Raw genomic sequence first — 72,089 nt, forward strand, 5'->3', positions numbered from 1 at the left:
TGCACAGCATCCTACACTCTTTCACTGCTTTGATTCAGCTGAGTTTGGACTTGGGACATTATTTTTCCTTGTACAACACCTCATTTGATCTGGGCAACTACACAAGACTGATAAGATAGTTTTCTTTCATCAGAATTAAAAATTTTAAATTTACTGTCCAAGGAATATTCTTCTTCTTCCAGATGAATTCTTAGTATCATTTATTACTGTGCTGTTATTTTCCTCATCCAAGATATAAATAACAGTTCTGGACAGAGCCTTGTATATGACATTTATCTTAACCTCCCTGGGATTAAACTTGTTTTCTCAACTGAATTGTGAAGTCTTCAAGACAGACATCATGTATCACTCATGCTCTTTTTATAATCCCTTAATTTCCCTTTGTTCATTAAATACTAGGAAAAGCACTGTCATCCCAGATAGTGGCAGCAGGCAGCCAGTTTGGAATCCACATGTCTAGGATCAAATTGCCACTCCCTACAGTGGGGTCAGTTGAGTTGAATTTTTTAATTCAAGCATATATAGAACATTTTCTCTCAAACAAAATGTGAGAAATGTACTTCTGCCATGAAATTAGTTACCTTTGCATTGCTATAACCAAAAATCATAAATGAACAATATCAGTAAAGATTTATTTTGGCACACTGTTTCACAGGGTTGGTCCATGTTTGTTTGATCATATGTGCTTGAGCAGAATGTCATAGTAGCAGGAGGGTAGTGGCAAAGCTATTCCTTTCATGATTGACCAGGTAACAGAGCAGGCAACAGAAAGCAGCTAGGGACAACATGCCTGCTCCAAGTGATCTATCTCCTCTTTTTAGGCCAAACTCAACAAACCTTCAGAACCACCCAGAATGGAGCTACCAATTGAGAACAAACTATCTATTTCATGAGACGGGGCACACACATACACACACACACACATACACACACACACACACACACACACACACACACACACACGCACATACACGCACACACACACATACATGCACACACACACATGCTCACACATACACACATATTCGTGTGTGTCTGGTGTTTCAGATTCAAACTATTACAACTATTTCTTAAGAAAATAAACAGATAGTATATATAGACTACTTAACCGAGTAACTATGTAATGCTTTTGAGGAATACTATATCATAAGTATTATCTAAATGAAGAGAAGGGTGAAAAAACACCAGTCATAAAATCTGCTGATATATTCAATACTATATAGCTTTCTGTGACTACTACAAGAAATACTGAAGTCTGGTTAGCTTAAACATTAGAAATTTACTTTCTTGCAATTATGGAAGCCAAGTAAACATCCAAGTGTTTTGAGTGTTGGTTTCATTTCTGGCCCTTCTCCTTTGTCTATAATGACTATTTTCCCCGTGTGTCTCTTTTCTACTGCACCTATATCCTAATAGCTTTTTCCTATGAGGACACTAATATATTACATTAGGTTCTACCCTATTAATTTAAAGTTAGTAACCTCCCTGAGACCCTGTCTTGAAATATGTCACATTTTTAGGCACTAGGAGTTATGTCAAACATGAATTAGTATCTGACGGAATGCAGTTTGGTCAATAACAATCAGCAATAGGCATCACAGATATTATAAATAATATGTCATGTAAAACTGGAGAACCACCAAACCACTTTATGAGGTCTAGGTGAGACACACCCTTTCTGTTGTCTGGTGTGTTTGTTAAACTGTTGGGTTCCAGTTTCCCTGATATGGTGTGCCGTTAGAGTTTCAATTCTCTCTGATAAATGTATAGGGTGGCTCCCTATCTACTCCCAGGAAGTAGTCAGTTATCTGTCTATTTGTTCATGGTGCCTGAAAGATGGTGTACTTTCTGGGTAGGTTGAGAGGCTGTAACCTTCTGCCTCAAAACAGAGTCAGAAGCTGCTTATAAAATGCGTCTTCTAGAGCAAGGTACAGCCTGAAAAATCACTGTTACATACAATGTGAAGTAATTTAGAATAGGACATAGCTTGTTCTCAAAATCTGCCACAAGGGCAGTGTGTTTAAAATAAGGCTGTCATTTGCCACCCAGCATGGTGCCCAGAGTGCAGGTTGCTGGGGCAGAGCTGCCTGTCTCAGGAGCAGCTGCTGGTATGTAAATGTGAGCAAGTGATCCTCTTGTAACTCACTGGGATTTGATGATATTGCTTCATGCTGCACAGAAGACACTTGCTATAATGGCCTCCCAGCAGCAGATGCTTATGCAAGCGTAGGGTTTTCCCTTACAACAGGCAAAGGAACCCAGTATGCCAAAGGACACTGTTAACATGTTCATTAGCATAAAAACCTTAATGCACTATTTTTACTGCCTTTACCATCTTATCTACAAACATGCTGGCTTCCTTTATGATAGAACTTTATCCTGGGTATAAAGGATTATTATTTTGGTAACTGGAGTGGTACTTTTTGTATCCTTGTCTTTCTCTATGTAGAAAGAAGTCCCACTGCTGTTTGTAGAGGATGACAATAAACACAGAAAGCTAGTGCTGCCTGCCCTCACATGGCAAACAGGCAGACTCCCAGCAACAGTTCTCCACTCACACTAGGATCGAGTTCACCAAAACATGCTAGGTTAGTAATTCAATTAAAAACCATTCTCCCTCACACTGCCATTTCTCAGTAATTAAGCGGAATTGATAAATGAGTCAGGCTATCTCTAGTAAGTCAAATTTGGGCTGTAGAAAGGAAGAAGGGTATATAAGGCTGATTAGGCAGCTGGAGCAAAGGCACAGAAAGTAATCTGAGAACAGAACCTCTCGAGGGAGGATATAGGACAAGGTAGATGAATGTGCATAGACACCATCTGCAGCCAGATCTCCAGATGAAAGAACAACTCACAACACAACAGGCAAAACCTTTCAATTTTATGAATTTTATGAATCACAAGTTTATGTGTTCAGAGTTGAGTAGCAGTTAGGAAGGCAGATGTTTTAAGCAGGCAGCATTATGCTGCACTCTGCTTAACTTCAGAGCATCGATTACCCTGTGCCAGCCTCAGTTGCCTCTTCTGTCTGAGTGATAATAGTCACAGTCATCCTTACAGTGAGATCATTGCAAGCAGGTATCTACAAAACTCTTGGTAAACTATCTGAGTCCAAAACAAAACTGGAAGAAATGACCTTTAGTAAAAATGGCTACCAGCAGCTCTCAGAAATGAAAGCTTAGTCATATGTCTTTATAGAGGGTTGACCACAAGCATCCTTAATCATCTTCTGACATGGGAGACTTATTAAGTATGTGTCTACAACCAATCTCCAATGGATTGTGGCATCTCAGAGGCTGCTGCAGACTAAGTAGAGACCTTGCTATTATGTCTCAGTTTAGGTCTGTCACCAATAGGATGGAGGTCAAATGGTTCACAGGTAGTAGAGGTGACCAGAGCAGATGCAACTGTGGCACAAGGATGAAGGGAAATGTGCCTGGCTAATTCTCCTGATGTTTCTGGAAGATCAGCCCTCTAGGTGGATATAAAGATTTGGGGCAACCTAAAAGAAACCAGGGAGGCAGCAGTGGTGTACAAACAGTGCTGCAGTACAAGCAGTGGTCAAGGCATTTTCCTTTGGGAATGCTATTTTCCTTTCCTTTATTGAGTTACAACCTTATTCTCTTGGGTGTATTTGGGAGCTGGAATTTTTCTTCCTTGAATTAACTCTGCAGTTAGACAGTAGTTCCTCTCTACTTAGGCTTATTGGTAGGATTTTGAAGAAAAGAAAGAGTGAAGGAAATAAAAACTATGAGGATAAAAACACAAATTGATTTTTTCTCTTAAAAACAATTTCTAGTTAATTTTAGATAGAGCAGCAGTAATTGATTTTTAAAATGATAAGGCTGTGCCATGAAGACACTGAGAGGGCATTTTATTGGAAATGAAAAATGCCAATATTTAATTATATTTATATTTCCACTAAAACACACGAGCATAGTCTTGACGAACAGTAAGTACTAACTTTTATGTCTCTTGCTCTAAGATATGTCCAGAAAAGGTGATGTTAACAAAATATATTAGATAAATACTGTCTTGACTATAGTGGTTATAATTGCTATGGACAAATTAAATTATCATGTTTGCATGACTGGAATATCTGACTGTCTTAGTAACAATAAATGTTTCCATGTCCTGGTAAAATTACCATATTAGATGACAACTTTTACGAACTAGAAAATGCCCAGACCATGCGCTTGGATTAGCATCTGAGTCACTAACACTGGCTGACAAGGACATGAACTAAAAGAAAACTGAACTGCCATCAGCAAGAACAAGTTGAAAAGCACAAGAATGAGAGCACCAAAGACAGGAGAAGAAAAAGGAGGCTGTGGAAGACGGTAGTCAAGCAGTAGGAGACAGAAGCCAAGGGACGCTTTGTTGCATGATATTTGGTCACACTGTGAACCCTGAGATTGCATTATTGACTGGAAAAACCTGTTTTTAGTTGTGGGGTGGCTCAGCTCTCACACACACCTTTAATCTAAGAGCTTTTAGTTTGAATATTATAAACAGGATTAAATAAAGTCAATCATAGGTAAAGCGGGAGAGCAAGAAACCAGCTGGCAGGAAGAAAAACAATTATAGAGAGTAAGAGGGAGTCAGGAAGATGGATAGTGAGATGCACAAGAAGTAGAAAGGAGGGATATTCAGTTTGGCAATCCTTTTGGTTTGAGATGACGTTAAAAAAAGCTCTCTTTCTGGGACATCAGTGGAAAAGGAAGGTCAGCTAAGGTGCTTTCTATGCCTATCTGAGCTAGCAGGTTTTCACCCCAGCATCTGGCTCCTGAGTCTTTATTGGTAAAATAGAATGACTGAGATTTAGTTAAAAACAACAACTCTTTAGAAGCTCTCCTGTGCCTCTTAGATGGCAGTCTGGGCTGTCTGTTAAGCCTTTCTGTCTGCATAAAACTATAGTAAGGACCTTGCATAATTTTGCTTGTTTGACTGAGTGTAGAAATAATGCACTTGAGTCCATGTGTCAATCGGCCTCAGCTATGAACACTGGGGAAGAACATTGTGTACACACCATGATATCATCAACAGTCTTTCAAAGTTGTGGCTGGAGATACCTGAGAATATAAGCCCCATGTAGAATTCACAGTGCTCAAGTTAATTCTGAGCATGGAAAGAAAAAACATCAGAAGTAGAAATATATATATATATATATATATATATATATATATATATACACACACACATTGGAACTGGAAGGCAGGTGATCTCATGTTGGAGACAACTGTTTACCAGTGGAGGTTTGAACAAAGTCTTCTGCCATCCCCAATAATGGAATGACTGAATAAGTTTAACAGAAAGGAATTCACCCTACATACTACAGCTTAGTTGAATGAAAACTTCCCCTAAAAAGTACAATAATGACTTTCCTCTGCACAGCAATCTGTCAACATCTCCCTGCCTTCAGGCAGGCATTTATGAGGGACCCATCTAAGGAGACAGGTGTGAGAACTTTGCTTTCAGGTCATGAAACATTGAAGAACGTGAAAGTCCAGTAAAGAGAGGGCACTCAGTGGAGAAAGGCAGGAAAAGACAAGTCCAAATGCCAAAGACTGTAAGCCAAGCCAGACCAAGAAGGAGAAGCTAGAGTAGAAGTCAGGGATACTGGTGAGACAAAGTGGAAAGCTGAAGCTGGGGCAGAGGGTGTTGGCTTACTGAACTGGTGGCACCCAGGCTTGCAGGTGCTTACTGTCAGCCAGGTGAGTGGGGTTCCTGGGCTTACCTGGTTTCTAATGCATAGGCCTGGTGTCTGAAGAAACAGTCCCAGAGATCAGCAGAGTCTCCTTCAGGATGGTAGAACCTGTATCACTCCAGGTTCCAGTGAATTCACCAAATCAATATCCAAGGTTTTCTGGAAGATTTGAAAGGACATAAAATAGAAAAGAAAGATTGATTTTGAACTTGCCTAAGAAATTACTGTTGTTCTTTTTTTAGTTTCAGGAGGTCCTTTTGTGGTTTGTAGTTTATACAAACAGATAAAAATACCCATGTCATCAAGCTGTGTGTGAGGGTGCCTTAGTTAGGGTTACTATTCCTGTGGTGAAATACTATGAACAAAGCAATTTGAGGATAAAGGAGTTTATTTCAGCTTACACTTCCAGGTTACAGTCCATCTTCAAAGGAAGTCAGGACAGGAGCTCAAACAGTTCAGAAACCTGGCGGCAGGAGCTGATGCAGAAGCCATGGAAGGGTACCGCTTACTGGCTGGCTCACATGGCTTGTTCAGCCTGCTTTCCTATAGACCCCAGGACCACCAGCCCAGGGATGGCACCACCCTCAATGAGCTGGGCCCTCCTCCATCAATCACTAATTAAGAAAATGCCCTACAGCCAGATCTTATGGAGGCATTTTCTCAACTGAGGTTCCTTCTTTTCAGATGACTCTAGCTTGTGTCAAGTTGACAAAAAACTACCCAGCACAAAGGTCAAAATCAACTACATCTGCAAAGTGTAGCATTGTGGTCAGTATTTGCCACCACAGCCTTCAAAGAAGTCATATTTTCAGAGCTCAGGTTGACCTTACCATAGTGACCTTCAGATGCATTAAGTTTCTGGCTTCTTCCTACGCTATCTCAGGAAGGGTGATGCCCCTTGCCCACATGGACGTAAGCAGAGGGGATTGTAAGCCTGAGTCAGGGTCCTTGGGGAAGATGAGTGGAAACCTCATAAAACAAACTCCAAGCATGTGTTTTACATAATAGTGGCATTCAGAAGGTCAGACAGTCAGCTGTTTCCACAGATGGCTGGGTTCATTACCCCACCATTGTTCAAGACCTTTCATGAATGACTCATTCTCCCCTCCCCTATAGAAAATCTGTGTCAATCATCAACATGATATGGATTTGCAACAACCTCTTCAAAAATAGTCTGGAAGGTTCATGTAGCTAGCTATTCATGTGACCAAAAGCATGCATAATTTATTTTACAAGCAAACAGAAAAAGGCGACCGTAGTGCAAGAAGGTATCTGTATAAGGTTGGTAGCTGAAACCACACAGAATGATGAGTTTAAACAAGGCAGTAGATTGGAAATCTGAGAAGATCACTTAGAGAGAGAATGGAAAGCAACAGGTAAGGAGAACATGGCGTTGAAAGGAACTGGGATGTGGGGAAAGAAGAAATAGTGTTTTTAACAAATCACCACCATGAACCTGAAGAACTCAGAGAGAGCAGGGGCTCTCAGGATGAGACAGAGAAGTCTCCCATGGTTTCCATTTCCCCAACCCTAAGATTAAATCTGTCACAGTGCCAAGTGGCTTGCAGCCAAGCCTCATCTCATACTATTTTGTTGTTGTTGTTCTCTGACATGCAACTCTGGCTTTCTTTAAGTTCCTGTAACACCCTGGTACTTCTTCTACCATAAGACCTTTGTGCCAACGTCCCTCTGCTTGGAATACTTTTTACCTTAAGTTCACTTTATTCACCTTTCTAGTTGTAGGTAAAGCACCATATCCAAGCCTCACCTCAGTGATCTAGACCAGATCGGCATCCTTTTGTCTAAGCTTCTTTACAATTTTATTCTGTCTTAATATTAATCTCAATTTGTTTTTTTCTATTCAAGAATTTATTTTAATGGTAAATTATTTTTTTTACGATGGCAAAACAATCTGATGTGCAATCTTCTATGCCAGAGCCTCCACCCACCTCTAAAACACTGAGGTGCCTTGCATGTCCACTGCTGCCACAGAAGATCTTGAAATTCAGAATGAAGGACTGATCTTCGTTTCAAGTTTGCACAGTGCATTCAGTCAAGGGGACCCATGGTACCTTTGTTGAAAGGTTAACAACTTAGACTTTAAAAAGCCATCTGGACAATTCAAATTCCATTTAAAAATTTAGAGATTTTTTTTTAGAGCAGTCAAAAGACAGATTTTGCCCCACCAAAATCAGTTTGTAATTATATATTCATTGTGTTATCTGATAAGAATGTCTCGGTCACAGGAATGTAAAGTTTATGAGAGTAGGACTCAAGTACTTTTTAGCACAGCTGTTTGGATTTCAGCTTTATTTTGTGACAAGTTGACCAAAAACTAGCTAGTACACAGACCATGAATGGTGCTTTTCAGTTTAACTTTTTTGTTTGTTTTTTGAGACGGCATCTCATGTAGATCAGGATGGCCTTGAACTCCTAATCCTCTTGTTGCCACTACTCAAGTGCTGGGATTGCACTTGTGAACCACCACATTCAGTTTAACCTTCTGTGGAAATCATATTCCTGTGAAGACAATGCCCAAGTGATTTTGAAACCGTTCTGTTCCATCTTATTCTTCTTACATTGCTTTGCCTTTGCTGTTTAGTTATGAGAACTCTGTATTGATTGGGTCCATAGGAAGGGAAGAGTGGAAAGCTTCAGTCACATCATTCATAGTGCAGATAACCTAAGAATGATAGAGTCTATCATGTTTGCTGCATCTGTCCCACCTGGGGTCCCTGAACCTGGTTAGGGAGTGAAAAAAGGACTGACACATAGACACACATACATTAAAACTGGGCTCATGAGGGTTCTCTAGCCGCTTAAGGCTCCATACAAACATGGAACTTCAGTGTGTTTATTAGGAAGAGCACAGAGGGAGGCGTTAGCTGCTCCTGGTAGGAGATCTCTGCAGGTGAGCCTTCTCAGGATGTAAATATCCCTAAGAAGGAAGCTACAGTGGCTACACACACACACACACACACACACACACACACACACACACACACACACACACACACTGATCAAATGTTCATAAACACGCATGCTGGAACCCCCAAGGGAAGCTTTGCCATTCCTCTTGAGCCTGGCCCATGTGGGTAACAGCTTTGCCAGTTTACCATGGGCTTGTTCTCAACAGGCCTTGCTTATGACAAAATACATATCACTCAGGCTTTCGGTGACTCAACGATTCCTCTGCTTCCTACAGATATTTGCAACAGATGCAGATTCCTTTCATACATGACAATCAATATAACCAGTCTGTTTAAAAGTAACTTTGTTTAAAAAAACTTAGGTAAAAAAAAACTTTTCTGTTTGTCTCTAGAAGAATGTTGGATACAAGTTTACTTAGTAAAGTCAGAAATGAATGGCATAAATTTAAATGGTCAAAATTTTGAAATAATACTAAATTCTTTTATTGAAAGCATAAGAGATGTGTCTAATGAATGGATAATTTAGATCAGTAAACCATAGAACAAGAAGAGAAGATCTGAAAGTGCAGGGCTAATAACCCAGAAGGGTATAAAGCAAGATTTCCACTAGAGTGTGGTCTCCTGGAGACTCAGACAGATTCGGAAGGATCCTAAAGTGGCATCACTTTGCCTGAAGACAAGAGAATTTTAGCAGATGGAGACTGATGGAGACTGATTTACATAGGGTTTAGTTAAAGAGTCTGAAACCCAGGATTTGACAGTGCTAATCTAACTGTATCCAGGAGAGAGAAATATGGAGTCTGGCAGCCAAAGAGAGGACATTGGAGACAGATATAAGATTAAAGTCATGTATTGTTGTGTTGGTCACAATTCAAGGAATATCCAGATTCTACTTTATTCTCTCTGTCAAAGATACATAGAAAAATAAGGTTTATAAGGTCAAGCCAAGCAACACATTTCCATTGCTTGCTAGAGCTTTGGCCCCAGATATTTCTGTAGAACACTGGGGCTAGACTGAGCAGAGGCGGGAAGGGCCAAAGCAGCTGCCTGCCAGAGCAGGCTAAATTACCAAGTCTGTCCACTTCACCCCCCAACTCAAGTGACTCATCTCAGAAATAGTCTACTCGTAACACTGGGTAGATTCACAGACAGCTGATGAAAAAGAGATGGGGCAGTTGAGAAAGCTTTTGACTTGGTGCCTAATGCTGCATCTCCCAGATCCTGGCTGATTCAGAGCAACAGCCACCTGCAGGAAGAGGAACACCCCAAACAGAAAATATTTGGCTAGGCCTATGGGTCAGGCAGAATTCAGTAACCTCAGAATTATCCCTCTAGCCTGTGGACACCCACCAAGGCAGGAATATCCATTGGCTCACTTCAATCTGCCAGCTGACCTGCTCCTGGGAATCTGAGTACCCCAGCCTGTCCTCCATTGCTCCCATCTGTATCCATAAAAGTGTGTCCTCCCTAACCACATGCAGGCATCATCAATCTCATGGGCCCTGCTATTTTTTTTTTTTTACAATACAAATTAAAGACAGAGAAAATAAATTAGTTTCAGCTTCAATCTTGGCAGCCATCAATGAGCACTTGTTTGTGTGAATTCCTGTACTCTTGTTTTATGATAGTTATTTTATTTAACCTCAACAACTACCTATAAAACAGATACTACTATTATCATGCCCATCTCATAGAAGACTGAAATATGCATCAAATGTTCTGATTTATAATAACAATTGGAAATTTTCAACTATGATTTTATTTGCTAGGTATATATTATTAACGTATAATTTAGAAATTACATATACTAGATGAAGAAAACACTGACTGAATACATCCAAAGCATAGTTATCTATAGCTGATTTTAAATGAGTTGAAAATAATGCTGGGTTCTTCAATTTCACCTGTTTGATTGTCAGGTGTGCCAGCAGATTTCTGTTACAGTAACATTTTCTTATATTTCCCAAACTTCAGAGTCAAATATCCACTAAATCACAGTAAAGTATAAAGCCATAAGGAAAAATAGTCCATAGGTCCATTGTAAGTAGAGTTTTCTGCAGTATCCCTCAGCAATTTACCAACCTGTGCAAGAGTTATCTCTAGGTAGCATCATAGAGCCGAACTCAGCAAAGTCATAATCATTTCATTCCCAGGCCTTGCAAAGCAACAACATAAGCAGGACAAAGGTAGGGAGATATTATTGCCTTTCCACTATTACCACCTCCACCAGAAGCCAGCGATTGTCTCCCTTACTGGGGGAGAGTTGCATTTGGGAGCAATGTGAAATCCTCCTGTTTCATCCCTCAATAGTACCTGTCTTTGTAAATGAACTCGTGGTAAACAGTTTCTAGCAGCAGTCAAGAGTGGAATAAAAGTGTTTCCGGGAAATCTCCAAACAAGGATAGTTTTCAGGCCAAATAAGTATTCATTCACTAAGCATTACTGACCCCTCTGAGTTCAGTCATTATGCGTTTCTCTGAAAAATAACTGAGGCTAACAATTACAGAAGTTCAAGAGCATGGTGCCTGCATTTTGGTAATGGCATTACTAGAATTTTGTGATGTGACAGAGAAGCAGAAAGGGAAATAGTCAAGTGCAGAAGAAGCCAAATGAATGAGAGGATATTGCTTTGTAACAATCTGTTCCAGCAAGAGTTGGTTCAGTCTCTGAAGCCAGCTTTAGCCATTTCCAATGACATTTCTCTATAACCTAGCTGCCTTTCATGGGGACTTACCTTTTAACTGTTCTATAACCTAAATGCTGATGCATGGAGAAACAAACTTCCATCACAAGTGACCATTTGGTGGACACATTCAAACTGTATCCAAGCCATATATATCCCTGCTAAGTTCAAGGCTGTCTTCTTGAAAGAGGGGATACAATCAAAGATGCATTCCTGGTCTCACAAAGCCAACATGGTGGCGAGGAAAGAAAGGAGATAATGCATACAGTCCTTAAAAAGCCAGAGTGGCAAAATCCACCTGGAGAATGAAAAGAAGCAATGGAGTAGACTGAGCAATCAGCCCTTTAGATAGGATGGTCAAGAAAGGCCTCTCTGAAGAAAAGCCATTGAAATTGAGGCCAGGCAGAAGATCCAGCAAGAAACATTCAACGCAGAGGGAAGTCACAGCCAAGGCTTTGATTGCAATGAATTCATTTTGTTTGAGAAACTATATATGCCTAAATAGAAAAGCTTGTAGTAGTAACATCTTCAGTCTTTGGGTCCAGAAGAGCTAAGGACAATGTGGCCAGGTCCCACAGCAGTAGAAGCAATGGGTGTAGACTTCAGTCTAAGGACCACCTGAAGTAGAGGGTGTTCTGCAGAAAACTCACAAAATCTGACCTACATTTTAGTAGTATCTGTCCTTTTGGTTATCCTGCAGAAATAGATGATAGGGGAGTAAGGAGAAAAGCAAGAGAATGAGAAGACTGTTACTGAGGCCCAGGGGCCAATGGCCACGTGCACAGGTAGCCACTGTGCAGTAGGGAGAAAAACATTCAATATGATTAAGTAGTCAGCAAGATATGTTGATGGAAATGCTAGAGAAAGTAAAGGGGCAAACCAGTTCAAAGAAAGCCCCATAGGTTTAGTCTCAATACATTTATCTCACATTCAAAGAACTAGATATGATAAATGCATACAATCTTCTCTGTCCATATCTAGTGTGTGTGTGTGTGTGTGTGTGTGTGTGTGTGTGTGTGTGTGTGTGTGTGTGTGTGTTTACTGCTACGGGTGCAAAATGAAGCTATGATAGCGTGAATAACTTTCATTCCCATTTCAGTTAGTGTGTGAGAGGTCATTTGGTATCATTCTAATTCCTCAGCTACTCTGACAGTTATTTGCTAGTTCTAATGCAAGGCAGGTCATAGTCTCCAAGACAGACTTGATTTTCTTCAAGGACAGATCCCCTTTCTTTAGTGTTTCTTCAATTTTTCATTGCTATTTTTTACAGGTGAGTAATGGATAAAGACTTGCTAGTTGAAAGGAATGAGCAAAACCAGCATACTCTAAAAAAGGAAGAGCACAAAGAAATGCTGGGGGCTAATAAGGAGGGTTGAGTTTTGGACTAGTATTTGGTCTGGTTGAGGAATATCACCAAATCCCCCTCCCCTGCATCCTTCCTTGATTCCAGTTGTAGCAGGGGATAAGCTGGCTAAACTCAAATGTTGAGGATTTCTGTTATTGATGGCAAAGCTCATCTAATGCATCTGGATGGACTCTGCCTCTGGGTGGTGGAAACAAGGGTGGGAAATCACAGGATAAACACGGTGTAACTTAGGTCATCTGGGTCCTTAAAGGAGCTATGAGGAAAGCAGAGGGGTGTGAAAGCAAAAATAAAGGAATTAGGTCTTATTGGAAAACACTTAAGAAAACCATTTCTCATGTATTTGCATCAGAAGTTTATCTCTTTTTTTAGTGAATTTTTAGAATGCACTGTTGATGTTCAGTGTTGATAATTCTTGTTCTGATGACTTTTAGAACATTTTTTAGTTAGTGGTATACAGCTGTTTTGTTCCAGTGACTTGAAAAGTGTCCTATTTTTTCTCTGAGGCAGTTGAGGCTTTGTTACTGTTTCCAGTATAATAATAATGCTGGCTAACTTGTACACAGCCCTTACTAATAACCAGGTGCAAGTATTCATTCAGTCCAAGAGTCTCATTAGGCATATGGTGCCCATTCATAGTAAAGAACTATGAAGTGAGATGAAGTCTCTTGTTCAATGTCATTGAGCCAGGAAGGAATATAGCCATTCTCACAGTTCAGGCTATATTGACTTCTGAGAGACCCAAAGACTTTGGGCCTTACCTGATGATGATGAAAGTTAACACAAAGTGTGTAGGAAAGCTTGCTCATTCTTCTATGGTCTGGAAGAGTTCTGCATGGGGTACCGCTCCTCCACTGGTCACTGGGAGCAATTCAAAGGAGAGAAAATGAGACAAAGGCATAACTTAGAGTTGCACATAGGTCTCCAGTAGGCCACTGTGTTCCAGTCACAGTAACAGCTCTGCTCTTCCCTGGGCTTCTGTTCTGAGAGCACTGTGTTAAATGACTCATTTATTCTTCACAGCGGCCATAATTATCCCTTATTATAAGACCACTGAGACTCAGAAAGATTTACAGACTTGCTCAATTCCTGCAGCCGGTAATATCTTCCACTGAACTCACTCTGTCTGCAAATCATTATTGGCTTCCTCTGCTCTCAAGAGGACACCAGTCTCTAACAGAGTCTGCTCCACCATGCTTCTACCCTTCATGCCTGTTAATAGCCTATGCAGAATGGTGCTTATGGCTTCAGAGGGACGGCACTCTGTCACCTCAGAAATTTGCCATGGACTCTCTGCCCGAATCTCTTATCCCACTTCCCATTCAGGGTAGCCATTACTCAGAATTCAGTGTCTCCTGAGGAGCAGTGACTGTCACCCGATAATTTGTTCTTACAGTACAGAGTTCCCAGATTGTTTTACCATTTCATTTTACAGCCTTGTCCAGTGAAGCATTTGGTCTCACCCTCTACACTGGAAGCTCCATGCTGTTAACTTCTGAAAGAGCATGGAACCTGGCTCCAGGTGGGTGATCAACAGTGCTTCAGGAGGAATGAAAGGTTCAATTTTTCCTTTACGTATTTTTCCCATTCTTGTCACTATTCCCATTTTTAAGCCTGAAAATTCTGAAGTTTCTGATCATAACACCATCAGTCTGATTTAGTTTTATTTGACTAACACAGTTTTTGTCTCTATCCTTTTCTATCAAGAAAGGACATGCCTGTGTGTTGAAATCCTTGGTGACTACAAGATTCCATGCTGCCATGGAGTGAAAGATAAAGCACAGAAGACACAGATGTCTTTCTACGATCCTTCTCAATTTTATTCTACTGTTACTCAGAAGCAATTGAAATGTCTTTAGACATGATCCTTCTTTAGTCCCCGGGCCTGGGAAGCCACACATCATGTACTAGGGATCTAAAAGATCACACACACTCTGAACTCTTTCAAAAATTGAAAAGGACTACCATCAGAGTAAAACAAATGCAGGTCCTGCCCCCAGCACAGCTATGTGCTAGATGTGGGCATTTGTCCATGGCACTAAATCTTGTAGGGTCTAAAGTGAGGATGCATCATTTATTGTATGGACTATTACTGTTTTTGAAGATTTAGACAACAAACAAATGTTAAGGGAATAGCCAAGGGCCTGATCGGTGGCAAGCAGTCACTGATGCCGATCCTCTTCCTCCCTTTGCCTTTATCATGGGGGATTTTGAAAGAGGCTTCAGAGGATCCTTCAACTCCTGGAAATCACATCTAACTTGGTTATATCCATGAAGGATCTTATTTTTAGAGAAAATATTTGTATGTATTTCCCAGGGTTGTCTTAACTAAGCACCAAACATCTAACCATCAGTAATGGACTTACAGTTCAGGAGGTTGAGCCTCTAACATTAAGGTGTTGGCGGGGCTGGTTTCTTATATGTGCTCAGATGGAGAATCTATTTTAAGCTTCTTGCATAGACTCTAGTAGGAGACTAGATGGGATTCTCCACATGACTTGTCTGTACATATCCACCTCTTTATCTAACTTTCCCCTTTACATATCAGTTCTACTGGATCAGGGTCCACCATGATGACTTCATCTGGGTCACTTAAAAATACTCTATTTCTAAAGAAGTTCTCATTTACACAGTTTTGGGATCAGAACTTTAGCATATCTTCTGTGGGTAAATGATTCAAGTCATAACATATCCATAGCTATTCGATTTTTTTAAAAGGAATCTAATAGTAGCTATAAATTTTCTTAAGGGCTTATCTTACCCATAACCTAAGCCATCAAGCCTGGAAGTTTTGAGATATGCCACGATATGTCTTGACTGTCAAATTATGGAGAAACCCCATAGGAATTCTGATGACTTTATTCAGGCACATGCTACAGGTTGATTATATCTTACCCAATATGCTTGGGAGAAAAATTTTATGAATTTCATATTTTTGTTTCTTGGTTTTAGGATATGTAAATATACATTATAACATGTTTTAGGAATGTGACTCAAGCCCAAACATATATTTTTATATACCTCTCATATATAAGGTTAAAGATAATCATTTACATTGTTGGTACATTTATATCTTGGATATGACCTGCCACATGAGGAGAGTATGAAATTTTCTATTTGTATTGATATGTTGGTACTCAAAAATTTCAGATTTGGGGGCACTTTATATTTAGGGTTTTAGATTAGGAATATTCAACCTGTATCAGAGAAGAAAGCACAGAAAGCCTTTTTCTATTCCAGAGTCTACCTTAGTGGGGCATTTCCTTGAGAAATGATTGATGAGGTAGGGCCCAACCTAACATGGGCAGTGAAAGTGGTCTTGGGAAGTATAAGAATGACAACTGAATGTGAGCCTGGAGAACAGGCCCAAAAGGAGCACTCCTCTTAGGTCTGCCTGCGTTCCTGCCCTGACTTCCACCATGATGAATGGTGATGTGCAAGGGTAAGCAAAATAAACCCTTTCCTCCCCAGGTTGTTTTTGGCTATAGTGTTCATATCAGCAGCAGAAAGAAAAATAGGACACTTTGAGTCCTACGTATTGAAAACACCATAAAAACAAACTTTAGTGGTTACAGTGGATAATATAAAAGCCATTTAAAAATTAGTGGCCTGAAAGTGTGGGGGCATGATTCCGGGAACCTATATGATTTTTTCTTAAAGATTTTTTTCTTCATTAAAGAACAAGATACACTGTGATATATGGTCCTTAGACATGGAAATGATTCTAAACTGCTAGCAGAAGCAGCATATGGGTCATGGTTTAGGGAAGATCGTTCAGTTTGACCTATTCTATGGCACCATACCTTAAAAGAGGGGTACCTGAACTGAAATTTTCCAATGTGCTACTTTCCTAAGATCTGTGCTATCCTTATGTCTGTCCATCAATGTGCACAACTCCTCTGGACTGAGAATTAATGATGCCAAATAGAATGTGCCCTTCTTCATCCCCTTTAGATTTCTTTGCTGTTTGGGACATAGATAGTTTGGGTTGTAACCAAAGACTTCAGTTCACATCAGGACTTCTGTACTCATACTGTTGGCATTGTTGAGTGGAGCAAAGCCACTGATGCAACTGATATCAGAAGTATTGGGGTCCATCTGAATTCCTTATAGAGCTATAGTTCACTTGTCATGTGGTATACGTTAGTGCCAGGGGTCTGTTTGTGGTGGGTATGTCCTGGCTGACTTTATGTCAAGTTGGTATAAGCTAGAGTCATTTTGGAGTAGAGAACCTCAATTGGGCAAGACTGTGGTTTGTAGCTAGAGTTTTCCTGCCTTGCCCACAGTCAGGACAAATCTCTGTCACCCACCAGTCCCACAGCCGCTCAGACCCAACCAAGTAAACACAGAGACTTATATTGCTTACAAACTGTATGGTCATGGCAGGCTTCTTGCTAACTGTTCTTATAGCTTAAATTAATCCATTCCCACAAATCTATACCCTGCCACGCGGCTCGTGGCTTACCAGCATCTTTTCATGCTGGTTGTCAGGGTGGCTGCTGGCAGGCAGTGAGTCCTTCTGCCTTCCTGTTCTTTTATTTCTCCTCTCTCTTAGTCCCACCTATACTTCCTGCCTAGCCATGGCCAATCAGGTTTTATTTATTGACCAATCAGAGCAATTTGACATACAGACCATCCCACAGCACAGCCAAGTGCAGACCATCTCAGACACCTGCACTCAGGCTCGTGGTCCTAATCATCCTCTATGTGGACCTGCTGGGTAAAGCCACGAGGAACCCAAAAACTGGCTCCCACAGCACATACAGAACATCCCACAGCAGTGGTTTATTTTCTTGATTGATAGTTGATGTGGAAAGGCTCAGATCACTATAGGTAATGCCACTCCTAGGCTAGTGGCCTTGGATGACGTAAGAAACCAGACTGAGCAAGCCATGAGAAGCAAGCCAATAAGCACTCCTCCATGGCCTTTTTATCAGCTCCTGCCTCCAGGTTCATGCCTCAAGTTCCTGTCCTGATTCTCTCAATGATGCACTGTGATGTGGAACTATAAGTTGAAGTAAACCCTTTCCTCCCCAAGTTGCTTTTGATCATGGTGTTTTATTCCAGCAACACTAACTAATGTATGGTAGGGGAATGAGGAGAAGACAGTAGAAGGTGACAAATGGTTATTTTACCTGTAAGAAACTGAATAAAGCACATATCTATGTTGGGCTTGAGCTGGTTTTCTGATTGCTTCCACAATGTTAATGTGTACAGTCACTGACATTTTCAACAATCATATAAATCAGAATACATACACACACACACACACACACACACACACACACACACACACACACACACAGGTGCCTTGCACAGAACACAGGTGCATACACTCAGATGGACTGAATGCTACGTGTTTTGCATTCACTGTAAATTATGCTTTAATTGATGGTACTAATCTACATCTTGCAATGTTAAGTATGAAATAATTTGAAAGTCATGTGTCAATGTTTGCCCAAATAAAAACAATATATATTTAAATTAAACCATTATAGAAATAAGCATCATTCTTCATGCATGAACCCACAATGAGTTATCAGCCCAGTATTTTTCTGCACATGGTAGCTGAGTTCATAATTCCATCCTAAAGCAAATAAAAATGTATTTCTATTATTACTACCCTAGCAATGTTTGCAAAAAGAGATGGTTATTGATGCCAGGATGTCTATAAAATTCAATTTGATTTTAAAGTGGCATTTAAAAATTATTCACAAATCGTTGGCTGAAGGGACTCGTTCTCTCATCCAACTGAAACTGTGGAATTATTTTGACTAGAAATGAATGACAGATGCATTGTTTCTTCAGTTGAAGTACTTCTGTGGCTGAAGGAAGGCTAGATCTATGCATCTGGAGAAGCTGAAAACACCATGGATGCGACGGGCAATACACAGGCAGGCACAGGCCCTGAAAGGAATCACAGGAATGCTGAAAGTAGAGGTGGTAGAACAACCCAACAAGAGTTAAATGGGAGCTTTTGAGTGATGTGAACTTAGTGGAGTAGGGAATTGTGTGTGCCTCATGGAACATTTCCACAGAGACACAACTTTTGGCCCTCTTTAAATATTTGAATAATTTTTAGGTGTGCTCAGGTTCCAGTTTTAAGAAGTCACATGTGGCAAGGTTTCCAAAAAGGAAGTCATCTTCATAAGAGAATGACTGGAACCAGAATGTCCAGGCAGGTACCTTGACTCCCATAGCCAAGTACAAAAGCAGGTGAAGGCTCTATGTCAGGGCTTTTTATTAGTTTCTGTGAAGGGGTTTAATTACTAGAATGGGTCAAATGAAAAGGGAAAACACATTCACTTTCTGTGTCCATTAATAAGATAATTCTGCTTTGATTGTAGATGTGGCCTGGGATGTGCTCAGAGTCTCAGGGCTGAGCAGAGATCTGTGGTTTGGACTTGACAAAGGTTATTCTGTGGGTAGGGATATGGGAAGTGGGCAAACACTGCCACAAATTCTTTGCAGGCTGGAACTCTTGGAATGCGGCTGTGCCATTCTTCATGGTCCTTGGCTGGCCTTCACTCTCCTTTGTGATGCCAGGAATCAGCCCAGCTACTGTAGAGGGCAGGTGCTCGGTGCTGGTATATAATTATGAATGCATTACAGATAATGAGAACAGGCTAGTTCCTAGGAAACAGGCCAGAGAAAGGCTAGTAAGTGTAAACACTCCTCCCAAGCCAAGGATGTCAAGAACTTAGACTTAGTGGTAGCTGAGGAGATGGATACAAGTGGTAGGTGTAAGAACTACACTCTGATGTTAGTTGGGGTCCTGATTAGTGATGAGGACCGAGGGAGAAAAACAGATCAAGACTGGCTTTGACGCTTCCTTCTGACCCACACAACTGAAAACTGTACTGTACGGAAGATGAAACTGAGCAGGCTCTGAAGAAAGGACAACCAGTCCGGTTTTTATTATGGGAAGTATTTTATTTACTTATTACAGAAGAGTTTTAACTTCCTTATAATTGAGTTCATCCATATTTGTTACAGAAAGAAATACATCAAAGAACAATTTGTGAGATGTCATTAAATTTGTTTAAATGTATAGATAAATTACAATATAGATTTCTTTGAGTATAAAGCAAGCATCACACATTTCTCTTGATAAATAAAGATGATACATGGCCAAATGAAAGATGGACACAGTGATAGAAGACTCTATAATAGTAATTGTGTTACTGGAAGTCTCCATAGCAATCAGAAAACCCAACCCTGCTTAATAGATGAGGAAACTGAACACCAACAGAGTTGGTGAGCTTCACTCTACAAATATTGAGGGCACTGACTACGTGCCAGGCACTTGCTTGGTGCTGGAGATATTACAGTAAACAGAACATGGTACCCGTACTAAAGGGGCTCTTAGCCAGGACAGTGGAGGGCAGAAACCCTCACATAGCATAATGAGTATTGTGAGCAAGGCATGCCAAACTGCTAGGTGCAATGAATGCAGGTGTGGGAGTAGTTTGCAGAGGTCACATTGAGCTGACCTTAGAAGCATGAGCAGAAGTCATGTTGACACAGCTGTAGTGAAATAGAGTTCCAGGGAAGTCAAGGCAAAGGCTAGCCTAGTGCATTTAATACTTAAAGGAGTTAAGAGTAAAGAGAATTCTAGTCCTGACTTAGGGGGCCTCCCAATTCAGTGCTGTTTTAGAATCCTGTCTACCCGCTAGAAAATGCATGAAGGTTCATCTCACTAATCTCACTCTAGCATAGAAAGCAGCACACACAAGGCTCTCACTTCATCTCACATGTAAACACTAAGATTGTCTGAGCCTCCTACTTAAAACTTGCTTTTCCCTTTAGAGGAATCATTACTTCCTATTATAAACTTCCACTTCCTCGCAGAATATCTACATCCATTGGGCCATGCCACAAAATTCAGGTCTGGAAGCAATCTTAAAGGGTCATTTTGCAGTAGCCAAAGGCAGGAGTGGGGTCAGTGGGAACTGTTGGCACTCTGGTGCAGACAAGCAAGGGACTCCCTTTGTAAGGAGAGAACTGAACTAAATCATTCTACATTTTATCATCACCTTAGTTCTTAATGACAATAGTAAAATGCCCATCCCTGCAGAGGCAAACTCTTTGTACCCACCCTCACTCCTTCCTACTCTACTGCATGGACTACACACCTGCACACAGATAGGACGGCCCCAAACAGACATTAGAAGTGTGCAAAGTGTCCCTACCAGCCAGTTGAGACTGCCACGAGTTCTCCATTCAAAACGGAGCTGAGCAGCCAGAGTCAGATGTATAAGAAGACCCACATCAGGGTTTATCCTCCTAAAATTACTTTTATTTCCATTGAAGAGCTGCATCCATTTCCAGACAGGGTCGCTAAGAGCTGAGATGGTCGCTTCTGTCCTGGCAAGTTCACCAGGAGCAGTCTTCACTCATCTTCTCTGGCTGGGCTGTCTGGCATGTACTTGGTGGGGTGAACACAGAGGGGTCCTTAATGCCTAGCTGCACATCAAAAAACCGTGTGGACAGAACCACGGTGTAATTCCTGATGAAGGTCTCCTGGACTGGATAACAATCCTTGGCTGTATAAACACCAATCCAGGTTTCATCTAAAGAGGAAAAAAGTTGACCTTTTCAGAGAGAAGATAGGCAAAATTCCTGTACATTTTTTTTGGTAAAATATAACCAGCATGAAATGCACCATTTAACTTTGCAAAGATGCATTTTGGAGGCATTCACGTTGTTTTACAATTATCACCACTTTGCAACTTTCCCAAACTAAAAACTCTTATTTGTTCAATGTTTTCCCATCTTCCTTTCCTCTAATGCCTTGCATCCAGCATGCTCCTGACTGTCTGATAGATAGATTTGGGTACTTCATACACACGATATTTATCATTTGTGACTGGCTTATTTCCCTTAACATAATGGCCTCAAGATTTATTTATTTTACTACTGATGCCAGAATTCAGACCCCTTCCTTTCAAAGGATGAAAATTACTCTACTGTAGGGACATCACATTTTGTTTATCCACTTATCTGCTGATGGTATCTGGATTGTTTTCAACAGTTTGATGCCAGGAGTGAAGCCACTATAAACAGAGGTGTACAAATAACTGAGTCTCTGTAATCATTCTTTTGAGTATATATTCAGCGTTGTATGTCTGGACCAAATGACAATTTTATGCTTAATGTTTTGGTTAAATCCCATACAGCTTCTCACAGACTGAATGTCTACTCTTCATGTTGCAAAACAAGCTCAGAATTAAAAGGAATAGTTTTATATCAAAGCAGGCCTGTTTGCGTTTAGAATAACAGAGCAGATCTGGACACTGTCATGTTAGAAAGTAATGGTGGAAGGGAATGTTGTCACCTAATTCATGAGGATTCTTGGAAAGAATTCCTTTCAGGTCACAGTCCTCATGGAGATCATAAACAGTCTACAGTAAAGGGTGAGTCCATAAGATTCAAAGTAACAGAGAGACGCAAGTGACACTAGGAGATGGAGGTGTTTCAAGACCCACTAAGGAAGCAGTTACACGTAGCTGCAAGATACACAAGGGGACTTACATGGGCTTTAAGACTCATCTAAGCATGTAAGTTTCCCTAACAACTCCCTTCCTTAAGGGGCTTAAAGACAGTGTTCCCCAGCATACACCCTGAGATGCAATGCATGAATCCTTTCCGTCCTTACAGGATCTGGCTGTCTTTCTGTCGGACCACTCCTGGACAGTGATCTGCTCCTGAGGCCCCCCAATGGAGTACTGATCTTCAAAGGTAGAATTCTGGGGAATGTCGAGAGGGTCCCAGGGTTCTGTCAAGGAGATCTTTGCACACTGTTTGGTGGCTTGTTCAATCTGAAACATCACTCCATCCTTATAGAGCAAAATGTATTCAAATAATCTGAAATGTGGATTAAAAGAAAATGGTTAAGAGCTTTTATGTTAAAATCATGTCTTTCATCAGCATGGAGCCCAAATGATTTTGATATAAGTTATCACATAAATTACTTTAAAATGATTGCAAATCATTTGTTCTTTACAGTAGACTTTATTCACACCAAATAACCCAAGCATGGAAAAAATAAAATTGAGAATTAAACTTGACTGTTCATGAGGTGAATTCTTATCACTGAACAACTAAATGCTGGACCCCAGGCTTAGGCTACTGACATGAGGAGGACATGTGGGTTTCACAGCTGGCCTAAGGTAATTTGTTCAGAGGGACAAAGGAAGACTTCCCTTTGGCTGGGATCCTGTAGCATTAGATCGAGGAATTACAGAAATACCCCTAAAGACAGAACTCACTGCAGGCATGGAGACAGAGCACCTGCACCCCACCGCCTGGATAACCTCCTTGAGTGACTTGCTCTGTTGACAGAAGGCACTCTCTGTGTAGCCTGAGGAGCCTGGGGCAGCAAGGACAAAAGGCGAGGAACCTTCAGAGTAAACGACTCATAAAGCAAGCTTGCCAACATGGATTTGCAATCTCCTCTACTGACGTCATGCACTGGAGGTGCATGGTGAAAGGAAGGTATCCTGAGTCTAACATCTATGTCCGAGCCAGAAGTCTCTCGGGACACTGTATTGAACCTCTTAAAGCTAAGCAAGCTTGGTGCTTCATAAAGCCTCTGGACCACGGTCAGTTCAAAACTCAGGCCACTGGTGCTGCTTGAGCAGAATGGGAAGTGAAGCCACAACCTTAGAGAATGCTTTTCAAAAGTGAAAAGAGACTGCCAGCTATGGGCTGGGAGTAGAACTAATTGGCAGCGCACCCGCCTGGCATGGGTTCAATCCCAGCACCACAAGGAAAACGGACAGCCAACCAATGATGTCTGCTGAATGAGCCTGAGGCTCTGCAAAACATGCTCATGGAGGACGCAAGCTCTCTATTCAAAGTCTATAGATAAAATTCTTTTCTACACAATAAAGCACTATCAATAAATATATCTATTTTGTCAAAACAGTGTCACTATTAGTATTACACTTTGAGTTTTTATGAACTGGTATAGAAATATCATCATCATGACTTCATTTTATATATTTACATATATCCTGCTGATTCTGGGCCACATGTATCCCAGAAAAGCTATGAGCCAGCTTACAATGGTAAAACAAACAATGAATGAAAAGATTACATGCATTTAAAGGTAGGAGTCAATGTGAAAAGAAAATATGTATTTATAAGACACTGTTTATAAAAGGAGCTAACATTGAGCTAGAGAGATGGTTCCGTGGTCAAAGTGTTTGTTATATGAGCATGAGGACTGGGGTTTGGACCCCCAGCATACAAATAAAAATGGGCATGATAATGGATTCCTGAAACTCCAGCACTGGGTGATGCAGACAAGAGAGGTGGCTCTCTGAAGCTCATTGGCCAGCCAGCATAGCCAATGAGTTTCAAGTTCAGTGATAGACCTGGTCTCAGAACTACATGAAAATGGCTAAAGAAAGGCACCCAGAGTCTACCTCTGGCCTCTACATGTATGAACACACCCACCCACATGCACACATGCACACATGCACATACTTACACTAACAAATACATACACCACACATTTACCACACACCATACATATAAACATTGTTTTAAATGGAGCTAATCTCTTACGATATGCATGTAGGGTCCACACAGAATGCTTAGCTTTTTGAAGTGTGGGGTTGGAATGCCAATATTATTTCACAATCAGTTAAGCCTCCAACACAGTAGAGCCTAAATGTTCATTGACTAAATTTAGAAATGCCAACAACAAATTTGAGAGTATAGTCCATGACTAAATATAAGAACCTCTGCCTATAAGCAAATCCCAATCTATGGTGCTTTTAATGACAAGTTGGCCACCCAGGAAACATTCTGCTGTGCACCCTCAGAGATATACAGCTTCTCCCAGATGTTAGCATCATTCCATGCTTTTCCCATGTCTGTAGTGTTCAAACAGCGGTAACTGTCTCCTGACGGTCTTATATCCATGTGTATGGGGATGCCTTCTTAAGACCTCTACCAACAACCCCCAAATCCACCGTTGTATCCATATTTCCCATAGAGACCTTGCCACCCTCGCCAGGGCTTACTGGCCCACATGAGAACATGTACCTAGTATGCCATATTCAGACTGCTCTGGAAGTGTAGAATGGGGACCGGATGCCTACTGGTCAGCGTCTCTGTGTAACTGATCTGTCATGTGAACTTCTAAGCTGTGGAGGTGACTTCCACCATGTGAGACGAGAAAGACTGAAGAATAACGCAGCAAGAAGAATGATGGAGCAGGCAGCCTGGGGTCCCAAGAGGTGCCTTGTTTTCTGAGGGATTCTGAAACTCCCCTGGAGGGTTATGATCACCTTCCTTTATTCTTACAAAGCTTCGTTTTTGACTTGTGATTTTGTGCTGTCCATGACCAGTGCCCATTTCTAACAAAGTCGAGGAAAACGGAGGTTCCATGTAGAGTACAAAACGGGAACTATATTTAGTCAGCTTTAGGTTGTATGGTGAAGGTCTGAGTCAACACCTTGTGAGAAAGAAAGGTCACTCTGGCTCACAGCTCCAGATATTTCAGTGGGGCTAGGGGCCCTGCTGCTCTGGTAGCTGTGCTGAAGCAGGACATTATGGTAGGAGCATGTAGCACAGCAATTCATAGTTTAGAACAATGACTATTTCTATAGACTCGTGACAAATGGTTCTTCATGGGACATCCACACTGAACACCCTTGGAGTATACAGTCCCTTTATTGCATTTCTTTTCTGAATTTCTTGGACAACTTCCTGGGGTGTTATTGAACTTGTGCCTCTAGTTTCTGTCACCCACAAATCATATTGTATCTAAGGCTTGATGAGACTTTGACTCAAGACGTTTGGAAAGAACACATCAGTGGTGAGGTGTATACATCCAGTGTTATCATGTCAGAAAAGAAGTGATCCAGTTGCTCATTGTTACTTTGTTAACTTTGATCACCAAGATACATGATAACACAGATGTCTGCATGATCAATTAGCCATCAATGTTGGATGATACTTTTGAGATGCTAGGAATATCCTTATCCAGTGTTGGTTTTAGACTTAATTGCCCATTGGGTACTATAAAATTTATAGATATATTTGTCTTATTTATTGCTCACATGCAGCCTGTGTGTGTGTGTGTGTGTGTGTGTGTGTGTGTGTGTGTGTGTGAAAGAGAGAGAGAGAGAGAGAGAGAGAGAGAGAGAGAGAGAGAGAGAGAGAGAGTTAATTTGTAAGTACAAGTCCATATTCCTACAGAACTCAGAGGACAACTTGCTGGAATTGATTCTCTCCTTCACCTTTTTAGGTTCAAGTGTAAAAAAGCAAGTGATCAGGCCTGGTGGCAAATGCCTTTATCTGCTGTCATATCTGGGTAGTCTTCACTAGCAATTTTAGATAAAATCATTTCCCAAATCAATTCTTTTATTAGGGGTTGGTATAATAAGACTAACAGCAGAATAAATGACACCTGCCTGTGTTGTCTTATTTGTGCAGGACAGCACTGCTCTCAAGGCCCCATATACTAAGTGTATATATATGTACTGTCTCCTGCTTAGTCGATGAGGTAAGAATTCCTTCCAGCCAGTGTCTACTCAAACTGACCCCATCGACCTTTGATGACTTTCCGAGGTAGCAGGGATCCCAGGCTCACTGTGGACTCTCCTGGTCAGACCTGATGTGAAGCAATCCAGAAATCAGTGTCGGGCAATAGATGCCATTGCTGGGGTGGCCTTTCAGGTGTTAGGGCTTCTTACATTTATAAAATCATAAATATGTATTGCTCATTCTAGTTGAAATTTAAAATTGTAGATTTTCATTATTACTTTTACATTTATCTATCTTTAAATTAAAAAATCATGTTTTGAAAATTATTAACAAAACTATAATAAAAATGAAAATGTGGGATAAAGTTGAAATTTCATCATAGGAATTTTATCCTTAGACTGGAGTTTTTTTGGGGGACTTGAAATCAAAACTGTTCTAAAATGTGCACATGGAATAAGCTGACTTCCTGTGTGGTTATGCTTCCAGATTAATAATCATTAGTTTCCTTTGTCCTAAATTTAGAAACTCTACAGTCTTCTGTAGTGAGTTGCCGGTCCAGCTTTGACCTGGAAGTGCCACCCTCATTGAGGCTCAGTAACTGTCACGCCTACAAGGCAGAGCCGAGAGAGGACCCTGAAGACCCGAGACTCGGATGGGCAGGCTCTCTTGGTTCTTGGATCCTGGACACTGGAGGGAAACCAAGCAGAATTCTCCAGAGAACACCGCCAGACTGCACTTCACCTTTCCCAGACCCTGTTACCTATCCCTTCATTTGTAAGTTAACCCACAAAATAAAGCTCCCTTTTAACTACGTGGAGTTGCCTTAATATTAAACCAATAGTCATCTCCATTGGTTTAATTTTATTATTTAAACTTGGTAAAATGTCATGTTTTGAAACTCAAAATGCTCTAGAGAAGCATGCTGGGGGAAATCTCTCTCCTGCTCCAGTCTCTCCCCTTCTCCTCACCCCTTATGGACAACGTTTTTCATCAGCTTCCATCTTATTTTTCTGTTTCATTCCCATTCTTACATGGACAAAAGCACCACAACAAATAACTTTGTTCTCTGCTGTTTAGGGGATGCAATGCCATCTGAAAGAGAACACCCAGGTCAGCAGGTAAGACCATCTGTGGTTGTTTTAAACAGATTTCTCTCCCATAGACTATGCTGTTCTGTACTTTCAGCAACAACACATGAGTGTCTGCTTTCTTTACAGTCTTGCCAGCAGAGGATGCTGCCAGACTTGTATTTGTGCCTATCTGATAAGTCGGTTAGGGAATCAGAATCCCAAGGCTATGTTTTAGACCTTAAAAAAAAGTACAATGTCCTTACAAAAGATGACAGAAACCTAAATTGTAATGCTTGAGAAAACTTACACAGTGCATATTCTAGGAGCTCATACCCAGATGAAGCATCACACTACAGAAGGCAGGCTCCTCACCTTCCCAGACTCTGCCCTTCTGATGAGTGGGTTGGTTTTTATTCATGCAGAGCAGTTGAACAGACTTTCACCTGCCAAGCAACATCTCGCTTTATTTTCTTGTGAAAAACAACTATCTACTATCAAGTTTGGGAACCTTTTATCTCCAGTTTTCCGTTTGTCTGTTTATTTATTTGCCTTTTATGTCTAAGTTATCGATATTCTTGGCTATAGTTTTACAATGGAAAGAATTTTTACAATTAAAGTAAAATTTCTTTTATTGCTTCTGAATTTTTCACCCCTAAAAAACTACCCCTGACCTCATGTTTATAAAAGGGACGACTCCGGGCTGTTTTCACTTCAGACCAAATTGCAGTTTATTTTTACGCACGGTATAATGGCTAAGAACTAATTTTATTATATTGCAGTTGCTCCAACAGCACTGTTGAACAACCCATCTTTCCTTGGTGATGTGAGACTGACCAGCATGTACTCTGTCTCCAGCTGTACCTGGATCCATTCAGGACTCTTCTCTCCTGCTGGATTGCATGTCTGTTCACCAGAACCACAGTGGTTTATTTAGAAAAACTCACAGTATGTGTCAGCTACTGTTTTCTTCTTTGTCAGAGTTTTACTGGATATTCGGGCTCTAACGCTTTTCCAAATGAAGTTGAGAATTAAGTTTTTAATATCAACCAACCCTAAGCTTCTGGCATGTTTATCTTGCTTGAGTTAAATGTATAGCTTCTTGTTAAAAGAATAATATTCTTACCACGTTAAAGTCACTCTATCCCTTCCAAATATGCATTCCCACTTTTGATTTTTATGATTTAGTAATGGATCATAGAAACATCTTTTTTATGGGATATTATTGCTTCCCCCAAATAGGTCTTAGAGTTTTGAACTGGATGTGGAGGCTTACACATGTCTCTGCACCCAAGTGTGTTAGAAGGTTACCCTATTATGAGGAGGGAGAAAACTTGCTAATGTTTTATTTTGGTGTAAAGCTTTTGAACAAAGACACACCATTTGCTAGCTCTGGGTTGTCTGGTTACAATTTTAGTCTCCTCATTTCTAATATCTGATTGTTCCAAAAATTTGAATTTCAGGGTGCTTTTATGAAGATATTGGAAACAATGGGTATTAAATGGTTGTACAAATGTGAGCCATCATTGCTCTGATGGGAAAATATTGTCAGATTTGTGTATATTGTCACCAGCTAATATCCAATGAAGAAATCATTATCTAACCTGTACATGTAAAATAACTTACAATGTGGAAAAAAAAGGGGGGGGGTTAATTGGTGTAGGTGAAATGGAGAGATAAAAAAACCATTCCTGACTGCTTCGGCAAATACCTTCATAAGAACTACAATAGGCATTTCTTCTCCTTCCCCTCATCTTCCTCTCAAACTGGAAGCTGAGAGAATCATATAACTTATTCTTAGATGCCTTTTGGATTCTGGCCTTGCAGCCCTTAGGGAAAGTATACAGAGAAAGGAATACTGGCTATTTCTCTCAGGAGACCTGGTGCTTGTTCATCAATGTGCCAGCTGGCAACTCTGAGACAACATTCTGGAAAGGGCATAGCAATAGACAGGAAAGTTTAGGGTTTTGAAGAAGCTTCTGCATGAAACTTAGGAACATGTATCATAAATATATCTCAAGGGTTCTGAACTGCAAATCTCTCCTGGTGTCAGCTTTCCTGACACCTGCTTATCATCACTATTGGGGTAGTTAAATCCCTGCATCACAAACACTATATATGGACCCTTATGAAAGTCACATGAGAATCTCTTCCCTTGCAGAGTAAGCAAGGCCCAAGAACTTGGGTAATCTTAGTATCTAAAATATTGAAGTCTAGCCTGAGAGTGAGTTAACCTAACTAGCTACTGCTTGAATATATAAAAAGGAAATTATTTTCTGGCTTCATTTGGGGTACTCAGGAGAACGATGAAAGGCCTGAAGTGGAGCCTACAGATTGGCAAATTCAGCTGACTGACTGTCACTAGCATTTTTATCTTTAAAAACATATGAAAATATGTGTCTTTCTGTAGCTGCTCTCATCAGCTGCTGGAGGAAGCCTCTCTGATAATGATTGGACTAGACCCTGATCTTATGAGTATGGCAGAATATCATTAGGAATGATTCCCTAACTTTTTATTTTGTCAGTTGTGTTTGGTTCTTCCCTAGGCCTCTGAGCCATCCAGCTTCCAGATCCTGGCCATCTAGGCAGTATTAGGCATGGTCTACTTCTTGTGGTATAGGCCAAGGTGAGACCAGATGAGCACTTCCACAAGCTCTGAGCCAGCAGCACATCTTGCAGGCAGGGTAGGTTGTGGGTCATAGATTTTGTGGCTGGGTTGGTGTTCTAGTCCCATTACTGGAAGTCTAGCCTGGTTACAGAAGAAGGGTTGGTTCGGGCTCTTTATTCTCTGTTACTAGAAGTCCTCACCAGGGTCACCCTCATAGGTTCCAAGATATTTCCACTGCACTAGATTTCCATACTGCTCCCTAAACACCCACCTATTTCATTTGTTTCTCCCTCTACTATTTCCCTCCATCCCTCCATCCCCGACCTGCTATCTCCTGTTCTCATGCCCTCTGTACCCAGTCTATCCACAAAATCTATTCTATTTCCCCTTCCCATGAAAGATATATGCATCCAACCTAAATCTCTCCCCTTTCTAACTTCTCTGGACCCACAGCCAAACATTAGGCAGCACTCAAGGAGCCCTACAAAGATGGAAAGGATGCATTGTAGAAGCCAGATGTTTTGAGGATACCAGAAGAACATGTCCCACATAATCAACTAAGCAGGGCTCATAGGGGCTCACAGAGACTCAAGTGGCAACCAAGAAGCCTGCATGGGTCTGCACTAGGTCCTGTTGTGGGATATTTGTACACTGTGTGAAGATATACTGCTGTGACTGGTTTAATAAAGAGCTGAAAGGCCATTAGATAGGCAAGAGGTATAGGTGAGACTTCCAGACAGAGAAAGGAAGTAGGAGGAGTCAATCAAGGTGCAGAGGAGATGCCAATAAGACATGAAGGGAGTTGGACATACAGAATGAAAGGTAAAAAACCACAGGGTTTTCAGAAATGGGTTGATTTAAGTTAAAAGAGTTAGTTAGGAACAAGCCTAAGCTATAGGCTAAGCTTTCATAATTAATAATAAGCTTCCATGTCATTATTTGGGAGCTGGCTGGTGGGACAGAAAAAGACTCCTTACATGGTCCTCTGCATACATGCTGTGGTTTACTTGGGGATTTTTGTTGGACTCCTTCCAATGGGAGTGGGGGTGTCTCTGACTCTTTTGCCTGCTTATGAATTTTTTTTCCTCCTACTGGGTTGCCTCATTGAGCCTTAATATGAGGGTCTGTGCCTAGTCTTATTGCATCTTGTTATGCCAAGTTTGGCTGACGTCAATGGGAGGTCTGTTCATTTCTGAAGGGAAATGGGGGAGCCATGGATCTTGGGGAGGAGGGATGTCAAAGGGAACTTGGAGAAGGGTAGGCTGTGGTCAGGATGTATTGTATGAGAGAAGAATAAGTAAATAAATAAATAAATAAATAAATAAATAAATAAATAAATAAATAAATAAATAAAATTTTTAAATGTGTGTTTTAGATTAAAACTTAGTAGTGAATACCAGAATCAGGATTAGACTCAAAGTCTGCTCATCTATCAGACTTATTCTCATCCTCTAACGCTATGCCCTATTCCAGCCTCCACAAGGGAAGCAGTGATTCCTCATCTACTCAGAAGTATGTGACCATCTCAGACACACTAAATTACCAACAAGGGAGTGCATTGATATTATATTTTGATTACAAAAGGACTTTGGCTTTTATGGAAGATGTTGGTCAAACCTTGGATATGTTTAACATGCAATATAATAGATTAGTAATCTTCTGACTCTCAGGAGGAAAGTCTGAGCTACAGCCACTTGCATTCTGGCATACATGAAGTGTGAGTTACACCCTACAGTAATTACGAGATACAAAAGAGAAAAACATTTGCAAAATTCACTGTGGACTCTCTGCCAATCACATATAAATATAACTAAAAGAAAATTAGATTACTTAAGAATGCAGTCTGAGGTAAAGTTAAATCAAAGTATAATTTATGTGTGTAATGCAAGAATCCATAGGTGACAGACCTTCAGTACTTGGACGCTAGTTCAAAAGAGAAAAAAAAAATGCTCAAGAAATTGAAGTGCTTTCTCTTCCAAAATTTTAGCTTGATGGATACTGGCAAGATGTATGAATATTCTTTCATCTGGTGGGATACAAAGTATTTTTTTCCTTGAGGCAATAGTTCAAGCTAGTTACAGACACTCAGAGGAATGGCCTCATTAGTCCTGAAAGCCTACGCTGCCATGAGGCATGGTGTTTTCTATAGTTATGGCATGGGGTGGAGTAGGAAGGAGTTTGAGGCTAGGCTTGCAGTCAGCCCTGCACTTTTAAGTAGATAAGTGTCTTTTCCCATCAGGCTGAAGTAGAAAATCATACACAAACTTTAAGAGAACATTTAATGAAACACTTAAAAAAAAAAAGTCAAGATAAAAATGCAGTGGTGTTAGTGTAAACCAATCCAGAGAAGAGAAAGAGGAAGCAAAAGGTGAGAAGGAGGAGGAGGAAGAGGAGGAGAGGGAGATTTAGAGGGGATTTAGATTTAGAGGAGATTTAGGTAACAGAAATTTTAAAATGAATAAATGGATGAAATTAAAGGCAAATTAATAAAATTAAAAATGCATGTAAGAGAATCAAAATATAAGTAGAGAGACTATTCAAAGAACAGGAGGGAAACAAGATTAAACCTCTAGAAATAGTAGATCGAGAGACAGGGAGGATAGCTCATTGTCTCTCATTCTCAAGTCCTTAAGTTCAATCCAGAAAACTGCAAAATTTTAATTTGAAAGAGAAATTAGATTTAAAATTATTATAGTGGTAGTTATAACCTAGACATCAAATTCAAGAAAGTAGTAGATACAACCTAGACATCATATTCAAGAATAAAGTGGTAGATATAACCTAGAAATCAAATTCAAGAATAAAGGGGGGAAATACCTTCAAAATGTGGGCAGAGCAAAACATTAAACTAAACTCAGGGCTGGAGAGATAGCTCAGTTGGTGAAATGTTTGCTGTGCAAGAATGAGGACCAGGGTTTAATTCCCAGCACCTGCCCCAAAAAGCTGAGCCCAACAGAGTGTTTGTTTTTAATCCCAATGCTGGAGAACATAGGAGGATCCGTAAATCTTTCCAGGTAGGCAACCTAGGTATATTGGAGAGATCCAGGTATAATGGCAGATAGACACTGCCTCAAAAATAAAGAAGAAGGAAGGAAGGAGGAAGGAAGGGAGGGAGGGAGGGAGGGAGGGAGGGAGGAAGGAAGGAAGGAAGGAAGGAAGGAAGGAAGGAAGGAAGGAAGGAAGGAAGGAAGGAAGGAAGGAAGGAAGGTGAGAGATCAAGGAAGAATCCCAATGTTGACCTCTACCTAGCCTCTATGTGTGTTTATGCACATGCATACACATACACACACACCACAAAACTGAACTAAAGTTAATTTGGTATAAGACTTTGCTTCTAGAGCTGCATACTCCATAAAAAATATTTTAGCAAAAAGATGGCTTTTACCCTTTGAATATTATGTACCTATAACTACCAGTGTACAACAGCAACAAATAAATACTCTCAGACATTGACAATCTCTGACATAAATGAACAACCACAGCACTCTCTGTGGGAAAAGTAATAGTAAATTCTTTAGCTGACTGAAACATAAATCAGGGCAGAGTTCAGATCCAGGCGAAAACTGTCATGGAAGACATTCCAATGAACAACAGGGAAGTCACATGTTTCATGCCTCTCTTCCAGACAGAAGACAACATGACTAGGCTCCTTAGACCTGAGAGCATACATACACTACAAAAAACCCTCTGTGTTATGCCCAATGAAGGAGTTGACCTTTCAAAAGCTGGATTCAGGATGGTGAAAGAGGAAAGATGACAAACTATCAAAGCACTTTGAATTCTTTCCAACACACAAAATGGGACTTAAATAAATACCTGCCTTGGTCAACAGGAACCATAGTGATATTAGAAAAGCAAGACCCCAAACTTCCTTTTTAAACTCCTTAAGGAGAGTTAAAATCTCATAATGATGGATTCTCTGGGGCCTCAAGAGTCCACAGGCCCAACTCGGAGCTGGGAAGAGCATCACTATCCATAATCAGAGTGTGTGACAGAATGGACAGATAGAGGGCAAAGATCTGAAACAGAAGAGCTCCCATGACCACAAAACATACAGCATAGCAGAGTCCAGCACCCAACAGGGCATCTCCATGGATGTTAAGGCTGAGGGTAGGTGCTTCCTTCGGAATTCTTTGCTCCTAAGGATGTGAGCCTGTAAGATCATTCCTGGTCCACTGTGTTCTTTCTTCTGAAATGGAACTTCTATCCTCTCACAATGGACTCCACACTTCCACCAGGACTCTGATAGCGCTAGTGAAGCCCAACTTCTTCCTCAGAAGGTAAATTTGCCATTCTCCTCCTGAGTCCCACAATTCATCAGCATCTTGCTTAGGCACTCTAGGCAGTAAAACTTGAGATACTAGGAGATTCAAGAGGCATCTCATCAAGATATGAAGTGAATGGTCCAGGAGCTGTGAAGTTCATGCAGATCACAACCATCCCTAAAAGTATTTGCAAGGCCAGGTACATTATTAAGAAGAGTTATGGATCACTATCCAGCCAAACTCACTTCAGGATAGTGAAGGTGGTGCCATGTTAGGCAATCTGTTATATGAATCACCAAGTTGGCCATGTTTTGTCCACAGATTAGAATACTTTTCTTTATAAGATCAATCACTGAATTGTTCACTGAAATGATCAATGTCCTTGTTAAACCAGAAGCCTTCCAGAGTCAATGGTGAGTTATAACCCTCCTCACCCTGGACAGCCTCACACCACAACAGTGTGACATCACCCTAGGTGTGCCATTCTATCTATTTCTTGTTTATAGTATCACAAATCAGTACACATAATTAGACTTTTTATAGATATATTGTGGGAAGTCGGACAATCATATGCAGCTGGTGGGAATATCTATATGTAACAGCTTTCCTGAAAGTCAATTTAATAAATTGTTGAAAACTTTAAAAATGTGCAAGTCCATTCTTATTGTTTTCATATATAGGAACTTCCCAATATAAAATATGAAATATTTAATATACATTGCATGAAAATATAAAGTTAAAAATTTTACTGTCACTAATAATAGTTAAAAACAGAAGGTAAGGAAATGTGGTGGTCCCATGATAAGGGATTACCTAAGTAAATTATGTTCTGTCTTTAGCTAGCGGTTGATTATCATTTTGTAGCATAGAAAACATGAATAACGACTTTTTAAATTTAAAAATTGCATTGCATATTTTCATTTTACTTTTTTGTAACAGCTGGGGATTAAACATATGTAATATAGACTTTCTAAACTGAAGTAGACCTTACCCTACATTTTCATTTTTAAAATGTGAATACAGGAATAGAAGAACTGGGAAGCACATGTGTCAGTGTTGTGAATTCTGTTGAAGTATTATGAATGAGTGAACCTCATTTTATTTGCTTTCACTGTTGTCTAGATTTTTTTCTGTCATGAACTTGTATAATTCAATAATACAAAAGTCATAAAACAATACATATCATGTATATATTATCACATTTGTACTTGGCACATATTTATTGAAACTTACTCTTTGTCCAGAACTTCTTAGTACAGGGGATCCCATAGTATATCAGACTAAACATGTACCGTCTCACTTCAGAGAAGACAGATACCACAAAGGCCAGGCACTTAACTGAGAAGACAATTACAGAGCAGAACAGTAGCCTGAGGAAGACGCATGTGAAGTGATGGAAGGGCCTGGTAGGAAGGGTTGTGCTGGGTGATTATATAAGGCCTCGGTGAGGGTATGGCTGGCTGAATTCTGAAACAAGGAGGAGCCAGAACCTCCAAGATGACAGAATCAGAGTAGTCAGCTTCAGTGAGCATGTACATGTACTACATCTGAAAAGCAGCCAATGGTGACATATTGCGCAATACAGGATGCATCCTGTGTGTGTTGTGAAAACTCCTCAAATATTCAGGTGGCATAGTAGTAAATGTGCTACATTAGAAATTTTGGACAATTTTCATTATTGTCTTTCTGTTCATCTAGTTTAGATATCCTTCTATCATGAGCACATAGAGTCACTGTCACTCATTTCCTTACTGAGTGGTTCAAGTGATTTTAGTCCAGTTCTAATTTAAGACTCTGGAGAGATAGCAGAATGATGCAGAAATCCCTGACCTTCAGTTCAGATAAGGCTGATGAGAGACCAATAAAAATAATAAACAGTATTTTAGGTAGTGGCAAAGACCTTGACTGTGTAAAGCACTGAGGTGGGTATATGAGGATGCAGAGAAAGGAGGCAAAACATTTGAGAGTGGAGTCGTTCTAGAGTGAAAAGACTTTCTAGGTAAGTGGGAATGACCAATCCAGTTCCAAACAGATTAACCCACTGAAGCCACGGGCTGGCAATGAAAGCAAAGAGATAAGATGTGGAGGGCCAAGGAGTAGATCCCACACAGACACCTGTGAATAGGGGCATTGAATCTAAGGCAGATGGTGTTGCACAACACATCATTTATCTGAACACAATCGCTTAGGTTACCATGCTTGAAAACAGACCAAAGGAGGCCAGAGAAAAAGTATGGGTATAACGAGATGATATTACAAAAAAACAGGTAAGAGACAGGCATGGTTGAGACTAGGATAGTAGAGAAGGTGTGGTCGGAGTTGGGGTATCTTTTGAAATTATAATCAATTGGATTTATATCATGTGCCTTTGGCAAGTAGGCAAGAGAGAAGAAAAGGATGACTGCATGGGTTTATGTTGACCAACCAGAGCTGCTGTACCTAAGATGGAGGGAGAAGTTTAGTTTATATGTGTCTCTTTGGTTTAGGTTAGCTTGATCATATGTAGAGGAAACACTTATTTTAGAGATGTTGAGTTCAGAATGACATGGATTCCAAAGGAAGGCATCAACTAGGTAGCTGGATCCTAGAGTAGAGATGTTGGGGGAGATCTCTGGACAGGAACTAAAAACCTGGGCAACCCTCATGAAGAGGTGACATTTAAGACCATGGCTTACATGACATCACCAAGACAGTTTAGACAAAAAGTAAAGGGATGGAATGTCCAGCCTTCCATCTCTGACAGTACAGACCACAAGAAGAGCAAAGCAGGCTAAGGAGGCGAAATGAGGCACAGGAGGAGGCAGAGTCGGGAGATGGCTGGGTTGGGAAAGCATTCACCCTGCAAGCACGAGAACCTGGGTTTGGATCTCAACACCCACATAAAACCTGGCCATGGTGTCACATACTAGGAACACAATGTGTTGAAAGCCAAGTAGAAGAGACACATCTAAGAGGTGGGTGGGTGCTAAGTAGGAGAATCAGGGCTGATGAAAGAAGAGTTGAAAGGAGTTGGGAGCGCCTGGTCCTGCCCAGAGCATTCTCCATGGAGCTGTGTGACAACAGTTTGATTGGAAGGGTTTGAGAGAGTCTAGAAGGACAGAGATTGGACTTTGTGTGAGGTACGCTTTAAAGAGAAGGGGGAGATGAGGTTTTAACTATTATTCTTCAAGAGACCATTTTTCCTTAAAGATGAATAAAATAAAAATTTGTGAAGGGGAAAAATTTTGTGAAGGGAGGAAAGAGGAGCTTATAATGAATTAGGAAATACAAGACTATCACATTTTTTTCAGGAAAAATAAACTGCTAATTGATGGCATATTTTCAGATCTTTGGGCATGTGGCCCTTGACCAAATTCTTTATGGCCAGAATTATGGAGGAACAGCTCAAGGTTGTTGGAAAGATGTTTTCAGAACAGTATAGTGACCAACTCTGACTTCCATTCATAAATTAGTCCTGATTTAGTCTCCTTTGCCTGACTATTCCTTTTACTCACTGCATATTTCTATTTCTCCATCCTTGAACTCCAAGGTCTCTAGACCCTCTTGAAGCAAACTCCAGTTCTTCCAAGAAAGTATCTTTTTTTTTTTTGAGGAAAAAACATCAACATTGGAAATCAACATGGTTTATCCCATGAGACTCAAGAAGCCACAAGCAGTCCATTTTCCTGAGTCAATAAAACAAAACACCATCTGTAGCCATTGGAGATAAAGAGGAGGAGCACAGGCCAAGGGAGAAGTCATACCCAAGCCTTAAAGTCAAGTCATGACTTCTTAAAATAAAAATCCAATGCATGCTGAACAGGGTTCATGCCAGTCTACCTCCCTAAGACAGATACTCTCTGTGGGCCTGCAATCATCATTGCAGGTTGATAAATTTAAGAGAAAACAAATATCCATGGAAAATATAATTTGCCTTTCCCCTTCCTCTGCTTGGATAATACAGACTAATACCTTTGAAGAGGAGGCCCAAGAGTAGATTTCTGCAAGGCTTCTGTGGGGGACTGAGCCTCATTGTGGAGAGGGAACACCCTAGCTGCACAATTAGTCTTCAATGCATCTGAGGATGAGGTCTTCATTCACTATGTGGGAAGGGAGCCACAAACTTGACAGGGCCAACAGGAGAATGCACTGTGCTGTGTTGAATTGGAAATGGAAAGGGCCCATTGACATACCTTCATGGATAAAGACTGAAAATTTAGAGACAATGATTTAAATATGTGCATATCTGTGGATGAGTGCATGAAAGTGTGCCTGTGCATGTGTGTGCATACATGGGATGTGTATGTATGTGTGAGTATGTTAAGACTCCTTGTTTTTTTTCCCACTGAGCAAGCCTGGTAACTGTGCTACCTGAGAGCAACGAGCACAACTAGACTACAGATTTGGACTTCCAAGTGTTTTTCTCCAGTATCAGTAGCCAGGACTACTTGAGAACAGTTTATTCCAAGGAAAATACAGATGACTGTGGAATATCTTACTGTGCCTCAAAAGAATCAAAAATGTTCTAAAGAATATCAAAGCCAACTGGAAGCGGTTCCTCTGGCAAACTGGGAAAGCAAAACAAACAGGGAATACAATGAGATCTTTGAGTCTTTCTGAAAGAAATAGTAAGTTTAGAGTTTGATGAAGAATTATAATGAACAAGATGCAAAAGTATCTTCCCATAAAGTCACTTATCAATTATAAAGCAAAAAGGTGTCACTTCATGATGAAGCAATGTGACAGGTAACATTATGCAATTAGAGTGATCATACATTTGCAGTATAAACAGTGTTAGTTTTGAGACACCCCATGCCGAGTAACTTGAATGTAAGTAAATATGAGGCAACATAGGAACAGTGAACAAAACACCAGGGCAGTCATCTTTAAACATACCAGCTTCGAGGAAGACCTTGGGGGCTCATTCTAGACAGAACGGGATCGGAGACTCAGTCCCTTGATGCTGTGCTGAAACTTAAACTGTACTATTTTGCTGTAAATAGTACACAAAAGTTAACCAACAAAACCTGGAGCTACCTGGGTTTCAGATGGTTAAATTGAGCTAGTGTTGGCTTTCTGATGGTTGTACTGAAGATACAGAGAAGGTTTTTGCCTGTAGGAAACACACAGTGGAGTGTCTCAAGATCATGAGCATATTTGGTTGCCAATGAACTCCCCAATATTTTAGGGATTAAAAGAAAAGCCTTTCTGTACAATAAATATAAGTAGGAGATAATTTCAAAGTAAAGTGAGATAATGTGTTTGGAAAAGAATCAGTATCTTCATTCTCAAACACACAAGAATTGATCTTGAAGGAGCTTTCCTATAGGCGATCCTGTTCAATTCTTACGATGATGGAGTCGCAGGGAAGAGAAGAGGCTTCTGAGCTCAGTGCCAAAGGACTGAATGGCCAGTTTTTCTTTTGTTCCTGAGGACAAGCTCAAGTGAAAAGAAGGAGGAGAGAAAGAAGCTTAAATTCACACAAAAGGACAGGGTAGAGAAAATCTTTATAATCTGTGCCAAGTTTTCCACAACATGGTAGAAGCAGTCAACTTGACATAACAGAAGCACCAATATGCTTTCATGATATTGGCAATCCTACATCTCCTAAACAAAAATACTTAGAAACTAGCCAATATTGAAATTAAACGATTCACACGTCATGGCTGTCTAAATCATTCCCCCATAACTTCTAATACATCCAGTTAGTGTCATTTTAGAACAGAGGAGATAAAGGCTATTCTGTTCTCCAGGAACAACTAAGACAGACAGCCATGAATCAATCACAACTTGCATGAGAATCCATTTGCTACCCCATTGTGACATACTGACATACTTTTCATCACTTATAAATAAAAATTTCTGATGGAACATATTAGATCAATCCCTGAACCATCTATTAAAATATTATATCTATGCATGTTCATTCAATGCCTCTCTGCCCTCCATGTATATGTAGTTTCATTAATCCCAACACCGAAACCACCATTTGTAAGCAACAGTATGTTATTGATGCCCTGCAGGATTCATTCACATCTACTTCGCTTCTCCTACCTAAAGATCACCATATTGACTGAATTATAAAAATAGCCTGCTTTTCCTTCAGCCTTTCCACTATAATCCCCAAGAGTTTAATTCACTAATCAGAAGAAAAAGTTGGAACCAGAAAACAAAATAGTATCAATTACTAATATTTCCCATTCTTGGTTCAGGATTGTCTTATCTGAAGCTCATAAAGTATTTTAATCTTTTCCATCATCTCAGGGAACAGAGATCCTGGAAAATCCTAGTCATTCCCCGGTAACTATCACTGTGATTTTCCGTAACTATCTGGATGCAGAAGAAGGCTCTTAAGAAGTGGATCCAATTCTAAATTTATGTCTCAACCTACTAGCAAATACAAAGAGACAACCATCCATATTTTCTTCAAATAACATCTGGTTGCTTGGCCATAATGTTGCTATTTGAAACCATTTTGAGTTTGTACCAACAAATCTACATTTAATGAATCTAAAATGTATTTATGCACTAAGCATTCTTTTCTTCACCTGACTTAGTCCTTAGAGACAGGACTGCCAGAGAGAACTCAGCCAAAAACTTGGGAAGAAATGGAATGCAACTGCCTTCTACAAGCCATACCGTGAAGCCCTCGTGCATGGTGGTATAAAGACAGGAATGGGGATACACCATGAGGACCTGAAATCTAGGCCAGCATGACTGGGCTGTGGCTTACAAGTACAGTGTATGTCTGAAACCCACTAATTAGTTATAAAGTTATGAAGGAAAGAGATTTCCTGACTCGGGCTTGAATGGTGCCAACCTGTGTTTGTTCAGAGTGGGAGGAGTCCAGACCAGCAGGAAGGACAACGGTGAGAACCAAGGAGGCATCACAACTGTGAAAATCAATGCACTGTTTCACCTTCAACCTCCTCCGTATCTAAGTTGGAATTCAAGCTGCTGACATAAAACACCATGACCAAATGCAACATGAGGAGGAAAGGATTTATTTCAGCTTACAGCTTGTAGTCCATCATCCAGGGAAGTCAGGACAGGAACTCAAGGCAGGAACCTGGAAGCAAGAAGTGCAGCCGAGGCCATGGAATGAGTGCCGCTTAGTGGCTCGCTCCCCTATGGCTTGCTCTGCTGTGGATATCGTTCTATATAAATAAAACACTGATGGCCAGTGACCAGGCAGGAAGTAGGTTACCAGGCAGGAAGTAGGTGGGACAAGGAGAGAGGAGAATTCTGGGAAGCGGAAGGCTGTGAAGAGACACTGCAGCCACCACCAGGACAAGCAGCATGTGAAGACGCCGGGAAGCCACCAGCCACGTGGCAAGGTATAGATTTATAAAAATGGGTTAATTTAAGATATAAGAACAATTAGCAAGAAGCCTGCCATGGCCATACAGTTTATAAGTGATATAAGCGTTTGAGTGATTATTTTATATGTGGATTGTGGGACTGTGGGGCTTGGGGAACCTGGAGAGAAGCCCTCCAGCTACATTGCTCATTCTGCTTTCTTGTTCCACCCAGGACTGCCTGCCCAGGGGTGGGCTGAGTTCTCCTCTATCAATAATTAAACCGAGAGACTGTCCCACAGACTTACGAAGAGGCCAATTTGGTGGTGGTGGGGAGCACATTTTATTAACTGGGGTTCCCTCTTCTCAAACGGCTTTAGCTTGTGTCAAGTTGAGAAAACGACAACTGACCTCTGTTAACTTGACACACCAACACACCACTATTCAACTACAACCTTTCTCACTTGACCCAAGATGTCACGTTAAGCTGAACATCATAATATAAAATATTCCATTCCAACTTTTAAAAGTCCCATAGGCTTTAAAAAATTATGCAATTAAGGTTGGTCTCTTTAAAAAATTTAACAACTCAAAGTTCCAAGCCTTTCTAAAATACCTTGCCTCTAAGATTCCGAATTCTCTTGACTGTGGGCTCCTTTAAAAAAGGGGGGAGGGGGACTTATTTCAGAAAGTAGAAGCCAGGGCACATTAAAGCAAAACCAAAGTCCAACAGCATAAAAAGTTCTGCGTGAACATGATTTCCATGATTTCCTGGGCTCCTCCAAGGGCTCCATATTTCCACCTCGGCCATTGGCAGCACACACAGCCTGTCTCATAGCTTCAGGCTACCTCCACTCAACAGCTGCTGCTGTTGCTGGCGGCCACGCCCAGGGTACTTACATCTCCAAGATACTGCTGCAAGTGGGCTGCACCTTCACCAAGAGGATCTCTTCAAAGACTCTGACCCTGCCGCATGGTGGCAAGCCTCAGTTTTTCTCCGTTATCCTAGAGCTTTAATCCTAGAGCTTCTACTATAACTGGGACTGATCCCTTTAATCCTAGAGCTTCTACTATAACTAGGACTGATCCTTCACCAGCGGCCTCTTCTGGCCTTTCACAGTGCCAACCCTTAATGAACTGCTCTCCATAACCTCTTCATGCCTTCACAACCAGTAAAACCTGAGAGACTTTATACATTACCAAGTTAGGCAGCCAGCATGAGATAAAACCTTGGCCCCCTCCGGACCACTGCTTCTGTGTGCAGAACTCGAGGAAACACTTCCCAAGAAAATTTACCTCAAAGATGCCAGACTCTTCTTCATCACAGCTGATTCTTCAGCCTCAGCTGACCAGTATCAATTGTATCAGCAAAGCAAAGGTTTCACTTCAGTTATTAATTCAAAATACTCAGCAGCCATAGAGTCTTTAAGGGACTCTCAAACTTTCCTCTAAAACCTGCACAAGCCAGGCCTCCATTGTGTATACTGCTCTCCACATTATGTTCTCAGTTCCCACTGTAGCTCACTAAGCTCCGAGCATCTGATAGCACTTCTATCCCAAAGTTCAAATGCCACCACAATCCTCCTCCCCCTCCCCCCAAAAAAACCCAACAAATAAAAAAAACATATGGTCAGGTCTGTCCCAGCAATACCCTCCTCCTGGTGTAAATTTCTATTTAGTTAAGGTTTCTCTTGCTGTTATAAAACAGCATGACCAAAAGCAACCTGGGGAGGAAAGGATTGTTTGATCTTATGTCTCCATATCACAGTCCATCATCAAAGTCAGGGTAGGAACTCAAGGAAGGGACCTGAAAGCAGGAACTCGGGCAGTAGACATGAAAGAAATTGATTATCAGTTTGCTCCCCGTGGTCTCCTCAACCCAACTTATTACACCACCCAAGATCACCTGCCCAGGCATGGTGCTGCCCCCAGGGAGCTGGGCCCTCCCACATCAACCATCAGTCAAGAAAATGATGCCTCACAGGTCAACCGGGTGGGGGAGTTTTCCCAGCTGAGTTCCCCTCTTCCCAAATGACATCAGCTTGTTTTAAGTGGACAAAAATACTAGCCCACACAACCTGATAACTGTTAAATATTACTCTGGGTTGAAACATCTTTTTGTGGTGAAAAACTCCCTGTTATACATAAAAACTGAGCCTAGAACGATCACCAGGCTTTTGTTCATACATTTGCTCCAACTCTTAGCTCATCACTTCCTGATCGTAATTTGGCTCCTCACATAGTTCTGAATACAAGGAGAGAATGATCTAGTCTATCTCTGCTATAAAACTTATTGAAATACAGTTTAGCATTTGAGTCTGTGTACTGAGTCAGTTCCCAGAGGGAGGATACTTGTGCGTGCTGCTAAATCAAGTGTATAAGTTCAGAGGGGCTGGCAGTGGGTCTTTAACATATGGAGAACTAAATTCACCAAGATGATGACAGCGGGTGGCGAGCAAACCAGCTGTGATCACTCACTACACACCTTCTCAGTGCTATGAAATAAGACAATGTACTATGTGTTTTATATATTTTACCTCACAGAATAGTCACAGCCTTCTAATAAATTAGTTGCTATAAGTACCCCTATTTTGTAACAGAATAAACTGAGTCCCATAAAACTACAGTAATTTACAAAATCTCACCTTCGGAAACTAGATCAGGCCTAGGGCTATCTGACTATATAGTCAAATTTCTTAAATAGTTAAAAAATACTCCTTGAGTAAGAATGAACCCTCATCTTCTCATGGTCACACTGCTTAGCATCAGTAGTGAACTCTGGTCATTCCAGCCCATGTTCATCATGTCTACTCACCACCAGACAACCACTGCACTTAAATGCACTTAAAGAGTAGCATCCCACCCCAACTCGGCGTGGAGAGAGCAATCCCTGCTCTGTGCCACCAGTACAGTTGGTTCCAGGTGCCAATGGTGGCAACCTGCTTGATCCCCCACCCCGCCTTTCCCTTCACGCCCTGTGGTACCTCTGATGTCTTAGATATCACCTCCTCTCTAACACTTCCCTAATGCAGCCACTTGTCCAGTGTTCCCCACAGCCGAAGCCGCTGTGAAACTCTTGAGTTTTTGATTCTACACTCACTCACTGTTGCTCTAGTGTCTGTGAACCTCCTCAGGATGAAATCTCATTCACACGTCCAGTGATCTTTATGCCACCTAATGATGACATTCCATTGTTCAAACTCCTTCAGCATGGCCTCTCACAACACCCCATGCCTTCATCTCAGAGTGACTGGACTGCTAGCCTCAAAATATACTTGGCCCTGCTTGTAAACTCCCAGAAGACAACATTCTAAGCCCGGAGTATGTATAATATATATATATATATATATATATATATATATATATATATATATGCCTCCTGACAATATAGTTTCTGTGTGTCACCCTGGTGGATTCACTTAGGGACCATTAAACTGCCATATCACCTTCTCCAGGAAGCCCTGGTTACCTGTCATCATAGCTGTATTCATCACACCTCTGCTAATCAATCCTTCATCTTACCACACAAGGATAATAATTTATGAGACTATTACCTCCTTTAAAATCAAAACCCACTCCATTGATAATGGACATGGTGTCTGCCATGAACAAAAGTTTACTGGATGAAGAGTGGATGAAGGAATATGAACCTAGTACATTATAGATGTCAGAATCCATGCAGCTTTCTTAAGCCTCGATTGTGTGATAGAAGGAAAGTCTGTCAAGCTCCCTAGGTCTTAGTGTCTCTATGTGAAATGGAAATCATAAAATCTACCCTGTGATGTTGGGACATCTAAACAAAATTATATGAAACATGCCAAGTTTCAGCACTAGTACGCAATATAACACACTCAAATGATTATGTCCCTTGAGACCCAATAAAAAACATTCATTGTTCTTGAAAGTTCTTGCACATGCTCTGAATCTTCCATAAAGACACTGATATGTCAGGCCTTCTGGGCATTGATGTAAAGCTGTCCCTATGTATCCAAGGAGGATTGGATCCAGAGTCTCCATGGATAGCAAAATCCATGGATGCTCCTGGTCCTTGATCCAAGAATTAAAAAAAATAAATTCTATGCAGCTTACAAATACCCTTCCAGATATTCTTGGTTGCTTACAATAATGAATATAAAATAAATGTTACACGAGTCAGTCTTAAATTGTTTAAAGAACAATGATAATAAAAATAGTATGCATATGCTCAGTACACATAATTGGATGTCACATATATTCTGTCCACAATTGGTTGAGTCTTCAAAAGTAGAATCCAAGAGTAAGGTGGGTCTCCTTCCTGCATTCGGTAACGTGTTCTTGTACTCTAAGTAGACGGTCTGGAAGGTTCTGCCTTTTCCATACTTTAGCCAAGAAGCCCAGCACTTCAGCGGCAAATGCTTCTAGGTGAAATGGCTTTACCAGCCTTTGTTTTGTGCTACACACTAATGGTTCCCACCTACCACCAATGTTACTGCCCACTGCAGCCTTGCACCACGACCGTTCATTATACCTCCCTGTGGCACAAATGCCATGAAGAGATGCCAGCAGGACCACATGAAGTACACTGGGAGATGGCTGAGGCCAGGGGCAGGGAGACAGGTGGTGATCCTAAATTAGAAACTGGGTCCTAAAGGGGCCAGAAAGAAGGAGGCACCCCTGAAAATATGTGTCCCTCTGTCATCACAAGATGGAAAGCTACACTGACTGCCATGTGTATGTGAGCATGTGTGTGATAACACGCCCCCCCCCCATTTTGCAAGTGGTGTGGTTATTAAAAATAGGGAACAACTCAAAAAACTGACGAGAGACGGGGATTCAGGTGATAGTACTTGTGTCTAGCTGGAGTTCTAAGGTGGCAGTACACGTGCTCTAGTGGGAGTTTTAACTAGTTTTCCAAAAGAAAAAAAAATCTTCAAGGTTTAAACAAAGATGTTAATATTATACTGGGGTAATAAGTTTGTGTGTGACTTTTAAAAATCATTTCCCCACTTCTTTTACAGTGTTGTCCTATGTGCCACATGGACAGACAGGTAGTAGAGACCTGACTTGATAAATTGTCCTCTGGCCTCCACACCACACACACACACACACACACACACACACACACACACACCACACACACACACACACACACACACACACACAAATTTTTTTTATTGTAAACAAAATTGTTAGAGAATATTTTGTGTCTCCCTTGTAGGTGACTTCTAGAAAAAAACACGCCCTAGGCTGCAGGGGGTTCCAGGTGCCAAGAGCCTGACTCAGCAGTGACAACTTGGGGCTAACTTGGACTCAGGGCGTCTGGCTGTTCCATCCTGCCCTTGGAGAGTCCTTTCTTTACCTCCCTCTGTCTTGCTGGGCAGACCACGCCGCCCCCAAGAGCCCCTGTAAAGTTCTTGGGGGTGAAGGGGGTGGGGAGGGGCCAGGAGCGGCTGGAGGTCTAGCTGGGGTGCCAAGCACCTTGACCTGGCGTTCCCCTGGCCGCCTTCATGCCCTTCCGCGCCGCCTACCTCTTGCAGGGGATCAGCGCCTTCCTCTCGTCCAGCACCCGCACGCGCTGGTTCAGCCCATCGTAGGACAGCAGGGCGCGGCTGTTGTGCCCGCTCCTCTGCTGGTACAGAACCTGGCGTCCCTCCCACTGCTGGGGCGCCTGGCAGGGCTGCTGGGTCCCCGGTGGGCCCGCTGTCCCCAGGCCGCACAGGCCGCACACAGCCCAAACCCAGAGGCCACCCAGCAGCCAAGCGCCCCGAGGCCCCCTGACCACCCGGCGGGGAGCATGCGCGTGCATTGCGATCCGCCGCCGGGGATCAGCCGAGCCCAAGAGGGTGCCGAGGCCCGGCGTGGGCACGCCGCGCGTTCTCTCCACGCTGGGCCGAAGGTGAGCTCCCGAACGCGATGCTCCGACGCTCTGGCCTCTCCGGCTTTTCCCTTCTAGAGGTTCAGGACGCCGGCCTGGGAAAGCCGCGTGAATCGCCCAGGAGTTCTTTCTGCCCGAGCGGCTGCTTACTAAAGCTTATTTTCACTGCTCTCTGCTGCCAACAGGAAACGCAGCGGCAGTGATGCCACTAGCATCCTGAAGGGCATCGCGATTTAAAGAGTTTGGCGCGGAGAAGCGGGGATGTGCTGAGAAGGGACACTTTTCTCCAAAATGTGCAGCTTTCAACCCACAAACCCTCAGTGGGGTGATTTTAAGGGGTCCAGGGGGAAAGCAAAGGTGCAGTAGTTTCTCTGGCTGCTGTAAACTTGTTTCTTGGCAAAATCGTGACCTTGTTTTTTTCTGTTTTGTTTGTTTTGTTTTCAAACAAATTTAAAGTGTCATGATGGGTCCTGAAGAAATGACACTAATTACTGTTGTGGCCACTGGGCAATGCCCAGTCTCGGGCCTTTACGCTGCCTCGAAGTCACACCTCAGTAAGACTTCTCTGTCCCTACATGGCAAAGCTTCAAGTCTAGAGGTTTGTGTATCTCGGGGTTTACATCTGTGTGAACGAATTGGGGTTGTTTTTAACTAATGATAGGATTAATATTATACAATCAAGACAAGATGGGGACGTTTTCTTTTAAAGACCCTTGCTTTAGAATTTGAGTTACATTTGCACTTAATAGCAAGTATGAAGGAGAGTGGGGCAGTAGGAAGTGGTTGGAGGTGTTCCTAAGTGAGGGCAAGTGAATGACAGGTCCACTATTGGAGTTTAAGCATCAGAAGGGCATTCTGGAGCCAGGTCACTCAGGGCTTTAAAAGCTGGTAAGTGTTTTATTGTTATTAATACTGAGGACTGTGAGAGCCACCAGCCCATAAAAAGCCAGAGAAAAGCCTCATAAGGAATGTGCATTAGAAAGCTTGCTCCTCCCGTGCCACAGGGAGAAGAATATGCAGGTCCAGACAGAGTGGCAGGGTGTCAGGAAAGAAGCTGCTGTGCATAATACAGGCCAGAGAACCTGGCTGAGTCAAGGAAATGGGGATGGATAGTGTGAAACGGAGCTTGGAAATGAAGAGCAAGATTTCAGTTTGCGGCCGGCCGAGGCTTCTGATTGGGGGAAATGGGCATTCAGTTGGAGAAAGGAAGGAAGCTAAATTCCAGTTGGTTAGTCGGCTTTGAGATGACTGTGGGATACCCATGCAGAGATGACCAAAGACAGTTCTGTATAACATGAGAATGCGGTACCAAGTTTAAATGTGGAAGCCCAGAGCATACAAATAGTCACTGAATCCAGAAAGAAGGAGGGAGTTCATGGGATTTGAGGTGGCTGGGCAGATGGTTCGTGCCTCCCTCTCTCCAGGGCACAGTCACCAAGAAACTATCCAGTTCCAAGTTTCAAAAGTGCCAAGGTTGAGGAAACCTGGAGCAGAGTGGAGAGTTGGGGTCGAGAAGAGGCCTGAGGGCACAGTCCTGGAGAGCAGCAGGCACTTAGGAGGAAAGAGAAGTAAGCGCAGCGGGACCAAAAGGGAGTCACTGCAGAGGACAATGGCTCATCTAGAGGACAATGGCTTTCGTGCTAAAGCTAGAGTCACAGCCTTTTTGGAGGGCGGGGAGAGGAAGAACATTGGACTGTTTCCCGCGGCCCTCCACTGCTGTCCGTGTTACACAGTCTATAGAACACAGGGACAGACGGTAGGCCTGCTAGGCTTACAGACAGCGTGGGAGACAGCTTCCCCCAGGCTGAGGGCGAACTTGAGCTCTACCCTGTGCCTCCCAATACCTGTCTTAACCTTTTCCTTCTTTTCATGTTTTCTTTCAGTGCTGGGATGAACCCCGGACCTCACCCATGCTCGGTAAGTGCTCTACCTCTGAACTGTATTCCTCGCCCTCTCTTTCTTAAAGACTAGGCAATCAGAGAACATCAGGGAAGCCCATGAAACTTTGAGGTGAGGCCGTGAGGGGCCTGCTTAGTTAAATATGCCACAAGTTTAAATTGGCTGCCTAAGAGTGAGCCCTCTCCAAGTGTGCCATCTCCTAACAGCTATAGGAAAGTGGTGGGAATTTTTGTTTGTTCTCTCTTTTGCTCCCATTAGAAAGTTAATCTAAGTTCCTGGAGCAGGCATAAACCAAATGCCTGGTAAAACTTGAGCCAGAACTAAGCCCAGTGGCCACAAAACAACATCAGTAGCAACAACAAACCCCACACAACCGGGGGCGGATTGGGGGAGGCTTATATAAATTGTCCCTTGGTGCTGGTTCCAACACCTGCTTCGCTGGGCTTTCTAGGCTCCACACTCCGCTCTTTACTTGGCACCTCTCTCGCCCCCTACCGGAACAAAAGAGCAAATGTTTCTAAATTAAAGGGCGCCGCGGGGTCATGTTGCTCCAACTCTGTACTTAGGGAAACTTGAAGGCCGACTGAGCAAAGAGTGTTGTGTTCTGTCTCTTCAAACTCTTCCCTGCACCGCCTTGTATTGGATGTCCCAAATGACTGAATGCAAGGTGTTCCTTTTGTTGATCTGAAGAAAAAAGGACTAGCCACCCTAAAAAGGGAGGGACTTCGGGGGCAGGCAAGATTGCAGCCCTTGACTGCCGAGCGGCAGAGATGATGTCACCGCTTCTGCACGAGAGGCTGGGGGTGGAGCAGCGGAGCCGGGAGCCGACTCTGCGCTTGCAGCTGCCAAGGCTGCTGAGCCCACGTCAGGGGACGAGTCTGGATAAATAGGGTCCCGCAATGGCCGTGTCCGGCTGCGCTCCGAGCTGCGGAGTCCGAGACTGGAGCTTCCTGCGCGGGTCGGTGCTCTGGAGGTTGAGTGCTGGCGCTGCTGGTGCTCCGAGCGCCCAGGGGCAATCTGCGCCCGGACCCCAGAACTCCCCATCAGTGCGGACCGGCAGGAAAGTTCACCCGCTGCTCCTAGGTGAAGAGATAGCGAGAGCAGGGAGGCTGGAAGAGAAGGGTCCTTCCTGCCAGCAGCAGCGGGGTAGGACAGTGCCATGCTCCTCTCCATCCTGGTGGCTTTGTGCCTGTGGCTGCGCCTGGCGCTGGGCGTGCGCGGCGCGCCCTGCGAGGCTGTGCGCATCCCCATGTGCCGGCACATGCCCTGGAACATCACCCGGATGCCCAACCACCTGCACCACAGCACGCAGGAGAACGCCATCCTGGCCATCGAGCAGTACGAGGAGCTGGTGGATGTGAACTGCAGCTCGGTGTTGCGCTTCTTCCTCTGCGCCATGTACGCACCCATCTGTACCCTGGAGTTCTTGCACGACCCCATCAAGCCCTGCAAGTCTGTGTGCCAGCGCGCACGCGACGACTGCGAGCCTCTCATGAAGATGTACAACCACAGCTGGCCAGAGAGTCTGGCCTGCGACGAGCTGCCCGTCTATGACCGTGGAGTATGCATCTCTCCCGAGGCCATAGTCACTGACCTTCCGGAAGGTAAGGCAAGAGGAGGTAGATATCCCGGGAGGCCAAGAGAGTCCAGGGGCTGACACAATCTCGTGAGAACCAGGTGGCCTCACATACAGCTGACCAGCTCCTGTCTCATCACAGTTCACTGAGCCTTGAGGAAGGTGAAAGACAGGGAAGATTCTTCACAGGGATTTCTCAAGGGAGGGAGGGAATCAAGTTGCTTGGGGGCAAACCATTTAAGTGGTTTTTATTTAAGGTAGATAGCAGAAACAATAGCCCTGGCAAACATATATTACTGTGGGTGTGGGTTGATGTTAAGCCTGCATCCTTCACCTTACCCAATGCTTGAATCAGCCCCACCATGTGGTGGTTAATAGGCTCTCATTTAGTGCTGATTGGAAGTTCTTTCTCAAAGAGCAATAGTAATTCTCACTCCCCTCCAAGAGTAAAGTTTGTGAATGTAGTTGCCCTGAATGTTGGATCAACTCCACTCTGTTCCTCTGTTGTGGTCACTGAGCCCAGCACTGTGTGGTATGTTGGCTAATCTGATCACTGTGTTACTTCCTGCTCTTCTCTTTCCTGCTATTTTACTGATTTTGTTGGAAGGAGCACTCTGAATTCACTTCTTGAAATGAAACCTGAGAACAGTGTTGCATTATTTTACCGAGGCTTCTCCTAAGTCAGATCATCTGCTATTTAAAGAGACCGGGTCCAGGATGTGATTCAAAGGGGCTGGTGTGATTTATGAGTCTTGCTTTAAACTCCTCTCTTTCTAAGAATATTAGAAAAAAATGTAAATTAGACAATTGTTTAAATCTCATAAATGCCTTGAAGTTATGCTTCGTTTTTGGTAATGCAGCTTCGCAGGGCAGTTAGAGGTGGCAATGTGGAAATAAATAGTCTGGTTGTTCTGATCGGAGAACTGTTAACTTGTTAACTTGGAGCAACAGTATCAAGATGGCTGGGGTGGGGGTGGGGGGATAAGATTGATCCAGATTGGTGTCAAGGGTGTTCTTTCACATCACGTTCTGTTTGAGTAAGCAAATTCTTGGCTCGCAGGCTTCTTTCTGGGGCGTTGTGAGAAAAGTAGGTGACAATTGCAGGCTATTTCTGCAGTGGTAATATTGTGTTGGATGTTTGTGTTGGCTTGTAGCCTCTGATGATTCCTTATTCAATCTGGATGAGGGACACAGTCGTTGACTACACCCCCCCCCACCCCCCCCCCCCCCCCCCGTGGCCCTGTTTGTGTTCCAGATGTGAAGTGGATAGACATCACACCAGATATGATGATGCAGGAAAGGCCCTTTGATGCTGACTGTAAACGCCTGAGCCCTGGTGAGTTCCGTCCTCAGGCGCCCCTTGCTTTGTGCCGGAGTGATGTCTCTTCCCCACCTCCCATGTATTTTGTGTCTCTTTTAGATCGGTGCAAGTGCAAAAAGGTGAAGCCAACTTTGGCCACGTACCTGAGCAAAAACTACAGCTACGGTAAGTCTTCCGACAATGGCATTTGCTTTGGGGACTTGGCACAACAAGGTAGGGAAATCACATCAGCCTGGATGTACCAGTCAAGGAAAGGGGATGATGGATTTTGTTGCTCTTGTTGTTAATTATATGGTTTCTGGAACTCTCAACAACACTATAAAGCTTCTTGCTTTTCTGGATAAATCAAAGAAAAAATAAAATAAATCGCACAGATAGAAATGGACTCAGTGAAAACTGCTGTGCACGAAGTGGCAGGGGCCACTGTTCCCTGCCTCAGTTGTCTCACTGCAGGAAGGGTGAGGGTTCAGATCAGGACTGGATTATCTGAAGACCAGAGGATGAAGACCTAACCATGTGTCTTTTTCCTCATCAACAGCTACAGATGCACACGTTAACGCTCCTCTCTCTTTTACTTGAACAAATCAATTAGTACTTCCTCCAAAGAAAAAACAAACCAAAAAAAAAAAGTCATGGTATTTTAAAAGTTTTAAGTATTTTTAATTCGACTGTCATCATTTGGAATTAAATTTAATTGTGTTCTTTTAAAATATGTACTTGAGATCTGAGGCAATTCAATTGCTTGCACCAGCACATACATGTATCCACCCATATGTCACACACACACACACACACACACACACACACACACACACACACACACACCACACACAGAGAGAATTTCATTTTCTCCCGAGTAGCTTTTGTTTCTTCTTGAAACATGTTCCATGCAGATGTTGTCTTAATCTTGTCTGCTTTGTTCCTTGTCTGCCAAGATCGAGCCCATGGGTCTAACCAGAGGCTATCTAATCCTACCATGGAGTGCCATGGAGTGCCACCTCTGGAGTGCCATGATTTGGAAACACCTTGGTGATTAACTGTTCAGTTGATACATGTTTGACTCTTCCTCAAGCCAGATTCCTAGGGTGGAATCCAAAACAGACCTGTGTTGGGCTGATCCGCAACTCCACTAGAAGTACTAAATAGCCAGAATCCAAAGAATCTGGAACTTAAAACTTGGTCAGAGGTGGTGACCTGAACATCCTCCTATAATAGCAATCTCTTCTCCACTCACCCTGGGCCTTCACTGTCGGTTTGTGAAATTAATGAACTGAGAACAGCAGCTTTCAGAGATTTCTTGCAGTTGGAAAATATTAGTGTTAGGTCTCAGGCTATCTAAATATGCAGAAATGAGTTCAACTTGGACTGTAGGAGGATTTTTGGTGGTTAGATAAATGCCAGCATTCTGTGGGACCTGGCAGTTATGACTAATGATTTTTTTCTGTAAAAAGAAATTAAGTTGGGTGGCTGAAGGAATACAAGCTTTACCTTGACTTCCAAATCTGATCCCATGACCATCCTCCAACTCATAAGAGGGAAAGTAGGAACAGATAAAAATGTTTACGTGAAAGTTTGGGTGACCTGTCAATCCAGGCTAACGCTGGCCTTCTAATTCTCTTTTCATTTTGCGATGTGAATCATGAATTCTCGGACAATGATGACAAAATAGGATGCTTTGCATTTAGCAGTGTGGGCTTTCTGACTGCACCGGGGCTGCTTGGACATGACCATAATTACAGGACTAACACTGTAAGAGAGGCTCTGGATCTGACCTTAAAACACTGTCCCTAGTTTCCCCACAAGAGCTTCGATAACAACAGTTACTTGGGTTTTCAATTGCAGTTATCCATGCCAAAATCAAAGCCATCCAGAGGAGTGGCTGCAATGAAGTAACAACAGTGGTGGATGTGAAGGAGATCTTCAAGTCTTCCTCGCCCATACCTCGAACACAAGTCCCCCTCATCACGAATTCCTCCTGCCAGTGTCCACATATCCTGCCCCATCAAGATGTCCTCATCATGTGTTATGAGTGGCGTTCAAGGTAGGTTCCAGGGAGCAGAGGAATTGCATGTGGAGCGTAAATCTCATCAGCAGTCATGGTTTTACAGAACAAAGCAATACTAGTTGTCATTTAAAACATATTGTAGTATATGTCTCTTCTGGGATGCTGTATTTCCTAAATAGTTTATTTATTATCTGAATTCTAAATTTCTAGTTAATAGAATGAGGAAAATTTATTAAAATATTTAAATAGGATCTTTAAAAACTTATTTCAGAATCCATTAGGTGATTTAAAATACATCAACAAGTAAATTATTTTGAGTAAGAGCAGTTATTGTCAAGTCATTGTATCAGTCTCATCATGAAGAGGTCTGAATTTTAAGGTACCATGAAGTAGCTTAGAGGCTAACTAGTAGCCATCTTAGACTAAAGTTCTATGTGTTTTCCTAATCTATGCTTTGAAGTAGCTTAGAGGCTAACTAGTAGCCATCTTAGACTAAAGTTCTATGTGTTTTCCTAATCTATGCTTTGAAGTACCTTTCATAGAACATTGCACACCACAAACACACACAGAAACTTTAAGACGGTTTCTGAAACTGAGAATATATAATGTCAAATTAAGTCATTACAAAGCAAAGCATAATTGAATAAACACACACATACCTCTAGTGGGGATAGCTCATCTACTCACTTCTTTCTCTAGTCATTTTTTCATACATCAGTACATTTCCTAGAATATAGAATTGAACTTCTCAGCTCATTTCCTGGGACAGACCCCCAAACTTGCAGTAATGTTATCTAAGAAAAAAAATCACACAATTTTATATAACATCCTTCTTTTTCATTCTCTGGCATTCATGCTTATAAGTTACTTTTGATAAAGCCCAAGACTCCGTTCCTCTAAACTTAAAAAGCAAATGCATCTTTTGGAAATGTCATCATTTCAATGCCTGGTTTTGTATTCCTTCAGTTTTTGATTCCCCTCCCATAGCGCTGCATGTTCTCAGCTTTTGAACCATCCTTCTACTTACAACTGATTCTCTCAAGAAGTGGTCATGCTTATAGATTCATCGATTCATTGTGTTTATATGTGCTGTAGCAAAGCAGGGTTCATTTGGGGACATACTAAGTTATTAGTCTTCCAGTTCTTTCTGGGCAGATGAGTGGATTATAGACTCATCCAGTGCAATTATTTTTTGGATGACTGGGATTTATGTAAAGAAGATTTTGAAAGTAATTAGAGATCTATATTATGAAGAAACACAAAACTGGCGTACAGCTACTACTGTGTAGTTAAGAACAGACACACAGATAAAACAAAGGAAATACTTTCCCTTTATTTATCTCCATTGCTGAAGATTGTTCTTAGGGCCTTGAGCGCTCATTGAGCCAAGCTTTTTATGGCATAGTTAAGTCTTCAGCCCTCAGTTTACTTTTTATTTTAAGACAGTGTCATACAGGCAGACCTTGAACTCCTTCCGTAGTCCAAGCAGACCTCAGACTTGGAACCTTCCTGTATCAGTCTCTGTTCCAAATAGCAGGAAATATAAGCATGTGAGAAACAGACCCAGATAATGGAAATATTTTTGAAAATAATTAAAATAAATAAAAGAATATTTTATGATGGGAATATAATAAAACAATAACATATGAATGTATTGGTTACAAATATACTTGTTTAGAAAAATAGCCTGTTTTTTTCCACTGTATTATGACACAAATTTAGAATGGATTAAGTTGGTGAACATTTTAAAACCATGGTCAAAAAGGACAAAATTAGATGATTAGAAACATGACACCTGAAATGCAAAGTGCTTTATAAGCACAAAACCAATGCAAGAAATTGCAAAGGAAAATGTCGGTGAACATTTTGACTGGATGATGTCATGTGCACAACAGTCACAAAAGCCAATAGAAAATGGCATGCCTCTGTAATGGATATGATGAACATGGAGATATTACTCTCTAAAATTACCATTTAAAGTGTTATGAACATAATGCATAAATGTATGCATGAATCCACATAGAAAATTTCCACAAGCGCAAACAGTAAATAAACATTAAAACTTACCTTTGTATTTCCCAAGCTCAAATAAACAGGTTTTACTTTTATTTAGTATTTTAATGTTAGTGAACTAGATGAAAATGAGGCTCTTTGTAAAATGATTGGTACTCTATTAAAAACCCCTTTTTAAAGATTTATTTATTTCTACTTTATGTGTGTGGCTGTTTTGCCACCTGTATGTCTATGCATCATATGTGTGGCATTCCCATGGAGCACAGAAGAGGGCATTATATCCATTGGAACCGGAGTTAAGAGCTGGTTGTTCTCCTCTGTGTTGTGCTGGGAACCAAACTCAGATCCTCTGCAAGAGCAGCCAGGTCTCTTAACCATTGCACCAGTTCTCAAAACATAAAAACAGAAAGCCCCTTTTGGCCCAGAACCCGTCGAAAGGAAACGATAACCCAGTGCACACTATTCTGTTCAAGGATATTCAACACAATAAGAGTAAGGAGAGTAGAGTGCAGCTAAGTGGATACCCATAGTTGTACTATATATAGTTTATAGTTTATTTTGTGTCTTCTAATCATCCCAGAAAACAAACATAACAATGACAAGAAATGTAAAGTATGGTTTATATATGCAGTGTGATCAGAAAAACATATAGGAAGAAGAAAAATCCATAAATTATTAATAGTAGATATATAGGTTATGGGGATAAGAGTTATTTGAAAACAAGTATGATCTTCTGTATTGGTAAATGTTTGACTTTTATAATCAAAATTTAATTATCAAGAAATTTACTTTTTTTTCCTAGGATGATGCTTCTTGAAAATTGTTTAGTTGAAAAATGGAGAGATCAACTTAGTAGAAGGTCCATAGTAAGTATAATTAGCAAAATGGTGGGCATGGGTAGAAATGACTGTAAGAAAATTCTACAAATTGGGTATTTTCCCATAATGTCTTCTTCCCCAAGCTCTCACAAAGAGCCAGTAATGGCAAGAACACCTGTCTTTTGAATCTGCAGTTGAGAATCACATCTAATTTACTTGGAATTATTATCAGAAACTGTTATCCAACTTTACAGTTGATGCAATTGTACTCAAATTTAAGGCACCAATTATTTCTGGGTTAAATTAGGCATTGTTCTTGCTTTATTGTATTACAGTTTAGTTAATACAGCAAATGGCATAAAAATTCAGTATTCATATAAAAATTAACATATATCTGTAGATATGCAAATACTTCTAAAACACATACCACAACTAACCATTTAACCATACTGCATTTAAAATAATGTAAGCTCTGTCTCTAAATAACCATAAGCAAAAGTAATTCATTTGTGGTCAAATGCATAGTCTTAATGGTAATATCACTCCCATATTGATAATTATGTTAGAGTTAGAATATTCTCCCCACCCCAGATGAATATCATCTGCAATTAAAAATGCTAACTGGTTTGGAATTTTTAAAGCACCCTTGCTCCTCAAAATAAATTCAGTCATTGAGGAGAATTTATATTTTAGTTTTAAAACAGAAATCATTCCTGTCCAGTTTTTCAGTTTGGATGAATAAGAATTAACGTAGGGAGAAAACAGCTAAACACTGAGCATGCCTGTAAAACAGAACCAAATGCCACTGTGTTAGACCTGTGCTAAAACTCCCATCAGAGACTCACGAGCTACCCGGCAAGTGTGTTCACTGTAATGAGATACAATATTCTAGCAAAATTGCATTGCTGGTTTCCAAGACAAAAATATAACTGAAAAAATCAGTGGAGAAAGGAATTCAACCTCTGACCTCCCACACATATGTGCACATACACACCAAAATAAAAAATACATACATGCATACCACAACTTTGCTCTCAGGGAAGCTTGGTTATCCATAAGATAACTCATTCCCCAGTGGTCTGGGCACTTTAGTGAGTTACAGCAGTTCCCCTTTGAAGCATGATCCTAGTTAGTCTTATCAATAAAACCCAAGAGGCAAATATCAGGGTAATAACCTGAAAAATCAGAGAAGCAGAGTAGCAGCGGCCACTAGAGACTTCTTATCTCCATGAATCCTCAGACGGAAAAGGGGATCTGTCTCCTGTCTCCACTCGCCTTATAATCTTGTCTCCACCTCCCTAATGCTGGGATTAAAGGCATGCACCACCACTGCCTGGCTCTGGTTCTCTCTTAGAAAGTTTCAATCTAGTGTAGCCCAGAGTGGCCTTGAATGTCTGATCTCCCTGCTTCCTTCTCCCAAGTGCTGGGATTAAAGGTGTGCGCTACCACTGCCTGGTGGCTAGTTCCACCCTCTGATCTCCAGGCAAACTTTGTCAGAACACAAACAAAATATCATACAACACCATTTATCTGCCTCTCTGTACCTCATGTTTTGGTTTTTGTTTGTTTTTTCCTGCAGTTAATCACAGTTCAAAAATACAAAACAATACAGTAAGACATTTTGAGGGAGACCACATTTATTATAGTAAATGGATACAATAATTTTATTCTTGATATCATTATCTTTTGCTGTGCTAACATGCTAGTTAAACTTTACCATAGGTACAGATATACAACAAAAGCCACAGCATCTAGACAGCACAGTGCTGTGCAAGGTCAGCATTATGCATGTGGTTTCTTGGAAGATCCATCGAAGAAGGGGAACTACTAGTTTTGATTTCCTTTGGATGTAGGTAATTACTTCAATGTAGTGGATCACTGGCTTTGCAAGGAGACTACATAGTTTGCTGCTTTTAGTGATGGCAACGTTATGTTAGAATGCTTTGCTGTGTAGAGATACTGTATTCTGAGGCTGGCCATCAGAAGCACACAGGTGAGGGGCTTGAGCTCTAGAAACAGCTAGAGGACTTTGAATTCTGTCAAGAACTTTTAGTGGCCCTATGGACCTCTGCAAATAACCTCTGTGTACTTGTTTACTGGTTGTGACAATGGTGCCCAGAAGATCTGTGTGAGCTCTAAAGGAATGAGTTGAGTATTTAGACTTCTTTGCATACGGAGCATTTTGCAGTCACTGGGTGCATAAGTGCCCAGCATAAGGAATCTAGAATCATTGCCGCAATATCACAGTGGAACTGCCCTAATGCGAAACCCCCTGGGTCAGCTCTCCTATTGGTTGAACAGCATAAAAGGGTGACATGTATTTGATGGTTACCTTTACAAATTGCCTCCCAGCAGTGGGAAGAGAGGCTCCGTGAACAGCAGAAAACAGTTCAGGACAAGAAGCGAACAGCCAGCCGCACCAGCCGCAGTAACCCCCCCAAGCCGAAGGGAAAGCCACCCGTCCCCAAAACTGCCAGCCCTAAGAAGAACATCAAAGCTAGAAGTGCCCCCAAGAAACCAAACCTGAAGAAAAGTACAAACTAATTACTTTCCACGATGGATGGAGCCACACTGACAGGATAAGGCCACACTTACAGAATAAGGCCACACTTGCAGGATAAGGCGGTAGGTACTGCCTGGGACAGCCTACGGAAGGCCACACACCACTTGCCTTAAGGGCTCACTGCAGTTCTCTTCATAGACACATCTTGCAGCACTTTTTTTTTATGATCGCTTCAGTTTTTTTCTTTAAGCCACGCAGCCCTGTTTGTGGTTGGTCCTCTGGTGTGGACGGCGCAAGAGGGAAAGCTGCTGTACAGGTTTTTGTGTTCAGAGGGGCCTGGGTGTTTACTCTGTATGACCATCCTACGATGGGAAACATGCTTCTGTTTTGAGGGTTTGACCTAATATGTACATTGTAAGGTCCACATAATATGTCAAACAAAACAGTCTTTTGACAAAAAAAAAAAATTGATTTCCTTTGACTTCTGTTAGGAAATTAGTGATCTATTAAATGTGATTGAAAATCACACTTTCGACAAAGGCAGGAGAATGATGCTTAAAAGATCTTCATGTGTTGTCTGCAGAAAGATTTTTCTGATGAATGGGGTTTTGAAAAATTTTAGAGATACGGGAGATAGTCATGTGTGTTTGTCAGATTTCCAACTCTGTCTTTAGCTAGACACTTTGAAAACTCAGCTAACGATGACCAATAAAGAGGAGAGGCCAACTGGCGATGCCTGTGTTCTCATCATCTGTTGCCACACCGTGCTGAAGATGCTCGGATCAAAACGCTTTTCCCCATTGTCCTGGGTGCTGCACCACAAACAGTAATGCTTCTTTCCCCCTTAATAACTCAGGCACCAAGTAGGGCCGGGCACTCATCTCACGCCCAGGACATCTTAGTACTTCCCATCACAAATAGGGCAGGATATTCTCTGTGCATTTGCTGGTCCTCACAGCCCTGTCTGTGGAGCTGTGGTGGCTGGGATGCCCAACCTGGTTCATAGTGTGCTACGCCATAGGCACCCCACTCACTGCTTTCTTGGTACTGGGAGCAGAGGCCACTTAGCTACCCACTGCTCATGGAATTAGCAGAACAGTATGAAAGCTGAAGACTTAGATTTACCATTGTCTCTGCTTGTCAGAGGAAAGGTAAGTCCCATATCACACTCATAGTCATTGAGACCTAGACACTGAGATGAGCATAGCGGGGCAAGAGGAGAAGCAGGTTCTAACCAGAAGTATTGAGTAGACATCGATTGCCTCCTGAAGGCTTAGCTATGCTCGCCGTGTAAGCCTAAGCTGAAGAAACACAAGAGCATCCATAAAATACAAAGTATGTGATCCTGCTGTTGACCCATTAACTCTTAAGGAAATCCTGATAGGTATTTCATATAGCATCTAAACTCTAAGATCTCGGGACAAGTCCTTAAGCACAGTTGATAGCCTATGCAGCCTATTCACACAGAGGATTGATTGATAGAGGACAGTTAGAAATGGAACTCATCACACTGCAGAGAAGGAGGAAAAATACTTCAGTAGAAATATTTTAAGTACAGCACCCCTCCCCTGGGCTCCTTTGCTAGAGGCCAGGCTGGCCCTAGGGACCTCAGGCAAGATATCACTCACTACCTGCTAGCACCCCTTAAAGCCTGCCTAAAAACCCCAGACTGCACCACACCCCCTGTACTCCATATTCAGGCAAATACCTTTGGCGGAAGACTTTGGCTTTACAGGAGGCCAGGGCAGATCTAGAGACCAAAGCATCCACTCCTCCAGGTTCTATATCTTGGTCCACACCCTCTGGCTTCTTTACCAGAGGTCAAACTGGTCCTAGGAATTCCAGGTAAGATATCACCCACCATGCACTAACACTTCTTAAAGCCGGCCCAACAATCCCAGACTATACCACCTCCTCTGGGCTCCATATTCAAGCAAACAACTCAAGTAAAAGACTTCTGCTTTACCTGAGGCCAGGCAGATACTAGGGACCCAAGGTAAAACACTGCCCATAGCCAGCTAACACTTCCTAAAGCTGGCCCAGCAGCCTCCAAAGGCACTCCCCCCCCCCAGCTCCACATCCCAACACACAACCTTGGCAGAAAATTTCTTCTGTGTGGGAGGCATGCTACTAGGAATCCCTGAGACCAAACAGGTACCCAGAATCTCAGAGGCCACAAAGACACTTGGAACTTCAGAGGCAATGTTGGCATGCAAAACCCAGAGGTCCTGTAGGCCACAAACATCATCTACTAGAGAACACCTCACTGGACCTGAAGAGTTGTTTGTCAGCAGAACTCCTAGCCACTTAGGCCAGAAGTCCAGAGAAGGAACAGAAACCAAGGAACAAAACACCCATCCAAAACAAAGACAAACACGGGAACCAACACCTAGACCTATAATCATCCCAAACCTAGATGCCGAAACGCCAGTGTAAGAACACAATCAAGAATAGGAGGGGCAATATGGCACCACCAGAGCCTAGCTATCCTACAACAGCAGGACCTGATCAATCCAACATAGGAGAAGCACAAGAAAAAGACCTTAAAACCAACTTTATGAAGATGATAGAGGTCCTTAAAGAGGACATGAATAAATCCCCTAAAGAATGCCAAGAAAGCCAAGAAAAAAGCAAACTAACAGGTGAAGGAAACTGTTCAAGACCTGAAAATGGAAATAGAAGCAAAAAACAAAAAAAACCCACAAACAGAGGGAATTCTGGAAATGGAAAAATCTGGATAAGCAAACAGTAACTATAGACATTGAAGACATGATAGGAAAAATAGATTTGGTCAAAGAAAATGTTAAATCTAAAAAATCCTAACACAAAACATCTAGGAAATCTGGGACACCATGAAAAGACCAAACCTAAGAATAATAGGAATAGAAGAAGAATCCTAACTCAAAGACCCAGAAAATATGTTCAACAAAATCATAGAAGAAAATCTTCCCAACCTAAAGAAGGACATGCCTATAAAGATACAAGAAGCTTACAGAACACCAAATAGATTGGACCAGGAAAAAAAGTTCCCATACCAATTATAATCAAAACACTAAACACACAGAACAAAGAAAGATTAAAAGCTGTAAAGGAAAAAGACCAAGTAACATATAAAGGCAGATCTATTAGAATTAATGCCTAACTTTTCAATGGAAACTCTAAAAATCAGAAGGACCTGGATAGATGGCTTGCAGACTCTAAGAGACCACAGATGCCAGCCCAGACTACTATACACAGCAAAATTTTCAATCATCATACATGACGATAACACGGTATTTCATGACAAAGTCAAATTTAAACAATATCTATCCACAAATCTAGCCTTACAAAAGGTACTAGAAGGAAAACTCCAACCCAAGGAGGTTAATTACACCCACAAAAACACATGCAATAAATAACCTTATACCAGCAAAACCAAAAGAAGGGAAATACACACACATACCACTGCCGCCGCCGCCGCCGCCATTACCACCACCACCACCACCACCAACAACAACAACAACAAATAACAGGAATTACTAATCATTGTTCATTAACATCTCTCAACATCAACGGACTCAATTCCCCAATAAAAAGACACAGGCTAACAGAATAGATAGGAAAATATGATCCACCCTTCTGCTGCATACAAGAAACATACTTCAACACAAAAGAAAGACATTACCACAGAGTAAAGGATTGGAAAAAGATTTTCTAGTCAAATGGACCCAAGAAGAAAGCTGGTGTAGCTATTCTAATATCCAACAAAATACACTTCCAACTAAAATTAATCAAAAGAGGTGGAGATGTATATTTTATATTCATCAATGGAAAAATCCACCAAGAGGACATTGCAATATTTAACATCTATGCTTCAAATGCAAGGTCACCCACATTTGTAAAATAAACATTCCTAAAGCTTAAATCATGTATCGAACCTCACACATTTCTTGTGGGAGACTTCAATAACCCACTCTCACCAAAGGACAGGTCATCCAGACAGAAACTAAACAGAGAAATAATGGAGTTAACAGAGGTTATGACTCAAATGGATCTAACAGATATCTACAGAATATTTTACCCAAATTCAAAAGACTATACCTTCTTCTCAGCACCTCATGGAACATTTTCCAAAACTGACCAAATTACCTGGTCACAAAGCAAGTTTCAACAGACACAAGGAAATTGAAATAACCTCCTGTACCTCATCAGACCACCATGGATTAAAGCTAGATTCCAACAACAGAAATAACAGGAAGCCTGAAAACTCATGGAAACTGAACAGCTCACTTCTGAATCAACACTGGGCCAAGGAAGAACTAAAGAAAGCAATTTAAAAGTTCCTAGAAATTGATGAAAATGAATGTACAACATTCCCAAACTTATGGAACACAATGAAAGCAGTGCTAAGAGAAAATTTTGTATCACTAAGTGTCATCATAAAGAAATTAGAGAGATCTCATACTAGCAACTTAACAGCACACCTGATAGCTCTAGAACAAAAAGAAGCAAACTCACCTAGGAGGAGTAGACAACAAGAAATAATCAAACTGAGGGCTGAAATCAATAAAATAAAAATAGAACAATACAAAGAATCAATGAAACAAAGAATCCACTCAGAACCATGATGCACTCTGATGACCAGTCAGCAAATCAAGAAAAAAAATTCATTTCTTCTTATTGTTCACTTTTTTCCCCTAATTCCTGCAGACTTTCTGGCTTCTTAGAAAACTCTTACCTCTTAACATATTACCTCTTCCTGGTTGGTGGCTTAAACACTGAGAGAGCCACCACTTCCATTCAGGATGCAGAAGGATATGGAAAATTCTGAGCACAGGAGTAGGTTTGAAACTGGGTTACTTCTGCAAGACTACTAGACCCATAGAAGGGCATTTGGAAGACACTATCTTCCACAGTAAAATGGTGAAAGCCTTAGTTTTATTGTTGGTCAAAGTTTAAAGGTGAAGTATTTGTGTCATTGGCCCCTAGAATTGGATATACCTCAACATACATACACTCCTAACCAGACTGTTAAATATATACCCACACCCAGCGTTTAAACACTTTGATCATACTACTGACTGTGTGGTTTATATCCAACCAGTTTCCTTTGTAGTCACTGAAGGAAGGGCAGACACAATTCCCAGCAGTATGAGAGTGCTGTTGGCCTCCAAGAAAAGCCAACAGAACAGTCTGAGCAATAAATAGAAATTGTGTCCTTTCTGAGCCCTGGAGACATTACAGTACAGCTGCCACCTAGTGGCCATGGGAAAGCTGTTTCCAGCCTCTGGTTAGATAGTATAAGTACCAGAATTCCTTGCAGGATCCTTAGAACAGTTAGCCAAATTCATTACAAAGTCCACCAGCCCTGGCATCCCACTTTTACATTACATCCCAGAATCGGGTACAGGAATCATCTGCTGTGGGAGAGCTAGTGAAGAACACACACTAGATCACTGAGAATCTCTAAATACTACCCCACTATTTCAGGCAGATTTGCCCTCAAAATCCCCAGGAGATGCTTAAGCAAGCAGCCCGTTGTGACATGTGGTAGAGAAGTGGTCCACTCCTGAAAAGGAATGTAGTCTCCAAACTCTACTCTTTTTTTGTCAGAGTTGTAGTCCAGACGTCAAACGTACCCCAACACCTCGGTTAACCACATCAGTTGGAGGGTCCAAGGCACATTGCCTAATCCCATAGCAAAAGAAACTCTACCCTTAGCCTATAGTGATATTTTATCTGTGTCCCCCAATAAAGTTTATCTGAGGATCAGAGGGAAAAGCCAGCCACTATAGTAAACATAGAAGTCAGACAGTGGTAGCACACACCTTTAATCCTATCACTCAGGAGGCAGGGATCTGTCTGGATCTCTGTGAGTTCAAGACCACACTGGGAACAGAGCCAGGCGTGGTAGTACATACCTTTAAGCCCAGCACTAACCATAAAGGTCTGGAGGTCTGTACAGATAGACAGGAGATGACAGAGATGGGCAGGAAGAAGAAGTGATGTAGCTGGGCAGAGAGAGGAAATGTGTTGGCAGAACAGAAAGGCATATAAGCGTGGGTATACAGGAAGTAGCTTTCTTTGGAAGCTGCGGAGTTGGTGAGGTGAGGTTAGCTGTGATTTTTCCTATTCTTCTGATCTCTTCAGATTTTAACCCCCAATATCTGGCTCCGGGTTTTTTATTTAATAAGATCTTTTAAGATTCGTGTTACATTAGCCCTTCTTTGTCCCAAGTTCAGAAGGAAGCTGTCATAGTATGGCTTTCATGGTGAAGAGGTAAAGACTCAGGTGTGGAGTCCATCTGGGTCTCATGGTGAAGACCCAAGTGTGAATCTGTTTGTAGATCACCAGGAGAAGGTAAGCACCAAGATCTGGCTGCAGAGGTACAGAAAGTCCCCCAACATGGAAGCCCTAATAGAGGACAGCTCCCTAACACTTAGAAGAATGAAGCAGTAGGATTTGGGTTTGAGGTTAGTCTGGGCTATTTAGTGAAAATCTGTCTATAAAAACAAAACAAAACAAAAGAGCAAACACAATATTCTCTAGAGAGAGGAAATAATTAGTGTGACAGGGAGTTTAAAATCCATTCTTGTTGCAAGGAAAAGCTTAGAGAAAGTGTGTGTGTGTGTGTGTGTGTGTGTGTGTGTGTGTGTGTGTGTGTGTGTGTGTGTGTTGGGGGTGTAAAAACATGCATGCAACAGAGGGCTGTAAAATCTCTATAGCTGGTTCTGGCTGCTGTTTTAGCAGTCAAAATGCAGAAACAAGAGGAATAAAAGTTCAAGGCCAGACTAGGCTCAATGGTGAGTTTCAGCACAGCCTAAGCTGCATATCGAGATCTTGTCTCACAACAACAGAATGGTTTCTGTAGGAGATAGCTGTTCTATGACCTTGAAATATTGCCCTTAGAGATGTAGCAGGTAACTCACTACCTAAGACCTTGAAGTCCCTGCCCCTGGGGCATGGCTCAGGGCTACCCTTAAGACCTGAGACACAGTAGGCTGCTCTTCTGTCCATGGTGGTACTTGGATGCTGGGACGGTCTCAGGTGGAAGAACTGTGTAGGACCCTGTCTCACCTTTCCAGGACCCCTCGACAATTCCTCTCTTCTGTCTTGTGAGTTTTCCTTCCTAATAAATCCCTTTGCCCTTTAAGCAGACTCCATGGATTTCTTGCTTTAGCTTTCTATTTCTCTGGCCCAGTATTCCCATTCACACACTCAAAGGAAATAATCTGTGCCCAAAGGCTAAGTAGTCAATGAGTAATCTCTGCGTCCCTAGAGCTCATGATCTCTATGGAACACTGCAGGAGCATGGGGGGGGGGGTAGCTACAAGCACTGCACCAGTCCAGTTATGATAGGAAGGGACTGAAGCTTCCAATTTTCCAGTAAAGTCAACCAAAGAAGACCTGATTCACTGCAAAGGCTCAACCAACAGATCTTCCCAAATGGATCGGGTGTGAGGCAGGAGGGCAAAAGACGACTCTGGAAGAAGCTGCTTGAGACACTAAGCCCGATACAGTTCTATTGACATAGCTGGTGAGAAGGGAAAAGGGCAATCAAAACATTTCAAAAGTTATAAAAATTCAAGTGAAACTCCAATAGTGAACTGGCGACATGAGACTTGTACTCATGGAAGACACGGAGGCTGCAGGGAGAAACCTGAGAGCTAATAACACAGAGCGGTCACAAGGGAGGGCACACGGCCCATGTGGCCTTTTTTTTTTTTTTTTACAGTAATTAGATCATTTTTATTTATTAAAATATACAGTTGTGTATTACATAACATTATTTTAACCAAGAAAATTTGTATATCCAATGGGAGTCCCATAACATTACAGTGCATAGTGACTGTTCCACTTAGTGTAAGGACAATCTAAGAGATTCTCATAGTTCCTAAACCATCTAATCCCTGGGGTTTCCAGCCTTTTGCCAACTGAACTCCCTGCCCCCTAGCAGGAGTCCTCCCAAGGCCCTTTCCTAAGAGCAGGACCCAAGGCCAGCATAGATAGTACAGGGATCCCAAAAGCAATGTGGCTCCAAAGACAAGGTCACATTTCACAATGAGGGGGTTGCAGAATACAAGAAGCAGTGGGAAATGGGTTCACTTCCCCATTAGAAAGTGAGCAAGCTAGAAGCCACCTGACCCACAGACGATGTCTGCTCATATCAGCTCAGGCTATTGACCAGCTTGGTCATGGCTTCTGCTGGAGACATCCCTATTCCTCCCTCAGATAGTCTTCTATTCCTCAGGAACATTTTGCGCCTTTGGCTTTAACTCTAATTAGTTCAGCTTGAACCTATTGGGATGCCCAGAGCCCTCTCCCTCTCCTCTCCTTACACTGCACAGTCAGGTATGCCGAGGCTGATGGGGAGCACCTCAGGCTGTTGCTAATGACACAAGTGTCCTGCCCAGCATCCCCTGGCTTCACCCTGAAGATGATCAGTGTCCTGTCAATCGGGGTCTGCACACTAAGTTCAAGTCACTGCATGACAGACAAGTAGGTAAAGTTGAAATCACACCTGCTGCTAGACTCCTTCAAATCCTTGACCTCCACTAACATTGAGGCTGCATTTTCACCACGCCCTCTCTACAGGGACTCCAATCCTGGCACAGTGCTAAGCTTTAGCTTCTCTCCATGACTCCTTCAGTCCTGGGGTCTCCACTGTTACTGAGGCTGCATGTTCACTAGTGGTCTCTCTTGGCCTCTCATAGTGCTGCACTGCATGACCCGTTCAGTCCTGCAGCTCTCCTGTCACCAAAGCTCATACACATCACCAAATTTGACTGCCGACTTGAGATACAGCATTGATTGGTCCTCTCTAGATGACAGCTCTGTGCTGACCTTGGGGAAATACTTCCAGAATTCCATCTCAGCGATGTTGGTCTCTTGTTAATCACGCTGGGTTTTTCATCCCCAGGTAAGCAGCAACAATCATCCCTGTAAAGCAGGGGTGTCGTCGCCCCAATGGTGCTGGGCTCCTGCTAATCATAACTGATTCTTCAGCCCCAGCAGATCGGAAACTGCTGTACCCACATGTGAAACAGGAGAATGCCCCTTAGTGAAGGTCGAGTCCGTGGGTCAGCAGTGGAGAGCAAGCTCATGCCAGAAAGGACTCTCCTCCCAGGAGAAAGCAGAGTAGGTTATAGCAGGGGCAGGCCAGAGAGACGGGAGTTTCAAAAGTTCCCACTAACAAAGATTTTTAAAGCTTTGGTGGGCTAAAAGAATCTGTTTTATGTTGTAAAACAATGGATCTCTCAAAACTGCAGGTAGGCTGCGCGAGAATGTTCTGCTCAGCAAGATGTGGTTAGCCGGGCTGGGGGGCTGAGGGGCTGGGGGAAGGAGGGGGAGGACCAGACACAGAGGCCAGGGAGGGATGCTGCTTGCTCCATTTCTCTTCCATGGATTCCTCAGCTTGAATTTTCATTCTACCTATGACCACCTGTCCAGTGGTGACACAGCCCACAGTTGCCTGGGTCCTCTCACATCAATCAAGACAAAAGCCCCACAGATTTGCCTACAGGCCAATACGATGGAGGCCTCTTCTCCAATGGGGATCCCTCATTTCAGATGACTATAGCTTATTTAAAGTTGACAAAAACAAAACAAACAACAACAACAAAACAAAAGTAAAGGAAAAAACCAAACAAAAATCCCACACTAATGGCACAAGAAGAAATGGCCTTTCTCTCCATGTGCTGCATATGAAGTCTTTGTACAGAAAGAGCCATATAGATATACGCAACTGAGCACAGCTTGCCATCTGCTGGCAAAATGTAATAAATAGTAACTTTAGGGAAGCTCTCATATTTTCAAAGTTCTGGAGCACTTTTTAGGTAATTACAGTATGCCACATAGCGGGATTGTGTAGCAGCAACCTGAACATATCCAGGCTGTCGGAAACAGAGGTCAGTGGAGCCCAGTGTGATGGAGTGTGTAAAGGAGGTGGTGAAGATGAGATTTTTATAGACTTGTTTCTCAGCACAATCCATAGACAACCAATGGTTGGTTTGCATTTTTTTAACATACTTGGTGATCTGGAGGGGCAGTTTGGCAGTTAAAACCATCTGCTGCTTAGTGCAGAAGAAATGAGTTCTGTTCCCGACACTTGTGGTGGGAGACTCACAGTGAGACCTGTCACACTAGCTTCAGGGCATCTGACACTTTCTGGGAACTCATCTGGGCCTCCTGGGGAACCCATGTACATTCACATACACATTAATAAAACAAATATTTTATTTATTTATATTTATCTCTTTCAAGACAAGGTTTCTCTGGCTATCCTGGAACTTGCTCTGTAGGTCAGGTTGGCCTTGAACTCAGAGACCCACCTGCCTCTGCCTCCTGAGTGCTTGGATTAAAGGCATGCATCACTATACCTGGCTAAAACAAATTGTTTAAAATGCACATAGGGCCCTTTTCCACTTGAAGGCAATTTTTGTGCAGGGCAATAGATATGGGTTTAATTGCATCCTTCTACATGTAGACATACAGTTTTCCAGCACCATTTGTTGAAGATGCAGTCTTTTAGTGTGTATTTTTGGCATCTTTGCCAAATATCATATAGCTTTAGTGATGTATACTCACTCTTGGGTTATATTGATCTACATGTATGAATTCCAGTTCACTTCATCATTATGCTTAACCAGCAGTACTGAATCCTTGAAAAGGTTGATTAAAATGCTGTGCTTGCAAGTTCATATTTCTTACCATGTCACAAAAATTTATTCATTAACTTGTTCCATTATAAATGTTTGTCAATTGTTTATCTGTTGGATTTAGCAGCCTATGAATGGAAGACACCCTTTGTCAGCTACATAACTGATTAGTAATATACAAAGAAATCAACAAGGACTCAAGAAAATGAACAACCCAACTGAAAAACAAGCTACATTTAGCTGGGCGTGATAGCAAATGCTTTAATCCCAGCATTTGGGAGGCAGAGGCAGGCAGATCTCTGGGTTCAAGTCCATTCTTGTCTACAAAGTGAGGTCCCAGAGAGCCAGGGCTACATAGAGAAACCCTGTCTTGAAAAACAACAACAAAAAGACTATAGGCCAGAATAGAGTGTAGTCAAAAGGGAAAAAAAATGGCTAAGAAATATCTTTAAAATGTGCTCAGGATCCTTAGCTGTTAGGGAAAAACAAATAAAACCTGTTTTGAGATCTCATGTCATGCTAGCCAGAGTCCTTTAGATTTAAAAAAAATAGACCCCAAAATGCTAGCAATGATGCAGTAAAAGGAGTATTGTCATTGACTGTTGGTGGGGCTCTAAACTGGTCGAGCCATTCTGGATATCAGTATGGAGAATTCTCACCAAGCCATAAGTAGATTTACCATATGACCCAGTGATATATACCCAAAGGACTCAGCATCCTATTTCACGGATATTTGCTCAGCCATGTTCATTTCCACTCTATTTACAATAGCTAGAAATTGGAAACAACCTAAATATCCTCCGACGGATGGACTGATAATGAAAATGTGATGCATATACACAATGAAATACTATTCAGCTATAAAGAAAAATGAATCATGAAATTTACAAGTAAATGGATGGAACTAGAAAATATTACACTGAGTGAGGTAACCCAGACCCAGAAAGACAAACACCAAGATGTTCTGTCTTATTCGAGTATTATCCTAGCTATGCTGGTTAGTTTTATGTCAACTTGACATAGGCTGCAATCATCTCAAAGGAGGGAACTTCAAATGGGAAATTGCCTGTATAAAATCAGGGTGTAGGAAGGCCTGTAGGGCATTTTCTTAACTAGTACATGAGTTTCAGTTTCCTGCTTTGGCTTCCCTCAGTGGACCATTATTTAGGATATATAATCCATCTACAAGTTTTGGCCATGGTGTTTCAGCACAGTAATAGTAACCCTAACTGAGACACTGGCTCTGAATCTTTAGGTGTAGCGTATAACCTGGAGTAATTGAAGAAATCAGGAAAGTAAAAAGGGACCAAGGGGTAGTAGGACACAGGTGCTATGATGGGGGGAAAAGGAAGAGGGGGCATTTTAACTGGATGAGGGGAAGGAAAGTAATACAGAGGGGCAGGGAGAAATGGAAATAAATAACACTAGGGATGTTTGGAAAAGCCACAGGGAAAATTATTTTATGTTTACTTGAAAATACATGTCTATAAATTAGTGTGTGTATATACATATATTATAATATATTCATATATTTAAATAAAGTTATAACACTTGGAATGATAACGCTTCCCCCAAAAGCCGTTGTCCATCTAGCAAAAACCTCTGTGCCAGATAAGAGAAAACATCCCTTCCGGTTGGGATCAGAGAAGTCCAAGAGACTCCCAAACAATATACATTATTGTCATTACCCTTGGTTAGCTCCCAGAACTTGAAGGCAAGACCCTAATGCTGAAGGAACCACAAATCTCAGACATAGGGCTTGAAGGAATTGAGCTGGAACTGACCTGAACACCTCCTTCCTGAGGACTCTCACAGTATCTAAAGGTGCTGTATAAGCTGTCAAGGGTGAACACTAATTCATAGACCCACCTCTAAGCCTAAGAACCACAACAATGACAAACATAGCAAGGCATGCCCAAGCACGTGATAGTGGTACTTATATCTTGGGGGTAACCAATAGCCAACTAGTTAAACTTAAATCTCACTCAATAGGTGAGAATTTATGCTCGCTACTACAAACCAAGTCAAGAACTTGGAGCTGGACAGGTCACAGTTCTTAG

The 72,089-nt window shown here is 41.8% G+C and overlaps 2 protein-coding genes and 1 long non-coding RNA gene across 4 annotated transcripts; 1 reads left to right on the top strand and 2 right to left on the bottom strand.

Moving 5' to 3' along the window:
- Positions 1-5,737: 5,737 nt before the first annotated feature.
- LOC143273171 (uncharacterized) lies at positions 5,738-13,881 on the bottom strand. The gene is made up of 2 exons (XR_013051080.1): positions 13,445-13,881; positions 5,738-5,866 (listed from the first exon to the last, which is right to left on the bottom strand). It is a non-coding gene; the product is annotated as an uncharacterized LOC143273171 (long non-coding RNA).
- Positions 13,882-19,595: 5,714 nt separating this feature from the next.
- On the bottom strand, positions 19,596-47,485 carry Epdr1 (ependymin related 1). The gene is made up of 3 exons (XM_006988902.4): positions 46,911-47,485; positions 22,342-22,550; positions 19,596-21,256 (listed from the first exon to the last, which is right to left on the bottom strand). The coding sequence occupies exons 1-3, from the start codon at positions 47,186-47,188 to the stop codon at positions 21,060-21,062; spliced, it is 684 nt and encodes a 227-aa protein (XP_006988964.1). The 5' UTR covers positions 47,189-47,485; the 3' UTR covers positions 19,596-21,059.
- A 2,122-nt stretch (positions 47,486-49,607) lies between these two features.
- Positions 49,608-60,123, top strand: Sfrp4 (secreted frizzled related protein 4). Of its 2 annotated transcripts, none has more exons than XM_042278253.2 (6): positions 49,608-50,760; positions 51,988-52,068; positions 52,153-52,218; positions 53,896-54,094; positions 56,874-56,937; positions 59,242-60,123. In XM_042278253.2, the coding sequence occupies exons 1-6, from the start codon at positions 50,316-50,318 to the stop codon at positions 59,431-59,433; spliced, it is 1,047 nt and encodes a 348-aa protein (XP_042134187.1). In that variant the 5' UTR covers positions 49,608-50,315; the 3' UTR covers positions 59,434-60,123. The 2 variants fall into 2 exon arrangements, with proteins under 2 accessions (XP_042134187.1, XP_076429082.1); XM_076572967.1 differs by having other exon boundaries at positions 50,180-50,775; positions 59,242-59,582.
- Positions 60,124-72,089: the final 11,966 nt, after the last annotated feature.

Source organism: Peromyscus maniculatus, chromosome 5 (assembly GCF_049852395.1).
Source record: "Peromyscus maniculatus bairdii isolate BWxNUB_F1_BW_parent chromosome 5, HU_Pman_BW_mat_3.1, whole genome shotgun sequence".
NCBI lineage: Eukaryota > Metazoa > Chordata > Mammalia > Rodentia > Cricetidae > Peromyscus > Peromyscus maniculatus.

Bases quoted from the DNA above. Each gene is read 5' to 3' on its own strand.
- Epdr1 (XM_006988902.4), bottom strand. From the start codon at position 47,188: ATGCACGCGCATGCTCCCCGCCGGGTGGTCAGGGGGCCTCGGGGCGCT. The intron at 22,551-46,910 runs GTAGGCGGCGCG...TCCACATTTCAG, and splicing joins GCGCTGATCCCCTGCAAGAG to ATTATTTGAATACATTTTGC. The intron at 21,257-22,341 runs GTAAGGACGGAA...TTTCCTCTTTAG, and splicing joins CAGAAAGACAGCCAGATCCT to ATGAAACCTGGATTGGTGTT.
- Sfrp4 (XM_076572967.1), top strand. From the start codon at position 50,316: ATGCTCCTCTCCATCCTGGTGGCTTTGTGCCTGTGGCTGCGCCTGGCG. The intron at 52,219-53,895 runs GTAAGTCTTCCG...TTTCAATTGCAG, and splicing joins GAGCAAAAACTACAGCTACG to TTATCCATGCCAAAATCAAA. The intron at 54,095-56,873 runs GTAGGTTCCAGG...TTTTTTTCCTAG, and splicing joins TGTTATGAGTGGCGTTCAAG to GATGATGCTTCTTGAAAATT.